Source organism: Piliocolobus tephrosceles, chromosome 1 (assembly GCF_002776525.5).
Source record: "Piliocolobus tephrosceles isolate RC106 chromosome 1, ASM277652v3, whole genome shotgun sequence".
Taxonomy (NCBI): Eukaryota; Metazoa; Chordata; class Mammalia; order Primates; family Cercopithecidae; genus Piliocolobus; species Piliocolobus tephrosceles.
Genome location: NC_045434.1, coordinates 96,200,934 through 96,263,402, shown reverse-complemented (window position 1 = coordinate 96,263,402; position 62,469 = coordinate 96,200,934). Strand labels below are relative to the sequence as shown.

Here is a 62,469-nt window from a genome sequence, read left to right as displayed (position 1 = left end):
TTATTATTATTATTATTATTATTATTATTATTATTATTATTATTATTTTGCCTAAGTATTCATAGTGCATTTTTAATTTTATTTTATTTTTATTATACTTTAAGTTCTAGGATACATGTGCACAAGGTGCAGGTTTGTTACATATGTATACATGTGCCATATTGGTGTGCTGCACCCATTAACTCGTCATTTACGTTAGGTAGGTATATCTCCTAATGCTATCCCTCCCCCCTCCCCCCACCCCACAACAGGTCCCGGTGTGTGATGTTCCCCTTCCTGGGTCCAAGTGTTCTCATTGTTCAATTCCTACCTATGAGTGAGAACATGCAGTGTTTGGTTTTTTTGTCCTTGCCATAGTTTGCTCAGAATAATGGTTTCCAGCTGCATCCATGTCTCTACAAATGACATGAACTCATCCTTTTTTATGGCTGCATAGTATTCCATGGTGTATATGTGCTACATTTTCTTAATCCAGTCTATCATTGATGGACATTTGGGTTGGTTCCAAGTCTTTGCTATTGTGAATAGTGCCGCAATAAACATACATGTGCATGTGTCTTTATAGCAGCATGATTTATAATCCTTTGGGTATATACCCAGTAATGGTGTGGCTGGGTCAAATGGTATTTCTAGTTCTAGATCCTTAAGGAATCACCACACTGTCTTCCACAATGGTTGAACTAGTTTACAGTCCCACCAACAGTGTAAAAGTATTCCTATTTCTCCACATCCTCTCCAGCACCTGTTGTTTCCTGACTTTTTATGATCGCCATTCTAACTGGTGTCAGATGGTATCCCATTGTGGTTTTGATTTGTATTTATCTGATGGCCAGTGATGATGAGCATTTTTTCATGTGTCTGTTGGCTGCATAAATGTCTTCTTTTGAGAAGTGTCTGTTCATATCCTTTGCCCACTTGTTGATGGGGTTGTTTGTTTTTCTCTTGTAAATGTGTTTGAGTTCTTTGTAGATTTTGGATATTAGCCCTTTGTCAGATGAGTAGGTTGCAAAAATTTTCTCCCATTCTGTAGGTTGCCTGTCCACTCTGATGGTAGTTTCTTCTGCTGTGCAGAAGCTCTTTAGTTTAATTAGATCCCATTTGTCAATTTTGACTTTTGTTGCCATTGCTGTTGGTGTTTTAGAAATGAAGTCCTTGCCCATGTCCTGAATGGTATTGCCTAGGTTTTCTTTTAGGGTTTTTATGGTTTTAGGTCTAACATTTAAGTCTTTAATCCATCTTGAATTAATTTTTGTATAAGATGTAAGGAAGTGATACAGTTTCAGCTTTCTACATATGTCTAGCAAGTTTTCCCAGCACTATTTATCAAATAGAGAATCCTTTCCCCACTTCTTGTTCTTGTCAGGTTTGTCAAAGATCAGATGGTTGTTGATGTGTGGTGTTATTTCTGAGGGCTTTGTTCTGTTCCATTGGTCTATATCTCTCTTTTGGTACCAGTACTATGCTGTTTTGGTTACTGTAGCCTTGCAGTATAGTTTGAAGTCAGGTAGCGTGATGCCTCCAGCTTTGTTCTTTTGGCTTAAGATTGTCTTGGTAATGAGAGCTCTCTTTTGGTTCCATATGAACTTTAAAGTAGTTTTTATAGCTTTGAGAGTTCCTTTGGAATTGATTTTTAGTTTCATTTTGCTGTGATGTGAGGAGACACTTGATATGATTTTGATTTTTTTTTTTTTTTTTTTTTGAGACAGACTCACATGGTGGAGTGAGAGCAGGAGGGGGAGGAGATGCCACACACTTTTAAACAACAACATCTCACAAAAACAAACAATGGAGAATAGAACCAAGCCATGAGGAATTCACCCCCTTGACCCAACATGACCCAAACACCTCTCACCAAGTCCCACATCCAACATGAGTTTTAGAGAGGACAACATTGAAACTTGTTACAGTTCAACATGAGATTAAAAAAAAATCAGTAGTGTTCGGAGTACAGGTGGGTTTTTGTTCTATTGATAAGTTCTTTCGTGGTGATTTCTGAGATTTTGGTGCACATGTCACCTGAGCAGTGTGCACCATACCCAATATGTAGGCTTTTATTTCTCATCCTCCTCACCTTTCCCCCGAGTCACCAAAATCCATTGTATCATTCTTATGCCTTTGCATCCACATAGCTTAGCTCCCACTTACAAGTGAGAATGTATGATATTTAGTTTTCCATTCCCAAGTTACTTTACTTGGAATAATGGTCTCAAGCTCCATCCAACTTGCTACAAATAATATTATTTCATTCCTTTTGATGGCTGAGTAGTATTCCATGGTGTATATACAAACAGTTTCTTTATCTACTTTATCTACTGGTCGATGGGCACTTAGGTTGGTTCCATATCTTTGCAATTGCAAATTGTGCTGCTACAAACATATAATGACTGCTTTTTCTTTGAGTAAATATCTAGTAGTGGGATTGCTGGATTGAATGGTAGTTCTACTTTTAGCTCTTTAAGGAATCTTCGTACTGTCTTTTATAGTGGTTGTTCTACTTTACATTCCCACCAGCAGTGTAAAAGTATTCCTTTTTCACCACATCCCTGCTAACGTCTATTATTTTCTAACTTTTTGATTATGGCCATTGTTGCAGGAGTAAGTTGGTATCTCATTACAGTTTTAATTTGCATTTCCCTGATAATTAGTAATGTTGAGCATTATTTTCATATATTTGTTGGCTGTTTGTATATTCTCTTTTGAGAATTTTCTATTCATGTCCTTTGCCGACTTTTTGATAGGATTTTTGGTTGTTTTGAGTTCCTTGTAGATTCTGGATATTAGTCTTTCATTGGATGTATAGTTTGTGAATATTTTCTTCCACTCTGGTGTGTCTGTTTGCTCTGCTGATTATTTCTATTGCTGTGCAGAACGTTTTAGTTTAATTAGGTCTCATTTATTTATTTTTGTTTTTGTTGCATTTGCTTTTGTGGTCTTAGTCATGATTATGAGATTTAGAGGGGACAACATCCAATATGAGATTAAGAGGAGCGCTTGAAAAGTCTAAAATAATGACTGTATGGCCCTTTAAGAAAAAATTTGCCTGCTCCTGCCCTGAAGTATTTATTAGTATCTTGTATAGATTGGTAAATTTCATATTGATTAAATTATAATCTTAGGATAAATTATATTCTCAGGACAAATTAATAGTGGTTACATATTATTTTTATGTTAGTTTCCAACTTGGCATCTCCTCACTGATGAGTCTGAATTCTGAGCCAGCATCCTTAGGTACTTTGCACAATGTCTCTCCTAGCTCTGTGTAGTTATTACTAGGGTTCTTAATTTTTATTTCACTCTCTCTGCATGATCCCAGTCTTAGGAACATATCCTGGATACACTTTGGGGAGAAAAACAAAAATGTGGCTTGGATGAGAGTATTGTTAGGAGAATTTATAGGTAGATGGGTAGTTTTTCCTAAAGAATGTTTATTTAAAAATGGCTTTCAAGAGAAGGATCTAGGAGTGTGTCACAGTAGTCTCTACTCAATCAACAGTAACACTCAAAAGTTAATAACCCAGATGGGAACCTGGGTTATTATAGACAAGCTGGAGGCCATTTAGCTGGAAGAAAATTCATCAAGGCAGGATTTGAAAGTTTGAAAGCTGGATTCTAGTATTGGCAGAACTTAGCATTATGCTGGATTCAGAAAGTTGCTATAGGACCAATGAGGGGAAGTGAAAAGGGGGGAAGTGACGAGGAGATGGATTTCAGTTCATGAAAACTAAATTTCAAACAATCCAGAGTTACATGTTTATTATGACTGTTTTGTAATACAGTTCTCTAATAGGGAACATTGTCAGTTAATGTTAGAAACACTAAAAAGGAAAAGAGTATGACAGGTAGGAGGGAGAGAGACTTAAAGTTTATGGATCACTTACTATGTACAAGACTTTATATTTTGCTCTTTATGTATTTTATCTGAGCAAAACACAAGCTAGCTCATGATATTCTCACAGAATACCAACATCAGACAAAGTCACTCTGTGACCACAATGAAGTGAGAGGAAAAAAAAAATACCACTTAATAATACTGTCTAATTACATATAAGACTGTACAATCAGAAAAATATATTTACTTTTCTAGTTAAAATGAGTGACTGATATGATCTTTCTCAATTACAGATTTAGTCTACCTTAATAAATAGATTCATTAAGATACCTAATCGTGGAATTATTTCTAGTAATTGACAGGACCAAATCCAGAGCAAGCTTAGCTTTCTTGAACCCTGCCTCCTCACCTAAAATTGCCTAATGTGAGCCCACATCCTGTAATAATTTCTATCTAACACTCTCTTACAGAAATGTCCCACAACTCCAGCGGTGTGTGATCACCCACATTGCAGTGAGTCAATAAACCTAATTTTGTTAGATTGTGGATATGTTCCTTTCTTTTGCTGGAAGGCCCTGTCCTGTCATTTAATTCTCAAAGCAACCCAAATATGTTCAGTTTAAAGGTAAAGAAAATAAGGCTGTGAGATGCTGAGTCACTTAGGCAAAGTTAATTATTGGAGAAGTTTAGTTGCCAAACAGGTATTCTACATCTGCAACATGAAGTGGAAAATGTAAACTAACACACTTTAAAACTATTGTAGTTAGTGTTTACATTTTATCTTACTTAATTCTCACAACACATATTTATACATAATAAAATACTGGTTCAAATAAATACACAACTGCTTGAGGGTACATAGGTAAAGAGTAGTAGTTAAGAACACAGACTTTAAAACAGGTAACACTTTATGGTAATGTGACCTTGGTTATGCTCCTTTGACCATTAGGAACATTTCTGAGGCAGTGAAGCTTAGAGGTGATGATCATGGACTCTGGGGTCAGAGTGATTGGGTTTATAATTCTGTAGAGCACTTGTATGAGCTTGAACACATTATTAAACTCTTTGTACTTCAGTTTTCTCAAATGTAAAATGGGAATAACAATCATACCAACCTCATAGAGTAATTGTGAGGACTGTATTAGTACATACATTGTGCTTAGAACAATATGTGTTGCTTGGCAAATGGTCAGGTAAACAGGTCTTTAATTGGAACCACAATTCAAATTAAGGTATCTGAAGCTCCACAACCCCAGTTTGTTCGTTTGTCTGTTTTAAAACTGGCAGCTCTTATCAGAGAGGCTTCTCAAAGGAAGAATATTAGGTGGGATTCAGCACATTATCAGGAAAAGTAATTGGCTAAAATGATGAGGGGAAACAGTGTCTCTTTGGATTTCTGAGGTGAGTCAAGAAATGTGAGAGTGCATGTGTTTGTGATAAGAGTGTTGGGAGGATTAGGGTCATGTTTTCAGATCCAGAGCCCAAGAGTCTAGGTTCGGAAGTCGCTAGTGATGAGGGAATAGGAGTGGCAAAGGAGCGTGATGAGATAGCAAACATTTGGGAAAGACTTTTCTGAGCCCACCTCTGCAGGTGAGAGGTAAACTCGGCTTCCCAGGAGTCTCTCCTGAGCCTGATTCTCACCTGCCTCTGGGGTTGGAGGTCTCCCTTCCTTCTGTCACTGTGGCAAAACAGTTAGTGTTAACTCTGGGGACTCTGCCTCAGGAGGATGAGACTTACTATAAAGGAGAAAGGGCTTATAGATCCAGTGTCCATCTCCCACACATATACTGATCCAGGCAACATCAAAGCAGACAATGAAAGATGTTCAGTGGTTGGTAGGTGAACTAGGGGGCACATTAACTGTATTGATCAGGGATTGCAAAGGTGGGACTGATAATAAGGGACTTGAAAACAGACACTACTTTGAAATCCAACAATCAGTTTAGTGAAAAATGTGAGTTAAGCAACTGAGACTTGAAATAATTCAATTTTGATAATCTTAGAGTATCAGATTTGAAAGAGACCTTGAAGGCCATCTTGTCCACTATTCCCTCCATTTGATTCTTACTTCATTCTACAACCAAGAGTTTAGCAAACATTTGCTTTTAAAACGGTGAGAGACAAGAAATTATCTTACGTGTGTGCTGTCACAGATTGGTCAAGTGCTGACACAGATGGTAGAAAGTAGAGGTTTCTTAAACAATTATGTGTAAAATAAAGGCTGTGATTGAGAACATCTAAAGAGGTATAGACAGTCTCCAACGAACAATAATTCTACTTACAATTTTTCTACTTTACAATAATATGAAAGCAATACATATTCAACAGATTAATACATGAGATATTCAATACCTTAGTATAAAATCGGCTTTGTGTTAGATGATTTTGCCCAACTGTAGGCTAATGCAAGTTCTCTGAGCACATGTAAGGGAGGCTAGGCTAACATGTGATGTTTGGGTATATTCCATGCATTTTCAACTTATTTTCATTATGGTAGGTTTATTGGCTGTAACCCCTTTGTAAGTTGAGGAGCATCTATATTGTATTCTCTCAGGAGAAGCTGCATTTGAAAATGCTTATCCTAGAGAAGGCTTTACGCAGATTTTCTATTTGGAAGAGTAAAGACATTTGGTCATGCAATAATTTGGGGTCCAGAGGCCTTTAGGGTGCTCCTGAAATTATTATGTTTGCTAGAACTTACTTGATCTACACATACAGTTGGCTTCAGAAAAGCTAACTGGTGTAAAGGGGAAACATTACCAACAACAGTTCATTGCACACAAAAGATGATCAAAACTGTTTCTTGAATTTAATTTCTCTGAGTCAGTGGGAGCAATGATGGGTCTTTCAACAGGATTAGGGAAAGTTGAGGCCAGACTAAATTTGAGAAGCTAAGTTTATTAGAATACTGTAAGCTTTGAATTGCTAAGAAGACAACAAAAAGGATGTGTTCAGGTGCAATAGAGAAAATGTAACTTAAATGTAGGCTAGAATACAACATTAATTGAGTTCACAGTTTTATGCTTATGGTTCCAGGCATCAGCAGGAATATATATAATAATTAATGAAGTACTACATTTGCTCTCAAAGATCTTAACAATTTATGGGGAAGACAGACTTGTTAAAAAGGTAATAATATGCTAAATGAAAATATTATGAGGGCATAGAAAAGGAATAAATAATTCTTTTCTGAGGGATTCAGTAGAAGTATATTTAAGGAGTTAAGATTTGATTTGATTTTGAAGGACGAGAAGCAGTTCCCAGATGGAGAAAAGAAGAGAGATGACTTGGAAGAAAATGAAATGTAATGAAGCAAGAATTTCTTTTTTAATATATCTGTCTCCTGTAATTGGAGAGGTGAATGTACAGTCTCTTTAGGTTAGAAGAGAATCAAGAAGAGTCTTTTAAGTATCAATTGCTTCCAATGAATTTTGTATTCTAAAATATCAAACCCAGAAGTTTATTTCTACTGCAGGGCATTTGAGTTTGAAAGAAATGTTCGGTGTTGGGTGAGTGGTAGAGATGCAGGGAAAGTATTGGTCTACTAATTATTAAATGACTTGTTTAAATTAATTCGTTTGGTTATTAATATCTTATTGAATACTTTTAATGTGACAGCCATTGTGACAAGTGTTAGGATGATGAAAATAAGCAAGAGACTGGTTTGTCAGTATAATAACTAGAGTTGGGCAGTTCTCTTCACTTTCTGTATGATCTACACAGGGTCTATTGTGACTGACACTGGTTGCCATTTTATGCATTTAAAGTTGCATTGTGATTTTTGTTGTTGTTTTCTTTTTGCATCTGTTACACATTTTGCTTAAGGATAATTAGAATAGTATTTTGTATGAAATTTCACCAAGCCAGCTATATACTTTTCACCTATATTTATATAATTGATTTTATGAAAACACGAGATGCATGTTTATTGCCACTTATCATGTTTGTTTTTGAATCTGCATTCTTTTTCTTTTCTTTTCTTTTCTTTTCTTTTCTTTTCTTTCTTTTTTTTTTTTTGAGATGGAGTCTTGCACTGTCGCCCAGGCTGGAGTGCAGTGGCGCGATCTCAGCTCACTGCAAGCCCCGCCTCCTGGTTTCACACCATTTTGCTGCCTCAGCCTCAGGAGTAGCTGGGAATACAGGTGCCCGCCACCTCGCCCGGCTAGTTGTTCTGTATTTTTTAGTAGAGACGGGGTTTCACCATGTTAGCCAGGATGGTCTCCATCTCCCGATTTCCACCCGCCTCGGCCTCCCAGAGTGCTGGAATTACAGGCATGAGCCACCACACCCAGCCGAATCTATATTCTTACACCAAACACGCTAACCACCCTAACCCGTCTTCCTGTCAGCAATGCCCACAAGGCAAATTCACACCTTCACCTCCGAGCTTGAGGTCAGAATAGCTAAATTTTAGTTATGTTTTAAAAGTCTACATCTGACCAGGTCACTCGTCTATCACACATTCTTCAGTTATGCCCTACATCTATGGAGCTAAGGTCTTAAAGCACTGAGTGAGCTTTCCCAGTTTGCTTACCATAGAGGGGAACATGTGTTTCCTTAACGTGGGCTGCTTGCTGCTCAATGCTTTTATTTTTGTCTGAAATATTTCTTTTTCTCTTTTACATAGCTGATCTTAGATCTTCTTGGAAAATTCATCTTATGGGCTTCCTCTAAAAGTTTTTTTCAGTCATCCGGGCCTGAGAAATGAGCCACTTCTCAGGCACTTTGAAGTGTTCTGTACTTTACAAATCCTATTGAGATGTCTGCTTCTCTATAGGATTGTAAGCTTTCTGGTGGCAGAGACTGTACGTTACTGAATTTTATGTTCTTTCTGCCTGACACATATTTGTTCAATAAATATGAACTGAACTGAACAATAAGAAAAGATTTGCTACTATATTAATCTCATGCCCAAAATTCACTCTTTAAGACTTAACTGAAGGAAAAACTATGACCTGGGAAGAGGAGTTAGAATATTTGAGAACAGTCATATAGTACAGAGCTAGAATGTTTGAGGATGGTCTAAATATTGTTTCCTTGAAATAGTATCTACAGGAAATAGAAAAGTGTTCTAATTGCTTCTTTCTCTCTATTCCCGAATTTTCTTATTTGCAAAATAGGCAAAACAACAGTGCTTATCTCATTGAAGTATAAAAATTAAGTAAATATTGAATGCAAGACACTTGTAAAAATGTTTGATGAATAGTTAAGTGCTAATAAGAGTTAGCTATTATTATTTTCATAGTAATAGTAGTGAGAGTAATAGTAATAATTTTAGTGCTACTTTTAAGTTAAAAAGAGGGAGAGAGAAATGAAGTTTTGGCATGGATTCAGCAGTCATATCAATCCAATGTTTTCTTCTTTTCTTCTTTACCTCAGCCTCCCATTGGATCAACACAACCATTCAAGCCTGGCTGAATTTGTGTTCCTTGGCTTTGCCAGTGTGGGCTATGTCAGGGGCTGGCTTTTTGTCCTGCTGCTGTTAGCATACCTGTTCACCATCTGTGGCAACATGCTCATCTTCTCAGTCATCCGACTGGATGCAGCTCTGCACACACCCATGTACCACTTTGTCAGTGTTCTTTCCTTCTTGGAGTTGTGGTATACAGCCACCACTATCCCTAAGATGCTAGCTAATATTCTCAGTGAGAAGAAAACCATTTCTTTTGCAGGATGCCTCCTTCAGACCTACTTCTTCCACTCCTTGGGAGCTTCTGAATGCTACCTTCTTACAGCCATGGCCTATGATAGATACCTGGCCATTTGTCGGCCCCTCCAGTACCCTGCAATTATGACCACCACACTCTGTGCCAAGATGACTGCTGCTTGCTGGATTTGTGGCTTCCTGTGTCCCATTTCTGAGGTCATCCTGGTCTCCCAGCTCCCATTCTGTGCTTACAATGAAATCCAACACATTTTCTGTGACTTTCCACCTTTGCTGAGCTTGGCCTGCAAGGACACGTCCACTAACATTCTGGTGGACTTTGCCACTAATGCTTTCATAATTCTTATCACTTTCCTCTTTATCATGTTTTCTTATGCAAGGATCATTGGGGCTGTGCTGAAGATAAAAACAGCATCAGGAAGAAAGAAGGCCTTTTCTACCTGTGCCTCACATCTTGCTGTAGTCCTCATCTTCTTTGGGAGCATCATCTTCATGTATGTGCGGCTAAAGAAGAGCTATTCACTGACCCTTGACCAAACACTTGCTGTGGTTTACTCCATACTAACACCAATGGTCAATCCAATTATCTACAGTCTTCGTAACAAGGAACTCATTAAAGCCATCAGGAGGACCATCTTCCAGAAGGGAGATAAAGCTAGTCTTGCTCACCATTGACTTTCTTCCAATGTCCTTTCTCACCACAATGTTCAATTCATAAAAGTTCTATGCCCCTGTAGCTTGGCCTGGAATAATCTTCCCATCATCACACGTACTCTGAATTTCACTTCCTTTCACCTCTTCGAATACTTCATTTCTTTATGGTTTTCTCATTTTCTACATCTCTACTTTTTCCATTTTTTACTTGATCACTTTTGTCAGCATTTAAGAATATTTTAGAATCTACATTCTTCTTTTAAAAAATAAGCATGTATATTTCCTTGGCCACACATTTGCATCCAGCTAGAGATCAATTTCTTTGCTCCTTTTTCCAGTCAAACTTCTCAAAGCACCATATCTCCTCTTCTTTACTTCATATTCACTTCTCAGCTTATTCCAATCTTATTTTGGCTCAGACCTTCCAACTAATATTTTGTGAAGGCCATTATTGACCTCCATGCTGCCAAATCCATCAGAAACTTCTTTTCCTTCCTCTCTGCTGAACTCTTGACACACACAACCAGTTTTTATACCTCAACTTTCTTAGCTTTTTACTTCTTAAGTCTCCCTAAATCTCATGACATCATTACCCCCCAATTTTCTTCTTATTTTTCTGGTGAGTCTTTCCCAGCCTTCGTTGTCCTGCTGTGCTATATCTCTAGATACTCAGAGTTATTCTTATGGGTTTAAATACGATCTCTGTCTATCACAAGGGCTCTTAAATTTTTATCTCCAAACCACATTTGTTTCTCTGAGATTTAGACTTATATATTCAACTTCCCACTTATCAACAGTGCCTGGATTGGAGTTCTCAATAATTTAAAACTTAACATGTCAAAATTGATTTCTTAAAATTTCTAACCATGAAATCTTGATGCTTTTGTTTCCCTATGTTTCTTCTAGAAAATTTTAAATATTCTATTTTGCTTCCTTTTCTTCCATTCATAATTGCGATCAATTATTAATGTGTGCCAATCTTTTCACAAAATATATTCTTAAATCAATTTATTTCTTGTTCACTTTAATGTTTCTACCCTGGTGTAAATTGCCAACATCTCTCAACTGGATTAATATAATAATATTCTACCCACGTTCCTTTCCCTACTCTCATTTTATTCGAATATATTTTCCACATCAAATATAAAGTAACGTATTTGAAATCTGAATTGTATATACCATTTTATAAAAACATGAGAAATTCTCAATTGCCCTTAAGATAAAATTCAAAGCCTCACCATACTTTATAAGGCTAAACAAAATTCTTCCCTGCCTTCCTCTCCAACACAGAATCATACCTCTTCTCCCTCAACTCCCTCTTCCCTAGCTACATGATTACTCTTTCAGGTCTTCAAATACATTATGGATTTTTCTGGCTTCAGGATCTTCACCCTGTTTTTTCCCCAATATTTCATTTGGCTCACTCCTCCTAATTGTGTGATTTTTCTGTTCAAATATCAATTTCCAGTGATGCTAGCTTTGAGAGGACTTCTGAACCCTCAGTCTAATTTATGTCACTCATTTTTATCTCTGAAGTGTGTTTTGCTTCTCTTCAAAATATGTATGGCAATTTATGTGTTTGTGGACATTTATGTATATATAGATAGATGTAGCTTGTCATTCTTTGCTACAAGCATCTATAAACTCGATTTCGTCTCAAATTATTTCAGTTTTTTAATTTGTCGTATGTCCAGAATCTAGCACAGCACCTAAATAGGATGAGTATTCAATGCAAGTGTAATGAATGAAATATGTAATGAATCTTACCCACACCTGGTCAATAACATATTTGGCCTTTAACAATGACATAATGATTCTAATCATTACTGAAACTCTTCCACAGAATGCATTGGTCTTCCCTAGTTGTACTCACCTGTTTTCTGCACATCCCACCTCAACTTGTCTCACATCTGCCTTTTGAATTTCCTTGGATAATACTGGTAACTTGTCCTTACTTAGTCACTGTGCATCATACTAGGTTATCTTTTCTGGATCTGTATTTAATTTTTACTCACAGACTTCAGTGGGCCGGTAAGCTATCTCTAGATAATACTCATTTTTAACATGATATGATTATGTGTAAACATGAATTTTCATGTTGTTTGAGAAAATGCATAAGTGTAGGATTGCTAGGACGCATGATAAATGTATGTTTATAATTAACTGTCTATCTGTTTTCCAAAGACTAGTGCTTTTTGGGTCCCTCCGCTGTGGTGCAATGTGGGGCATGTGTAGTAAAAGTCCATTCAGTCTGGACAGCTTTCCTGAGCTGTGGGAATGGGCTTGTCATGAACCCCAGGCTTCTGTTTCTCACTGCTGCCTGTCTATGAGTAACAAACCTGCTTTTCTTGATTTGTTATGTGTTTTGTCTCACCAGATTCATGAACTAGGTAGAGAACCTTTGCATATATATGTATGTCCTTTATTCCAAATCCTCCCTGCTGTCATCCACACTATTTTATCATATATTTTTGTAAAATAAACACACAGTACATTGCTACTATTTTTGCTTTATACAGTCATTTTCTGTGAACAGTGGTGGTAAAAGACATTGCAAGAGGGTGAGAGGTTAGTGAGTATTGAGGAAGTCAATGGAGTTGCAGTTTCAAGTCATGTGATAACATAAAAAAGACCGGCAGTTATGTGCTAAAGTCTGCTCATAGTTTTTGAGAAATGATTGACAACTTATTAGAAATTCTGTGGCACCAATAGCTTGGAATCAGATACAGTGGGAGTATTAGCACTATGCCAATCAGCAAATGTTAAAAATCAGGGCCTTTTTAAAAATGGTAGGCTGTCAAAGCTAAACAATGCAGACGCTAAAGTGGTAAGGACAGATTTAATCAGTAATATACAGATATACAAATACACACACACACACACACACACACACACACACACACATAGACATAAATTATTTTGGTAGCTTTGAATTTTCTCAGGCAGGCACTTAAAGAGATGCTAGGATCATCTATGGCCTTGAGCTCTTAGAAACTATGTCAGTGTTTAAGTCTTTTAATACATGTGGTGGGGGAGGGAAGGTGGGTGGTGAAATCATTTTTGCTGACAGTCTATAGATTTTGTAAGCCAAGGTTGAGGTTTAGTCAAAAAGAGAACTAGAGTTCAATGAAGTAGAGAATCTTTGTTAGAGGAAAGTCAGTTATTAAACATTTACCCCAACACAAGTAGAGACAGAATAACATTTGGAGGGAGGGTAGCAGAATTGATGGACATATTTTAGGGATAGATGATATTCTAGCAGAATTGATGAACATATTTTAGGAATAGATGATATTCTAGCTCACAGGAAAGAAGTAATTGAAATGAAACTGACAGAGGTGGAAACTTTAATTTAAAAGGTAGTGGTTATTTAACCTTTAATTGCCTTATAGGGATTTAGAAAGCCTGAATAAACCTTTAGTCATTAAATAAATAAAATTATTACTTAAACTCTATGTATACAAATCATAAAACAAAATAATACTTTGACTCAAAAATTATGTTATTAGTTAAAAATCTATTTACCACAAACAAAATATTAAATACTTGCAACTCAGTTTGAAAAAAATTATCTTCCAGAAATTAGGAGATAGAAAAATATAAACTTGGGTGAAGAGTATTGAAAGTGTGGGTGGGATGGGGAAAGTGACAAAAATTATTTAATTCTTCTCATAGTTTATATTATAGTTTGTAAGTACTTTTTTATGTTATCACATTTGATTATTACTTTTATATGAGGAAAGTAAATCTTCTTTATACTTCTTAAAATTTTTATCTGACAATTATATATGTGATGTTTTGATACATGTATGCAGAGTGGAATGCTCAAATTAGGATAATTAACATATTTATCACCTCATATATAGTACTTATCATTTTTATTTTGTGGCAAGAATATTTAAAATCCACCCTTCTGGCAATATTGCCAACCAAGGCTTAATGAAGTGCCTAATGTCACATAAGTATTTGGAAGAATGGTTGGAACTGAAATCCAAGATTCTGAAGCAGCACTCTTTACGGAGCAGGTAACATTAGAGTAGAGAGGAGAATGCAGTGTGTAAGACAACATATAACTGCTATAAATATGAGCAACAGACAAGATGAGGAGTCGGCCTTGATGGTATTTATGTCCTCAGTGTCTCCCTGTCCTCACACTTTCAGGGTCAGAGAAGGTCAGTTACATTTTATAAAGATCCTATCATAATTGAAAGTTGTATGCTTACTCCCAAGTCATGCAATACAGGAACCCATTTGAACCTAGTTTTCACATCAGTTATTGTTATTTACTAAAGGAAGTAATTGCTTTGAGACATGTTCTATCTCAACTTGGACTGGTCGTTACTGTTGTAGTAACTAATAGGTAATGAAGGACTACTAGCTAATGAACTTGCTGTATGTCAGTTCCCTTCCTGAGAGAGCACTTTAGTGACTCCAGGGGGTCTGCTCAGAAGGCCCATGGGCTTCTGCCTCTGTAAGAACCCTATCAAGAATCCAGGTTTTATGAGAGAAGAATTCGTTTTATGGTTTAACTTATTCCCACAGGTTCCATCAAAGTGATAAACTTCAACCCCTCCAAGCCCCTGGAGTGGCTGGGTATAATAGTGCAAATGACACATAGGAAGTGAGCAGGAAGTTCTCTTTGAATTTCAGACCAGACTCTGAGCAGTGGCCGGGCTTCCAGAGTTAAGCTGTAGCAGAGCCCTCCCCACCATCAATCTCTAGGTAAGACTTTATCAAGCAGGTATTTTCATCTTCACATTCCTTCTTAGCCTGATCACTATGAGACCTAGAAGATTCAGAAATATGGAGAGGTTTTGAATAACCAGGGTCCATAAAACACATAATTCAAACACAGAAACTATTTTAAAAAACAGTTATTCTGCTTTTCAAATGCTATAGTGAAGAGTCTGGCTTCAAAATTAGTAAATTGACTATATTTTTCATTAATTGTGTAAACTGGAACAAGTCTTCTCCCGTTTCTGGATCCCAGTTTTTTTGGTTGTTGTTTGTTTGTTTGTTTGTTTGTTTTTTAAGTGAAGACATTGAGTGAGATAATCTCTAAAATTACATCCCCCTTCTCACCTCCAGATCTTTGGCCCTATGCCTAAACAATTATGAGCTATGAATAATGCAGCTGTGGTATCTGAAGAAAAGAATGCAAGGCATATATTCTAAAAGCTTTCTAGAATTAGGGAAATAAACTAGGATTTCTAATGGACCTAAGTAAGATAAATGTAAACTTGTATATGTGGTAGGTTTTAAGAGAGCCCTGATTCCAATATCAGGAAATCGGAGTAGATGAGTAACTGATGAGCGAAAGAGCTGCACAAGTCATCTCGATCACCCTCTTTTTCATTACCCACCATAACTCTGATATATCAGGCATTGTGCTAAGTACTCTAGGAGGTATGACATGGTATGAAGTTTCCTCATTAATTTCAAGAAGCTCACAGAGAGTTGCTTTGGATTGATAAGACATATGCATGGAAAATAATTGCAGTGCATTACAGGATGTAATTGGGGGGACAGTGAGAAAGTACTACTGAGAATTTAGAAATGTGAAAGAACAGTATTTAACTTAGATGGTTGGGAAAAATGACAGACTTGAGCTAGAAAATGCTTCAAGTGTCTTCAGACTGATAAAAGATAAAGCGTATTTCTAGTGAGGGTACACTGCAAACAAAGGAGTCTAGGCTAAATACAGAAACTCACTTGGCAAACACTGAAATTGCTATAATGGTGATGAAAAGAGTGTTTAAAAACATGACTTTGGACCAGAGCAGTAGGGTTGTATCACAGAACAAAGCAAAGAATAATGGTGAAAGCCAGGTTTCTGGTCATTGGAAGGGACAGTTGTAAACTAAAGTATTTCAAAAATGGAAAGAACTGTCTTATGGGTCAGGAAGCTTCCACTGCTGTAAATCCAGGCAGAGGGTGGATGCCCATTTGTGGGGACATGAATTCCTTTATGAGTGAGAAGATATCAGTTTTTCCTGGGCTGAATCAAAATTAGAAACATAAGTACAATATGAAGTTTGATACACATGATTTATCCTTCTATTTTAGCCTTCCTTTTTGTGATATTTAAAGGTCTTTTCTTTTTATGAACTGTTGGAAATACATAATACATTTAAGATATTCTAACAATCCAATGAAATCCAAAATTATGGGGGCCACTGGAGAGGCATAGTTCCTAAAGCTTTTTTCAACACTAACTTAAGGTTTATCAGTACTAGAAGTTACAATCATAATTAGAAATAATAAAAGAAAATTTTTTAAAAAAGGGAAAACCATCAGTATTTTTGCCATATTAAAGGGGGTGTGAAGAAGAGAAGGAAATGGTCCAAACCTCTGAGAACTGTGAACTTGTAAGATGAGGGAGTTGGGGGTGCCAGTTTTCCATGGAAAATAATACTTGATCTAATCCTGATGACTTTGATTGCTTAGGCAGAGTATGGAGGGAGTGAACAATAGCTGGTCATTAATGAGTGATGATACAATGTATAGTGTGATAATAAGTATTTGGAGTTATGTGGAAACTTTACCTTCTTAGAAAGGAGAAGACAAGATATGGGCTTCTCATATTCAATCTTCTGACCAGCCATCCATGTAGATCTGAAAATTTAGTTAAGGGTTCAGAGTCTAGACAACTCATCTGTGAGTGGGACTGGAGGCCAGAGAAGGAAAGAGGCAGCTCTAGAATAGAACCTTTTATTTATATTTAGAAGGGAAGGAATGTAGAACATCTAGAAAATAGGGTTCTGAGAAGAAGTAGACATTTAGGGATAATCCTTTATAGAAGGCAGGTATGCATCCAAGACTTGAAGGAAACAGAAGGCAGAATTGGGCAGTGGATAGACATGGATATGCAGTGAAAAAAACTAAGACAAAGAAATTTTGGATAATAAAGTAATTATGCTAAAGCAAAATCACCCATATAAAAGTCTGGCCCAGAAGTAGGTCTCTGGAATCTTAGTAGAGAAACATCCTATATTAAGTCTTGTATTGAGAAAGGCTTTTGTGTATGGGATGGACATGCTCCCTAGGTTTAGAAAAATGCCAAGAAAAATCAGAGTAAACAAAGTTAGTCTGGATGAATTTTAGGATCCTGGAGAGGGAAGAAGTGATAAGAAGACTGGAAGGCAGAAAGAGAAGACTCGGTGTCTTTCGTAACTCTTGGCCTTTGCACAAGCATTCCCTTTTGTTTCAAATACTGTTTTTTCATTTTTCCATCTGAAAAATTCTGACACTTTATTTACTTCAAATAAAAAGTATATATTCTGGCAAGGCAAGGTGGCTTACGCCTGTAATCCCAGCACTTTTAGAGGCCAAAGCAGGTGGATCACTTGAGCCCAGGAATTCAAGACCAGCCTGAGCAACATGGCTAAACCCCGTCTCTACTAAAAACACAAACATTTGCTAGGCGTGGTGGTGTATGCCTGTAGTCCCAGCTACTTGCGAAGGCAGAGGCAGGAGGATTGCGTGAGCCCAGGAGGTCAAGGCTACAGTGAGCAGAGATCCTGCCACTGCACTCCAGCCTGGGTGATAGAGTGAGATGCTGTCTCCAAACATAATAATAATAATAAATTATGTGTTCTATGAAATTTTTCTGATTTATCTCCACATCCAGCCCATGACTCGTAACTCCTACTACATATGCAAATTAGCAGTTATCTTAATTGATTTACATATTACATATTTATTCAATTGTAACTATATTTCAGACATGGCTCTAAGCACATGACATACACCAGTAAACAAAATAGAAAAGAAAAAAATCTTTGCCCTTAAGGAACTTATACTCTCAAAGAGGAGAGAACCAATAAACAATAGGAATAAGAAATGAGTACATTTTACAGGTTAGAACATGATAAGTCCTCTGGAAAAAAAGTTAAAAGTTTGGTAGAGAAAGGCAATAGCCGTAGAGAATATGGATGTAAGGATGGAGGCACACTGCTGTTATATAGGGTGGCCCAGGTAGTTGAGCTGGTGAAATTTGAGCAAAGATAAAATCAATGAAAGAGCTATCCAAATGGTGAAAGAGATTCAAGAAGAAGGAAAGAGCTACAGCAAAGGTTGTTAAATGATATGTCACCGAACACATTTGAACAACGGAAACGCAGAACCTAATTTAAAATTTAACAGGATCACTCTGCTGTGTTAAGATGAGGCTACAAGTGGACAAATGCAAGTAGGGAGATCTGTTAGGAGTCAATTACAGTAATAGAGGTAAGATAAAAGTGACTTGGACCAAGGTGGTAAAACACAGTCAGTTCCTAGATATATGAGAGAAAGACAGAAACAAGGATGACTGCAGGAGTTTAGTTTGTCAGTTGGAAGATTGCAGTTGCCATCATTTGTGATGGGGAAGACTAGGGGTAGAGCCCCCAGGATTTCAGTTTGAGATGGCTCTTAGACTCCCAAGAGGAGATGTGAGTAGGTAGTGAAATATATGAGTCTGGAGTAGGGGAGAAAAATATTGCCTGAGATATGGATTTAGATGTCTTCAACACATTTATAGTGTTTAAAGCTCTGGTATTGGATGGTATTAGAGGATGAGTTGAGTTTATACAGAAGAGAAAAGAAAAGATTAAACACGGACCATGGGCACTGTGACATTGAAAGGGTGGGGCATGGAGGAGAAACTAATGATGCAGAATGAGAAGGAATGACTAGTAAGATAGAAAGTAACTAAAAGTATAGTACCCTGAGAATCAAGTGAAGGAAGTGTGTGAACAGGCAGGATAATTCAACACTGTCAAGAAACATAGATAGTCGAAATAAGTTGAGGAGTGAGAAATGACCATTGGATCCAGGAAATCTTAGATAATTAATGTCTATGAGAAAGGAGGTTTTAATGGCATGGTGGTAGTGCAAATCTAATTAGAGTGGGTTTAAGAAGGAACTTAAAGAGAGACATTAAAGGCAATGCATATAGCCGACTCTTGGAAGAGTTTTCTTTTAGGGACATAGAAATAGAGCAGTGGCTGTGAGATGAGTAAAAAGAAAGAATTTAAGCCTCTTGCTTTTTTGTTTGTTTAGTAAATGAGAATAATAGCAGGTTTTTACATTGATAGAGTGTTCCATGAAAGAGCTATATAATAGTTAGTTGTTTCTCTATACTCTGTATTAGAATATTAGTTTGTTAGCATCAGGTGCCACATTTTATTTATCTGTTTAGTCCCTGTTCTAAGTATAATACCTAGAGTACTGAAAATACTCAATTGTTGTTACATTGACCTCAACACAGCAGAGCATGTATATGTAATATCTACAGAAGCAATAAACCAGAAAGGAGCATTTGAAGTTGACAGAGGGGGAAATGGCAGGAAGAATTGATGAAGTGGCCACAGTCTGAAGTTGAAATGCAGAAAGATAGATTTTCCTCCTGTCTTTCTTTGGCTCTTTTATTTACTCCAACCTTCTTATTTTTGACTGGAGCTCTCACCAGTGTCCAAAAGAGGTCTAAATTCTGACCTACATGTCCCTGAAAGATGCTAGCAGACCTGAGTTCCCATAAAGGAATAGGAGGGAGCAGAAGGGAAAAAAATTGATTCTTTGGTAGCCAGAAAGTTGAAGAAGAAAACAAATTAAAATAAGAAGTTAGAAAATAATATTCAAATTATATATATTTGGTCCAGTACAGTATCAATATATTATCAGTAAAATGATGATTTGTACCTTAGACGAACAATATGTATAAATGTTAATATATACCTTGGATTAGAAACACTTAAATTTCTAAAATCCATAGAGATTCTACTGAGAAAATCAACTGGGTTACAGGATAGATTAGGAAGGCCAAAAATGAGCTGTGTTAGTCAGGGAAGACTAAACATAAAGGTGAATAGTCTAAAGGAGGCTGTTGACAGGAAGGGCAGGGAGGCATGGAATTGAAATGTTGACCTCTCAAAGCATTTATTGAGAGGGTTTTACTTTGGAGGTGAGTGAAGGGAGGGCAATAGTAATTTGAGGGTTGCCTTCTTGTTAGAACCTCTATAGTTCAACTTTCTTTCCTGTCCTTCCACACTTCACATCTAGGGACATGAATGGTGAGCAATGGACACAGGGAACTGGAGCCAGGTAACAGAATTCATCATCTTGGGCTTCCCCCATCTCCAGGGTGTCCAAATTTATCTCTTTCTCTTGTTGCTTCTCATTTATCTCACAACTATATTGGGAAATCTACTGATATTTCTGGTGGTCTGCCTGGACTCCCGGCTTCACACACCCATGTACCACTTTGTCAGCATACTCTCCTTCTCAGAGCTTGGCTATACAGCTGCCACCATCCCTAAGATGCTGGCAAACTTGCTCAGTGAGAAAAAGACCATTTCATTCTCTGGGTGTCTCCTGCAGATCTATTTCTTTCACTCCCTTGGAGCAACTGAATGCTATCTCCTGACAGCTATGGCCTACGATAGGTATTTAGCCATCTGCCGGCCCCTCCACTACCCAACCTTCATGACCCCAACACTCTGTGCAGAGATTGCCATTGGCTGTTGGTTGGGAGGCTTGGCTGGGCCAGTAGTTGAAATTTCCTTGATTTCACGCCTCCCATTCTGTGGCCCCAATCGCATTCAGCACATCTTTTGTGACTTCCCTCCTCTGCTGAGTTTGGCTTGCACTGATACGTCTATAAATGTCCTAGTAGATTTTGTTATAAATTCATGCAAGATCCTAGCCACCTTCTTGTTGATCCTCTGCTCCTATGTGCTGATCATCTGCACAGTGCTCAGAGTTCCCTCAGCTGCCGGCAAGAGGAAGGCCTTCTCCACATGTGCCTCCCACCTCACTGTGGTTCTCATCTTCTATGGGAGCATCCTCTTCATGTATGTGCGGCTGAAGAAGAGTTACTCACTGGACTATGACAGAGCCCTGGCAGGGGTCTACTCAGTGCTCACACCCTTCCTCAATCCCTTCATCTACAGCTTTCGCAACAAGGAGATCAAGGAGGCTATGTGGAGGCAGCTAAAGAGAATTGGGATATTGGCATGAGTTGGGGCTGGGAGTAGGCCAAGGCTGGGCCTGAGGATATGGTGACCCCAGGGATCAACAGTGGCCACAGACGAGAAACCAAAAATTCAGTGCTTTTCTATGTGGGATGGTGGAGTTGCAGCAAGTGCTGACTGACTTACAGTGTTACAGCGACCTTCGTACCGTCTGCTGGAGCCACATTCGGTTTGAGACCAGAGAATAGGGAAAGTACACATCCCTTCAACATGATGTGGTGCAGTGATTTTCAAAACTCAGATGTTTATGTATCATACTTAGGATGTTTTAAAATCTGTGTCTTAACTATTTTATATATATATATATATATATATGCATTTTTCAAATTTACTTGACTTAATATAAATATAGGCAGTCATGTCCTAAATAAAATGTGCTAAATAAAATTTAGAATATGAAATTCATGATGTTTTTTGTACCACTTGTAATCATTTCATGTGGAGAAGACTGGTACAGTAGAAAAAAGCACGTTTTTTGAACTCACATATATCTAGATTTAAATCATATTTTGTTCAGTCACTTGCTAATTACTTAATCTTTAGAAAATAACTTAGCATCTCTGAGTCTTAATTTCATTATTTGGTAATGATATTTTCTTGAAGAGTCTTTTGAATACTAGTGTTAAGATTTGTAAACCACAGTGCACAGTGTCTGACATGTAGGTGATACTAAATAAATAAGGACTTATTTTTATTTTATTATGCAAGAACTCTCATCATTACTCTGAGTCCTAGAACAATATCCAGTAAAACATAAATAAACAAAAATATTTTCCAGGTGTTTTCCCCAAAGGAAAGGAGCAAACTAGCCAGAAGGAATACTTGCATAGTATACAAGTATAGTATACTTTAAAAGTATAGTTTGTCACAGTTCTATTTGGACACGTTTCATGTACCTGTCTTAGTAGTCCTAATATCTATGCCCAGGGTAATGTAAGAAAGTATGGGAGTCGAGTCAGTGGCAGGAAATAGGATTACTTTTACATCAGACCATTTCTTTATTTAAGAGATGGCTAATTATTTCCTGAAACGTGTGAAAAATAATTCTAAAGTGTAGCATATGAAAGATCTGGGGATTTAATTAATAGCTAATATTATGTATTCTTTATGTGTCCTTTCATGAACGGAGGATCAAATATTAGCTACAAGAAATCTTTGAATTCTATAGAACTTCCTAAGAAGATCACAAAGTATTTTTAACACCACACTTTTAAAGGTATTCATCCATCCATACATTCAATTTAACACGTTTATTCAGCTCTTATTCAGCTCTTACTATATATCAGACGCAGTGTCAGCCCTACAAAAGCAATGAACAAGACATATATATGTCCAGGTCCTATCTTTAGGGTGTTTTAAAAGAGTTAAGAATATAAATATTAATTATAAATATAAATTATAATATAAATTATAAATATAAATTAATTTATAAAATATAAATATAAAATAAATATAAATTATAAATATAAATTATAAATTACAATTAATTTATAATTAGTTATAATTAAGTATAATTGTGGGAAGTAGTATTAAGATAAACATGTATTATTTCCTTGAGAAAGTTGCATTTAAACTGAAAACTGAAGAATAAGTCAGTTAGCCATTTTTATGAAAGCATGCATAGCAACTATTATATCTATTCTGAAATACTAGAAATTCAGAACTCGGTAGATGAAACAACTTACCAAAACTATTGAGTAAGTCAGAGTCAGGGACTCTGAATTAAGAAAAATATTCATCCTTCCAGGCTAGGTTTCTCTAATCTTTAAAACGACCAGGGAAGGAAAGGGAAAGGACTAAGATACAAAAGTAATAGTTTAAAACGTAACACCAGGTTATGGGTTTGGAAATAAAAATGCAGTGGCTGAGTGGCTGCCAGGAGTGCTTTGTTCTTTGGAACTTCACTCCCTGTTTAAAGAAAATGATTTAAACTGAGAGAATGACGTTCTTTGCCCCAGTTTTAGAGAAGCATTGTTTAACCCCATACTCTGAGAGTTTTTGACTCTTTTGCTAAAGCATTCAATTACAAGACTGATAATTTTCCAAGTCCAAAATAAAAATAACTGTGTCTTATGAAAGTTAATAAATTTCTAACATGAAGGAACAATGCTGCATCATAAATGGGACTTTATTTCTTTCTATTTTTTTTTGGAGCTGGGGTCTTACTCTGTTGATCAGGTTGGAATGTATTGATCACTGCAGCCTCAAACTCCTGACCTCAAGCAATCTTCCCTCCTCAGACTCCTAAGTAACTGGTGTTACAGGAATGAGCCATAGCATTTTCTACCTGTGAAATGGTAAATTGCTATATTGTTTGTGTCAAAATATTATGTAACAGTTTCAGTTCTTGGCCCTGAGAAAGTTACTTTGTGAAATTTGGGGAACTCAGCTATTGCTACTAGGATTTCAGAAAGCAGAAACTAAAGATTTAATAGCATCCTCTGGAGTTTTCCAACATGTTGGCCCTATAAGTAATTTTTGTCTCATAACAATAGTAAAAGTAACTGCTAAACATTATAGGCACTATGCTCAGTATTTTTATATGTATATATGATTATATATATAATATACTATATATATAGTCTTTACAATCTATGAAACTCCCATATTATAGATAGAAATATTGAGATCCAGAACACCTGTGTCAGTTTTCAAGGTTGTAAAGCTGGTTAGTGGAAAAGCCATGATTCATGTTTGGACATTAGGATTTTGAAGTTCTCAGTCTTAATGAGACCTTAAGTCTACTCTAATAAAGAGAAGCTTTCTGGTTATTGGAACTAGTTAACAATGGGAAGGCCACCTTAGTTAAATGTTCAAGCAGAGGTTAAATTACCTTTTTTTGTCATATGCTGATGAGGAGTTCATATATTTAGATGTAGAAAAAAATAGATGTCTTTTTTTAACTTTTATTCTAAGTTCAGGGGTACATGTGCAGCTTTGTAATATAGGTAAACTTGTGTCATAGAGGTTTGTTGTACAGATTATTTCATGACCCAGGGATTAAGCCTAGCACCCATTAGCTATTTTTTCTGCTCCTCTCCCTCCTCTCACTCTCCACTTTCTGGAAGTTTCCAATGTGTGTTGTTCCCCTCCACGCGTCCATGTGTTCTCATCATTTAGCTCCCACTTATAAGTGAGAACATGCAGTACTCGGTTTTCTGTTCCTGTGTTAGTTTGCTGAGGATAATGGCCTCCAACTCCATCAATGTACCTGCAAAGAATATGGTCTCATTCCTTTTTATGGCTGCATAGTATTCCATGGTGTGTATGTACCACATTTTCTTTACCCAGTCTATCATTGATGGGCATTTGGGTTGATTCCATGCCTTTACTATTGTGAATAGTGCTTCAGTGAACATACACGTGCATGTGTCTTTATAAAAAAATGCTTTATATTCCTTTGGGTATATATGCATCTGACAAAGGTCTAATATCCAACATCTATAAGGGACTTAAATAAATTTACAACAGAAAACAAACAGCCCACTTAAGAAGTAGGCAAAGAACATGAACAGATACCATCTCACACCAGTTAGAATGGCTATTATTAAAATGTCAAAAAATAACAGATGGTGGCGAGACTGTAGAGAAAAAGGAATGCTTACACACTGTAGAAGGAGGGTAAATTCATTCAGCCATCATGGAAGACAGTGTGGTGATTCTTCAAAGACCTAAAGACAGAACTAGATGTCTTCCAAGGTAACTTCAGGTTCAGAGCAAATGAGGACAAATGGCTATTCTTTTACACAGATGACCTTAAGTAAAAGGTAAGAACGCCAAACTAATAGGAGAGAGCCCTATACTGATCTAGGGCTGAGACTAAGAAGAAGTTAAGGGGGGGGGGGGGTACCTAGAAATAAAGTACTGAAGGATCTGGATAGACTTATTATTTTAGCCTGGCTCCTTTGAGTTCTGTTTCCACTTGGGTGGCAAGTTTTCCATTCTTTACTCCTTCTCCTTCTGTTATCTTAGGCCGATATGTGCATTGCTTATCATTGACATCAAAGGTTGCCCCTTCTCACTCTATCTCATTTCTTCCCACAGGCCTTGATCCACCAATTCTCTCAGCCAGCCCAACCTGTCAATCAGTTGGTGCACTAGCCAAGAACAAAGCTTGGATAGTTGACAGATAATCTGCAGAATTATATACTGTGTTCTGGCTATCAGAAGGATGAGAAAATGTTTCTGCTATAAGTGAACCCCTACTTAGTCTAATGAGAGATGTGGGACAAGCAAAACTATATTAATAGCAAGAGAAACAAAAAGAAAAAAAAATCATATCAAAATAAGGGCCAATATTGGTCCTAAAATCAGTGCCAGAGATATTAGTGTGAAGAATCTTTCTTAAAGACTGCAGTAGTTTGGAACCAGGTTGAAAAGCTGGGGGCAACAGTATTAAAAATAATTATTTCTGAGGTTCAGTTGTAAAGGTTAAGGATATCTTTGTGAAAAGAATCAATGTGCAGGATTGAGAGAGAGAAGAGAATTAAAAAAGGTACACATCTAAAGAGGTTTCAAACACACACACAAAAAAAAACTTCAGAAGGTTTAGAGGAAATAAAATGGCCTAGGTTTGGGCACAATGAGTCCATAGGGATTATCTCATCTCATGACAAGAAAAACAGTAAGTTTTATGGGTAATGACATTCCCATTAATAGCAGCAATAATGATTCATTAGACTCCAAGGCCTCCAAAGCCAAGACCACTCATATGATAGCCACTAAGTGAATTCTCTGCACCTAACAGGGTGCCATAGAATTTCTACTCGAACTTTTAACAAATAAATAAATCTTGATGACTCAAGAAATAAACCCTTTCACCTCTTAACATATGATAATGTGTCATTACATTTACTTATTGAATACCATGTTTCCTTTAGAACTTTTCTTAAGTTTAGGGATTAGGATAAAAGCCTGTGAACTAGGCGTAAGATCATGGTCAATAAAGACATGGCTCTGGGACCAGACATAATGAATTTCTGCCTTAGATTCAAAATAATTATCTCTGTGTACTTGGACTAGTTATTGCAACTCTGTGTATCATGTTTCTTATGTAAAAAGTTCATATTTATTACATAGAATTGTTGATGATAAATGAGATAATACATGTTAGGAAATTGTTAAAAATGAGTATTAAATAGCCTCAGGACTAGAAATGATCTTAGTGATCATCCAGCACAGCTGTTCCTAAATCTTACCCATCATCTGAATTTTCTGGGAGATTTTTAGAAATGCAAAAGGCCAGGCTTCACTTTCAGATTTTCTGAACCACAAATGTTAATGATCAGTTTGAGCAATCACTGATCTAATCCAACCACATAATTATAGAGGAAGCTGAAGGCCAGCAAATTAAGTAGATCATCCAAAATGGCACAACTTAGTGTCAGAAAAAGGTATAAAATACGGTCCTTAAATCTCCTTGTCCCATAGTCTTTCTGTGATGCCACAATCACGTGAGGGCTGGGGAATTCATGGAGGAAAGAATCATTAACTCCTAGAACTCATTGAAACCCAGTAAGGTTTCATTAAACTTTGGGGAAAAGAAGTTTGCATAATTTAGCTTTTTGAACATCAAGTAAATTACACAAAATTATATATTTATTGGAGACAGAGAATACAGTAGAGTACCTAAGGTTAAATCCCAGCTCTGTCACTACGTATATGACCTTAGACAAGTCATTATTCTGTGAGCTTTAGTTTCAACATTTAAATAATAGTGATCCCTGACCCATTTACTTCAGGGTATTTTAGATTTCAAGAGGATTTATACCTGTGAAAATATTTTAAATAGTAATGTGCTCAAGACATATAGTAGACTGTTATTGTTATTAATTTTGGTGGAACCTCTTGGGGTCTAAAATTCTGTAACACATCATGTACATAATCAGTTCACATTTGCTGAAATGAGTTTGGGAATTAAATGAGCTAAAAGTGGAGAAGACCTCTCTCTAGTATCAGGAAACGATTTATTTATATGGAATGCCAAATGACAGGGGATGCATTTCCAGAAAGGGAATTGGGGAAGTTAGCAGTAGCAATTCTCAGAACTTTCTTGTCTGTCATGCCTCTTTTATTCTGCTTCCTGGCTCCACTAGCATGTCAGATCACTGAAGAGACTAGCAGGAGCCTTGTTGCTAGAGTGCGAGGAGGAAGCCAACCTGTGTTAAAAGCAAGAGAGTCCATCTATACTGCTTCAGCTATCACAAGCATGTATGGGCATTGACATAACGGGCCATCCACTTACCATCCACAGCCTGTATACAGCAGTTTGTTGTGGGAAGTCAGGGACGCCAAATGGAGGGACCGACTGAAGCCACGGCAGAAGAACATAAATTGTGAAGATTTCATGGACATTTATTAGTTCCCCAAATTAATACTTTTATAATTTCTTACACCTGTCTTTACTGCAATCTCTGAACATAAATTGCGAAGATTTCATGGACACTTATCACTTCCCCAATCAATACCCTTGTGATTTCCTATGCCTGTCTTTAATCTCTTAATCCCGTCATCTTCGTAAGCTGAGGAGGATGAATGTCTCCTCAGGACCCTGTGTTGATTGCGTTAACTGCACAAAATTGTTTGTAGAGCATAAATGTTTGAACAATATGAAATCTGGGCATCTTGATGAAAGAACAGGATAACAACAATGTTCAGGGAACAAGAGAGATAAGACTTCTGACTGCTAGGAGCCGGACAGAACAGAGCCATATTTCTCTTCTTTCAAAGGCAAATAGGAGAAATATTACTGAATGCTTTTTCTCAGCAAGGAACATCCCTGAGAAAGAGAATGCAACCTGAGGGTAGGTTTATAGACGGCCCCCTTAAGGCGGCTGCCTTTTATAGTCAAAGCTGAAGGGATGAAACAAGCCCAGGTCTCCTGTAGCGCTCCCAGGCTTATTAGGATGAGGAAATTCCTGCCTAATAAATTTTGATCAGATTGTCTGCTCTCAAATCCTGTTTCCTGATAAGATGTTATCAATGACAATGCGTGACCAAAACTTCATTAGCGATTTTAATTTCGCCCCATCTGGTGATCCTGTGATCTCGTCCTGCCTCCATTTGCTTTGTGATATTTTATTACCTTGTGAAGTATGTGATCTCTGTGACCCACACCCTATTCGTGCACTCCCTCCCCTTTCGAAAATCGCTAATAAAAACTTGCTGGTTTTACAGCTTAGGGAGCATCATGGAACCTGCTGACGTGTGATGTCTCCCCCAGACACCCAGCTTTAAAATTTCTCTCTCGTACTCTTTCCCTTTGTTTCTCAAACCAGCTGAGATGCTTAGGGAAATAGAAAAAAACCCATGATAAATATCGGGGGTGGGGTTTTCCCCCGATAGCAGTTTATCATTCTTTCAAAAAATCATAGAACAAGTAGCTGCAGCAATAGGAAAAGAGGATAGACATGGAAAAGATAAGTAAACAGTGAAGTTTTGCTCTTCCAAGAGGCTTTCCAGAGTCTCCAGGATCTGTATCTATTTCCCAGCCCAACTAGCCCTCTTCTGATAGCGGAAAAGCCTTCCAATAGCCTCTTTCATGTCCTTGTTTCTCAGGCTGTAGATGATGGGGTTGAAAAAGGGAGCAAGGATAACAAAAGTGACAGCAATTGCTGTGTCCCAAAACATTGAGTAGGTGGCTGAGAATCTCAAATACATGACAGCCACACTGCCAAAAAATAGCAAGAACACAGTAAGGTGAGCAGCACAGGTGGAAAAGGCCTTGTGACGACCTTCAGTTGAGTGCATTCCCAGAATCACCATAATAATCTGGATGTAGGATACAGCAATGACCAGGAAGGAGGCTACAATTTCCACTGCATGTATGGCATCCGCAATGACCACTAGGGATGTATCTGTGCAGGCCAAGCTCAGCACAGGTGTGAAATCACAGAATATCTGGTGGATCTGGTTGGAGCCACAGAAAGGCAAGGTGGCAATCCATGCAATCTCGGGAAGCACAAGGAGGAAGCCACAGAAGCAGGATCCAACTGTCAGCTGGATACAAAGTTTGGGAGTCATGATGGTTGGGTAATGGAGAGGATTGCATATAGCTATGTACCTGTCAATGGCCATTGCTGTCAGGACACAGCCTTCTGTGATACCAAGTGAGTGGAAAAAGTACATCTGCAGGAGGCAGCCAGCCATGGAGATGCTCTTCTGCTCACTGATTAGGCAGGACAGCATCTTGGGGATGGTGGTTGTGGTATAGCAGATCTCCAGGAAGGAGAGGACACCGATAAAGAAATACATAGGGGTGTGTAGGGCCATGTCTACCTGGATGACAACGAACATTATTAGATTTCCAGTTAGAATGAATCCATAGATGAGAAGCAAGGGAATAAAGAATGAGAGTCCACCTCTTTGAGGATGCAGGAACATAGAGAAGAAGAACTCAGTCACCATTGTCTGATTCCCACTGGCCATCAACTGTGTCATCTGTGAAGACAGAAAAGGAAACAAGAGACTCCTATTATTGGAATGTTGATTCCCCACTGAATATTGCTTCATTCCTTTCTGTAATGAGTTACTTAAACTGATTCTGGAATCCTGAAGAAACCAGTTAGAAATGTCTCTTAAGCTTTACCTCCATGCCAAAATCATCTGAAATATTTGCTGTTGGACCCCTAAATACCTTTTTGTTTTCTGGTAAACATCTTCAACTGATGTGCAAAAAGCAAAGCAACATACAAATTTCATTATCTGGAAATATTTTCTGTAGGTTTGGTCATTTTTAAATTTCTGCTTCTGTCCCTCTGTTTTTAGCATTAAAATTTGTACCTTCATTTAAAACTATTTTCTTACTCTTATTCTTCAGAAAAGTTATAATTTAAACATACATCATTGGAGCTCTTTTTCCAGCAATGTTTTATGTTGCTTCCCCATCTTCCCCAGCACTGATATCTAGCCTGAGCCTAGCTAAATAATTCATCTTTATAGCCTTGTCTTTTTTTCTGTTGGTTTCATAGTAGCATGTCTGTTCCTCATCCAATGGTAAGCACTCAGAAGTCAGAAAATATTCCTTTTTGCGTCTTCTGCTTTCTCTGTAACTCCCCCCTCTCTTTCTCCCATATCGGTTGTTGATATTGATAGCTGCTCCAACTAAAAGTCTTTCCAGAATTGCCTTGCGGCTGATTAATGGCCATTGATTTCTGGTCAAGCAAATAATTCCATCTCCACAGACATCATCCCTCCTATGAAGGTCATATCTAAGAGCCAGAGTAAGAAAATCATTCTTAAATTTTTAAAAATAGTTTTATTGTAACTATAGCTGCCTTGGGAAAGAAGTATCACAGAAATCAGCTGCAATGGGAATCAAACCAACATCTGTTTGTGGGGATTAAAAGGCAACTAAACTTTTTGCAAGGCTAACTAAATGTAGTGATAGCAATTAACATTATCTCTCATGTTGACTATGTTATCATCTTTTTCACTGATCTTCTTTACCTCTAATGAGTCATTCTACAGATGAATATTCCAAGCATCTTTTTTTACTGCCCCTCTTTTTTTTTTTTCAAAAATATTCAAGGATAAATCTTCAAAGTATTAGCCTCTGATAACCATTGCCTTCTCTAATCATGCTCCCATCAAATTTTGGAGCCAAGTATCCTACATTTTCAGTAGCTCAACCATATAAGACTAATGTCCTGCATTTCTCTTTTCACTTATGCCATTACTTCCTTCCATTTTCTTGGTATCCTCCTATTGGAATCCTATGTGTCAATATCTACTAAATGTCCCCATTGTTGTGGAAGTGTCATTGATCCTTCATACCAAAAGTAACCACTCTTTCTTCTGACTCTTAAGAGGAGTACTATTTTTTCCCTTTCATGACATCTAATACATCTGTCCTTGCATTTTAAATATTTGCATATCATCATTATCTTCCACAAGGGAACTGACAGCTCCTAGAATGAATCATATAAGAGAAATGAATTAGTGTTATTGAAATGTTGCCTTGTAGTGATTATAGTCATGATCCCCTACATGTTTTACTTTATATATTTTATCTCGTTTTTCTATTATAGAGAGATTGTTGTCATTTTTTTACAGCTAGAAAAATTGAGAACAAGAGAGAAGAAATAACTTGTCCAAATTTACATAGCCAGGATCCAAAGCAATAACTTGGATGCAGGTCTCTTTGCTGTAAAAGTTCAAGACTATCCTGTGTGTCACAATGAGAAATATAGCTCAGGACTCATTGGCCATTCTATCTGTTTTCTACTCTGAGTACCTCAGTATATTTAGGACTGTCTTGGGTGTGAGGTGAGAAAGTTGACATGGTTTCTTCAATAGGTCAAAAGCAGATACAAATAAATGCATTTCAGACTATGAAAATTTATTATTATTATTATTATTATTATTATTATTATTATTATTATTATTATTGAGACGAAGTCTTGCTCTTGTTGTCCAGGCTGGAGTGCAATGGCACAATCTCACCTCACCGCAACCTCTGCCTCCCGGGTTCAAGCGATTCTCCTGTCAGACTAAGACAATTAAATTTTAAAAGACGCCTCTGCCTTGCATCTTAAACTTTGAGGAAGGTAGTTACTTGTTCCCTTGGAAGGGAACTTTCAAGGGAACTTTCAAGGGAACAAGCAACTGTGCTCAGCAGAAAGACAGAGCCTTTAAGAGGAAAGGTATAAAAGATTGGAGTTGTCTTCTGACTAAAACATTCACTTCTCTGTCTTTCCTGTGTTTTTCTTTTCTAAGCCATTGTATAATCATGCTGAGCAATCATTATAGAGAATAGGGAAGGACAGAGAAGGAAACATAGGTCTATAATAAAAGACAAGAAAATAGGTGCTAAGTGGCTCATAAAAGCCAAACAGAGTGACTACTTTGTTGCTGTATGCATGGGGCCCTTCTCAGTAGTAAAGCTGCATCATTATTCATCGTTCGTACATTTATTCAACTAGTATTCATATATTGATTGATCTTCTGCTATGTCAATGATGCCATAGGTTCAAGGGCTACATTAAGGTAAATAAATATTATTCTTGTTCCTGAAATACATAAAGAACATCAATAAAATCCTATTGCTAAAGATATTTCGTAGGGTCCAAGGAGTTCAACCTAAAAATATTTCTTGTATAATGTAGAAACACTTGAATTAGATTAGACTCGACTTCGAAGAAAAGCAGTAACTTTCTCTGTGACACTTCAAGAATCCACAATTATTAGCGTTTCAACAGGATTTTAATGTCTAAAAGACCTTAGACATTAACAGTATCTTCATACTGTTAGCTGAACCATATTCTTTCTGATATCCCTTCCGGATTTCATTTACCCTTATTATAATATTTTACTCGTGTAACAAAGTTCTTAAAATATGACACTTTTCCATGAAAGAGTAGGGCAACAGTTGGGTTCTGAAGACTTGAGGATGTAAGGAAGCTATTGGGCAGGCAAAATAGAAATAAAAGGAGGTTGGAGGATGCCCTTTCAATGCAGTCTTTAGTACTTACCCTGCCTGACACCATGAGAATGCTCCTCAAAATCTCTGCAGCCACCTGCCTCTTCTCCTAGCTCGACCATAAGGGTACAAATGTCTCTGAAGTCTCTTCCCGGAATAACTAGAATGGAAAGATGGTCTTTCCTGGGAGTTTCTCGTTGGATGACGTAATGTCTAAAGGAAAATTATGTATCTTTCTCTTCCCTCTGAGGGACAAATTAGGAAAAAAATGTTACATCATAATTAGACATTCCCCAGGGTCAGATTTCAAAAGTTGTCCTGGGACTACAAAACCTTATCTCTGATAGAGGAGCAGAGTATAAATCTGGGCACTGAGGCATAGCTGTGGGAGTCAGAATAAACTTCATCCAGGATCATGATTACCTGGAATGCTCAATCAGTAAACACTTTTTCCTCTCCACTTTTACTCATTTTCACTATGATTTCTATTCCCTCTGCTGATATAGTCAACATCATCATATTTTTAGAAGTTTTTAAATGTAAGTCTCATTTGATCCTTTAAAAAACCTATTTGTATGCTGAAAAAAAAATAGTTAACATGGTAAGATTTATGTGATTTGCTTTTCATCACATTAAAATAAAAAACCTCTTTGTATAAGGTAAGGTAAGCAAGACTAGAGTGATTCCCATTTTGCAGATGTAAAGGCTCAGAGAAGCCAAAAGCTTTCTCCAGTTCACACGGGCAGTACAAAGCATGGAAGAAATTGAATCTTAATCCTCTAAATTCAAATCTAGTTAAACACTAGCATTACCTTTCAATTATATCTCTACTGTTCAGTCTCAAGCATATATTCCCTGACTTGGGACTATATTGCCAGTATTCATGGCAGCAGTGGGCCATCTGTAGTGGCCAGTGCCTTCAGACCAGCTGCAGCAGGGAGGTGTGGCCGGCGCAGGAGCCAGGGACAAGGGGGAGTCCTGTGCCTTCCGAGTTGGGGTGGGAGCACCCCAGGAGTCACTGCAAGCCAATCCTGCAGACTCAGGCATCCTTGTGCTCTTGGGGCCAAGGCGCAGGTGACAGCCCCGCCCTCCAAGCACAGCTGCAGCCACCCCAACCCAGGCTGTAGATCTGGGCCACCTGCTCCATGGAGCAGGCAGAAGTCCCATCCAGGAGGTTTGGGTTACAGCCATCCAAGTCATGACTGCGGATCATGGCCTCCCACTCCCCCATGCAAGTGTAACCACCCAAACCACGGCTGCAGACCGAGGCATCTCTGCACTCCTGGGGGCCTGGGAAGGTCTGCCTTCCCTTGCAGGTTTGAAAGTGCATGCTCCTGCTGCCTGGCTTCTCCCTGCTGTTGATGTCCACTCCAATGTAGGAGTAAAGTAGGGGCTGAGACCTGGTACTATTGCAGTCTGTCCAGGTGTGCACACGCTATGAGCAGTGCTGATACACCAGCCCCTTGATGTCTTGTCCCCCTCCAGACTTTGGGCACCAAGAATAGGAGGGAAGCCGAGGTGGGCACAGAGGGCATCTCAGAGCCAGCATGCAGGCCCCCCTTCACACCTACAGCCTGGGAGCCATGAATGGCAACAGGAAGCAGACAGATTCCTGGGCAGAAGGGGGCAGGTCCCTGGTAAGGTCCCACATTCAAGCCAGGGAGGCCCTGAAAACAGCTGGTGGCTGGGCTGCCAGTCCCTCAGACCAGAGCGGGAACTTGCGGTGCCCAGCTAATTTTTGTATTTTTAGTAGAGATGGGGTTTCATCACATTGGTCAGGCTGGTCTTGAACTCCTGACCTCAAGTGATCTGCCTGCCTCGGCCTCCCAAAGTGCTGGAATTACAGATGTGAGCCACCGTCCCTGGTCAGGGGTCCTCTTTTTTGTGCTTGTAAGGCATCTAGTGCCTACATCTGTTGTTAAAATTATCTAGTTGTAAGTCTAGATTCTAAGAAATTTGATGGCTATCTATCAATATTAATTTATATTTTAACCTTTAATGCATAACCCTAAGACTTACCTAAACTCAGGTAATGTATGTTTAATAGAAGAGGATCATCTAGGATTTTGAGGTGATAATACAAGATCCATGTTTATAGATTATTTAACACATATGCCTGGCTTCAATCATATGGCATGTAGAATGTAATAGGGAAAAGACAGAAATGGAAGGTAGGATTTGGTGGTATGGAGGTCTTTGAATGTCAGACATTGGGACTTTGAAAATATATTTTTACATAACAAAGTTATGAGATAATTTTGAGTTGGAATTAATGCACAAAATTGCATTGATAATATGTAGAATGCCTTTAAGTAGAGAAATTATGGAAGTAAGAAGTATTATTTATTCAACTCACATTTATCGAGTACCTATCAGACATCAGACCCTATTCTGCAATAGTCTGGAGTAAAGGCCTAAAATAGAACTGTAATAATGGAATTAAAGGACAGAAGAGATGGGAGTAATTGTGAATAAAGAATCAATAGGACTCCACACCTGACTATATTTGTGCCATGATGAAAAAAGGAACATTAAAGATAACAGGTTCATAAGCTTGAGTTAGTCTGTCAGATGGCACTATTATCAGATATAGGATCAGCTAAAACAAAAGCTTGTAGGGGTAATTATAAGAAGATGAGTTATAGATATTTTACCTTGAAAATGTGAAGATAAGTAGTAGAAATGTCTATCTGTCATTAATGATGAAGAACTGGATTTCAGAAGAGACGACAAGTCTCTTTTTGGACACATCTGTAGACACAGATGTCTGTTATTTAAGTAGAGACTATAATTGAACTATAAGAATGCACTAGATAATTGAAAAAGAATGTAGGGAATATGAGAAGATACTGCAGGATTACAATTGGTAGATGAGAGAAAAATGAGAAAAATGGTATTAATAGTGAATAACTTTCATTTATTAAATATGTGACAAAATATGCTAGGGCTTTTTTTTTTTTTTTTTTTTTTTTTGAGACGGAGTCTCGCTCTGTCACCCAGGCTGGAGTGCAGTGGCCGGATCTCAGCTCACTGCAAGCTCCGCCTCCCGGGTTCACGCCATTCTCCTGCCTCAGCCTCCCGAGTAGCTGGGATTACAGGCGCCCGCCACCTCGCCCGGCTAGTTTTTTGTATTTTTTGGTAGAGACGGGGTTTCACCATGTTAGCCAGGATGGTTTCGATCTGCTGACCTCGTGATCCGCCCGTCTCGGCCTCCCAAAGTGCTGGGATTACAGGCTTGAGCCACTGTGCCTGGCCATATGCTAGGGCATTTTTATAGTTCATCTCATTTTGTCCTTTCATACTTCTGTAAATTAGTCATTATTATTTCCACTTAAAAGATGAGAAAACTAAAGTTTAATGACTGTGTATCTTCTCTGTAGTCGGGTAGCTAAGTAGGTGGCAGAGTAAGAATTTGAACATAGGTCTATCTTATTGTCTTATCCCGAAGTGTTCAGGAAACTAAGAGAGAATCAAGGCAATGATGTATTACAGAAATCAAAGGAGAGAATTACAGGAACAAAGAAACAATCGCTGGGTGAAATAGACTAGCTTTTTCTATTATTATTTGTAACATTCAGCAGCTAGAAATTTATATATATTTTATAATAAATATAATCCCCATTAAAAATTGTATACATAGATATGTATATATACCTATATAAAGACATATATATTTAAAAATAGGTATCCATCATAAAAAGTAAAACTTTGTTTGAAGATAAGAAAAAGAAACACACAGCATTAAGACTATAAAGAATAAAGAATGCAATTAATTAAAGATGATATAAAATTTCCAAATGAAAATAAAAAAAAAGAAAATAAAAACAAATTATAATACAAAGTTCAGCAACTACATAGATACAAACGGATATATTTAACATTACATTATTATATATCAGTAACAGTTGACAAAAAATGTAATAAAAAATGCCATTTGAAGTATCAACAAAAATAAAAAGCTATAAAAGATATGTTACATCTAAACGTAACACTTTATAAAACTGTATTGGAATATATAAAAAACATAAATAAATTGATCCATATGCTGTATAGATGAATATGTATAGATGAATGAGTAGAATGTCTCAGTTACATAAACATGCCAATCATCTACAAGTCAGTAATTTCAATCCAATTTCAATCAAAATCTCATTTTGAGTAGAGAAGAGTGGGACATGTAAGAATGAGGGCCAAGAATAAGACATTTCAAAGGAGGAGATTAAAATGGTGGCGCTTATCTTACTACTTATTAAAAGTTATTATGAAGCAATATTTGTAATAAAATACCAGTGGGAGTAAACAGCCAATGGAAGCAAAGAAATAGACTAATATAATATGGGATTTTAATATACTTGAGAGCAGGTATGGCAGATCACTAGGGAAAAGATGAACACAGCCAGCACAACAGGTCTGTGGAAAAAGGTGCATTGTTTAATCAATTGTATTGGAACTTCAGTTAAAAAGTTTCAATTCCATATAAATATAAACCCTAAATTTAAAGACCGATGAATTAAACCATTTAATATTTCCTTTCATCAAATAACATCTTTAAGAAATAAAACAACAAGATATACACTAGGAGTCTGTATTTGTAATAATATATATAACTGATTATTATTATTTAGAATATATAAAAAGCTTCTGCAAAGTAATAAGAAAAAGATAACCAAATGAGGAGTATACACACACACCCACACTCACAAATACATACACACAACATTCAACTGTAAATCAAAGCAATAGCATATTGTTTACACAACAACCGAGTAGCAAAAATATGACCACCCAGCACATTAGAAAAGATGTGAAACAATAAAATTGCATGCATTGTTGATGGCAGACAGATTTTGGAAAACAATTTGGCAGCATCTAGTGAAGCTGAAGATGCAAATGCTCCAGAATACCAAACATTGAAGGCTAACGAATGATTAAATTGTGCTACATGTATACAAGACAGCAGGGATTTTCCTTTAAAGTTGCAGCTAGATACATTGACATGAATGATTCTCAAAACATATGTTAAGTGAATAACCAAGTTATAAGGTAATGCCTAAAATACAATTCTATCTATCATAAGGTAATGCCTAAAATACAATTCTATTTGCATAGAGTAAAACAGACAGAACTAAACAGTTTATTGTTTTTGAGTGTGCATACATGTGCTAAATATAATAATAAACACAAAATTCAGGTTAATGGTAATATGTAATATGGCAAGAAAGAACTGTATTGGGGAGGAGAGTATAGTGGTCTTCAAAGTTATTCATAATATTCTATCTCTTAAGTGGGGTTATAGGTTCATGTGAACAAGAGGTGAAAAAGTGGAGACAGAAATACGGATGAAAGAGTGAACTATGCTTTTAGGAAAATAAGAAAGGGAAGAAGAATGTCAGTATGGTACACTTAGAGCAACAATGAAAATGAGAAAGAGTATATACTTTAATATGTTTGAGCATATTCATAAGCTGTATAAACAGACTAAAAAGAGGAAAACTTTGAGGATATATAGGTAAGGGAGACAACTGAAGGAACAATGTCTCTGCATGAGATGAGAGAAATAGGTTCAAAGCATAAAAGGAGGAATTTATCTCAAATGGTAAGACTGGATAAAATCAGGGTCAAAAAGGTGAACATCAGTGTGGCTACAAATTAGGCTTTGGGTCACAATCTGATTCTTTAGTTATTCACCAATTCATTTAATTGTTCATTTGTTTAGCCACATATCCATTAATCAAATGCTTATTCAGGGACTTTATTTATTGTTATTGTTTTTTATTTTTATTTTTTAGAGACAGAACCTCACTCTGTTGTTCCAGTTGAAGTGCAGTGGCTGCTCATAGGGGTGATCAGAGTGCACTGCAGCCTCGAACTCATGGCCTCAATCAGTGCCCCTGCCTCTACTCAAGGGTCTGCCTTTAACATTGCCTATTACAAATGCCTCTTGTTCGTTTGCCTGATCAACATCAACAACCCCTCCCTCTGATCATTTCCAGTTAATTGTCATATTTAGGAAAAAATGGAACAGCAGACCCTTATCTCTGTTGACCTATGTCCACCTATAGGTTCCCCAAAATCCACATTCTCCCTGGGCCCAGAGGAATGATTCTTTGTCTCTCTTCAACCTTCATCTCAAATTGTCTCTAAGCACTACCTTCCCCAGAGCTTGCTAGGTTGGATTTTGAGATTAGGGACAGGGTATGTGGAGAATGGTTTAGAGGTTGAGGACAACCACGGGTGTCTCATTGCTGCCGTTTCTCCTGAGGACATAATCACTTGGTCACCTTGGACCCTGTCACTTCCTAAAATTACTTATTCTGTCATGCCATAGAGGTCAGTTTTCCTCTTTCTTGGCTTCTGCCCACAAACATTCACCAATTGTTCATTCGCTCATTCAGCAAATATGCAGCCTCTGCAAGATGAGCTCCCCTGCAGGCAAGCATGGTCTGAAACATTCTTCAAGCAGTATTTATTGAGTGCCTACTATGCATTAGGTACTGTGCCAGGCACTGACAAGCCAGTGGTAAGGGAAACACAGCTCTAACCTCACCTCATTCTCCAGGTTACAAAGGCCATGTGCCCCTTTCAATCTGTCAGAGAAAGTTTCCTCATTTTAAGTATTTGCATCTACTTCAAGCCAGATTCTTCTGCCTCTTTCTTCTTACTAGACCCCAACTCTGTGCAATGCTGACCACAGCTAGAGCCACCAGCCTTATTGCCCAACCAGTATTTATTTCCCTAAACGACCCTTCCTCACATTGCCTTCCCTCCACCTCTCCTCACCAAGCACCCAAAAGAGGATTTAGAACTAGCAGTGTGGACATCAACTGGTTGTTTCTACTTTTCTCTGCCTAGCACAAAATTGGGAGAAAACTGGAGCCTCCATCTGCAGTCACACGTGTACAGATCTGGGGATTTGGATGCAGGCTTTTTCTAACTTCTTTCTCAGAAGCTTCCACAAAAACCCTTCCATCTGTAAGCCTCAAGGGCCCACCTCCAAGGGAAGGCTTAGGCAATGATCCTGTTTCTACCAACACCACACCTTATCCCAGGAACTTGCCCTAGACCTCCAGTGACCATATTTTCTCTCCCTCCATTTCTACCCAGACCTCCAGGCCTCCTTCTGGAATCATAGAACCTTAGAATTGGAAGGAATTTTAGAGGTTATCTAGTTCGAGTTGTATCCAACAGAGTTCATTAACACCAGCCTAGGCTTGTTTTTCCTCCTCCCTCTGGATTTTTTTCATCTTTTCCTCCACCTCAAAAAACACTCGCACACAGATTCTTCTTGTACAGGCACCAAAACCAGCTCCTCTGCCCCTAAGGCTGTGTCCCTATGATTTCCAGCCACCCCTGCCCCAGTCACTCGCCCCTTCCTCATCTCTGGAATTTGGCCAGGTAGTCCCAGAAGATTCTGGAGTGACCTCCTTTGCTTAAAAAGCAGACAGATAGGCATGCCGCAGGCTGTGAGAGTGTGACCAGAGGAGGACTGGAGGGTGAGAGGGAAAGAAAATGAAGGTGACTTTCGTGGAAGATTCATTTATTTTCCCCGATTGTACCAACTGCATGTATTTGTGGCCTGGCTGCAAGGAGCAATATTGGTTTACTCTCGTATCCTTAAAAAGTTGCAGAACTGTGTCTTAAGAGAATTATTTATAGTTACTATAACTGAGTTAAGAAATGTCAACTTAACTGATAAATTATATTTGTTAAAATAAAGAGGACGTTTACTTAAAAAAAATGTAATCATTCATAGTGAAAAGTCACCTCTGCTGTGACTCATTTTTTTGCACCATATATGCCTGTGTCCCATCAGGTATTTTTTTTTCTGATTTCAAATCTGCTTTCAAATTCTGTTGCATTTCCATATCCACTGCTACTATTCCACTAAATGTTTAACATTTCATAATTATTTTGTATCTTTTTTGTGACAAAAGAAAAAAATCTTATGTGTTGTATGTATGTATTTCTTTTGCCTTTACCCACCTGAAGGTTAATATTAAGTCCAATTCCAGTTTTTAAAAGGTTGGAAAAATAGAAAGGAAAGTATCCTTCTGCTTCTATTTCCTGTCCACTCTATGAGGGCTTTTTTTTTTTTTTTTTTCTAAATCTCAGGTCTGTACAAGGTCTAGCTCATGTGTACTCATCAGTACAGCTTTCATGTAGCAGGAAAGTTGCCCTTCAATCCTTTCCTGACTCCATACACTTGGGATATCTGCTGCTGGAACCCCTGTAGCCCATGAACTCTCATGAGAGTCCCCTTATTCCTGCCACTACTGCAAACAGCCCTGTGATCCCTGGATCCTTCTGAAGAAATTCTACTAAGTTGTGCTGGATGGCAACTGGCTGAATCTTCTGCAATGCACTTCAGGGTTGTGCTGTGCAATCAATAAACTGCTAAACTGCTTCAAAGAGTAGAGAAAATTATCTTGCCTTTGAACCATATTTTGTTAGTTTCATTCCTTTTGTTCCTTATCCTTCCCCTTTCTCAGCAGATTTTGTAATTTAAACTATTCTTTACCCCTTGGACAGAATGGAAAGCCCAAGTACTCTTTTGATCTGACTTCTAGTCTGACTGAAAAACCTAGCTTCCCATAGGTGTGTTGACCTCACGAAAGGGGAATGTGGCAGCAAGTGTTTCCCTAATTAGCCACATGAGGCATAGAGTTGCTTTTCCCTAAGGCTTAGGGAGTCTAAGGCTTAGGGAGTCCCCCCAGGAGAGAGCCCTTTAGAAGAAAGCCTTTCTCCCACTTAGCAATTCCCTGTGAAGCCTAGAGTTGTGGCTGTGGTTACAACTTTCCTACTTATTGGCCTGCAGAGCAATGAAGATGGAGACATTTGGAAAAGAGGAGATGACTCTGTTGGTTTCTGGAAGAGGTAGCTATGGACTGAGGGTGGACTTTCTACTTTGAGATATGAGTGAATGACTTTGTTTACTAGATATTGGGGGACAATTGTCACAGAACCGTATTATTTCCTATTGGACTTTAAGGAAGGACTTGTGGACATTTTGTTGAGATTGTGATAACACATGAGGTAGAGGAAAGGACCATAACTTAGGGATGGAGGGCTTTGGTGAGTGTGTGTCCTACAATTAGAGATAGTCATAAGATAACAAACACCTGGACTAAATCTAGCACATTGTGTCTGATCCACTAGCTCTGTGACTCTTCCACAACTCTGCTATTTTCTGAGCTAAATTCTAATCTGGGATGTTTGTATTGTGTTTAGTGGCACCAGGACAGGCTCTTAAGAATAAAGGAATGTCAGGACAACTAGTGCAGCTTATGGTTGAGATTCTGGGGTATCCATTCCTACAGAAAATAGGAGAGTCCTGTTAGGTTTAACTTTGCTCCCAAGATTCTATATCAAATTGCCTTCCTATAGGCGCCCTCTTTCCTTCTTAAAGACTCAAGTTCCTAGAGACCTACCATTTTAAAAAAAAATTTCCAGGTTCCAAACTGTACTGGACATAGAGTTTAATACTAGCTTCCCTGTTTATCTCCCTGCTGCCTCTGTAAGCAGAACACACAATTATACGGGTATCATTTTCTATCACAGTAGGAAAGCCTGTTGGGGATGATATAGTCATAAGATATTGGGATGATAAAATAATTTTAAAATCTCATATACAGCCATATTATCTGTTCTGCTTAAAGGCTCAGGTTTGATTTGGAGCCCAATAGAGAGCCAGTATAAGGTTTTCAGACAGAGGATTAACAGATTTGCATTTAGGAAAGATTATTTCAGTCGCTATGTGAAGAGTGAGTTGTAGTAAGACAAGTCGGGAAACAATAAGCCCAGATAAGAGTCATTAAGATAAAAATGGCTAGATTATAAATTACTTTTTATGAACCTCTATTTTTATGTAAAAGTTTTCTTCAAGAAAAACAAGGGAATTTTCACCTCATATTTTCCTGTTTCAACATAGACTTACTATTTTGCTGTATGCATAAAAAGCAAGAGAAAAAAATTGTGGTTGCCATATGCCAAGCTGGGTTCTTATTTGTGCATAGCCTCTGGTATTATGGTTTCCAAATAATTTTATCTATTTGTTGTATCCATTGGCAGTTCACAGCTGTCTGACTGTTTTTGGTGGATATCAGTAGCTTTCTCTATTTAGAGATCCCATCTTCACCTCAGTACCAAGTCAAGAGTCAGAATTCTGCCATGCAAACAAACATTTATTAGCACACAAGCAAAAACATACTACTATTAGGCCTTTTCCTGGAAGCTCATGGAAGGCTCAACTCTTTTTCCTTATGCTTTCTGGTTAGTATAATAAATGAAAGTTTCTATCAAAGATAAAATGTAACAAAATTCTCTCCAGTAGAAAAGCCAACTTTCTAGTGAGATTAGGTGATAAATATCCCTTTAAAGAGGGAACACAGGAATGAATGGATCATGTGCCTATTGCAGCTCTCCAAGCTCTATAGGCTGCCTAACTCATCATATTTTATATCCCTGCAAGCCAGAGGTTAGGTATACCTTCAGCCAATCAACATATCTTGATCACCTGGTTTTTCATTTAAAAAATTTTCTGTCTGCCAGTGGTTCTTAACTGGCACAAATTTTCTTGTACTTCTTCCCTACAGGAACATTTAGTGATTTCTAGGACCGTTTTGGTAGCCATGATGGAGGGAGGGGTTATGCTACTGACACCTTATAGGTGAGACCAGGAGTGGCTGCTAGACATTCTATAATGCACGAACAGCCTTGCCTTCTCTCCAAGCAATGAATTGTGTGTTCCAAAACATCAATAATGCTGAAGTTGACAAAATCTGCTTTACATTCATTAATAAACTCTACAGTGTGGATACAGATAAGAATATTTGAAGATCTTGTCAAATCTGCCTCTTCAGGTAGACTATTGATTAAAGTATTTCAAATGTTAGCAAATTACACCTAGAATGTAATTTCTAGATTAGTGCACTTCAACCATTAACTAACCCCCTGTGAAAGTTAATACCGAGTGTCAACTTGATTGGATTGACGGATGCAAAGTATTGATCCTGGGTGTGTCTGTGAGGATGTTGCTAAAGGAGATTAATTTTTGGGTCAGTGGGCTGGGAAAGGCAGACTCACCCTTAATCTGGGTGGGCACCATCTAATCAGCTGCCAACGTGGCTGGAATATAAAGTAGGCAGAAAAACATGAGAAGACTAGACTGACCTGGCCTCCCAGCCTACATCTTTTTCCTGTGCTGGACCCTTCCTGCCCTCAAACATCAGACTCCAAGTTCTTCAGTTTTGGGACTTGGACTGGCTTTGCTTGCTCCTCAGCTTGCAGACAGCCTATTGTGGGACCTTGTAATAGTGTGAGTTAATATTTAATAAGCTTCCCTTTAAATATATATATATATCCATCTCCTATTACTTCTGTCCCTCTAGAGGACCCTAATACATCCCCTTTAGGGTGTAGATTAGATTAATTTGCACATCCATATATATCACATGGGATTAGCCTGTTGTCTTAAATTACATTCAGTGGAATATTTGGATTTTTTCTTCTCATTTAATTGTTAATAATGAGTCAGACTAAGGGAAGCTGGTAATCATACTTTAGTTTTAAACATGCTGACTTAAAAATAAGCTTATTCTTATCCACAGAGGGTATCATTTTGTCATGATTCATTCTGTGTCCCCAACACTTCATCTCAAAAAACATAAAAATGTCTACTTACTTAAATTGTTTCTAATTTACTGTTATAATAAATATTCTAGCTAATATTGTCATATATCTCTTTTTAATATCTGACATACTTTCCCTAGACTACATAGTGAAAGGCAGGCTCTAAATAGCCTTAAACTCTCAATATAAATTGCCAAATTGCCATTCAGGGGAGTTTGTACCAATTTATATGTCTAACTAGCAATACTGTTAGCTTATCCAACAGAATAATTAACAACATAAGTTATAATTAATAAAAAGCATTTGGAAATTTGACAGGATAACTTCGTATTTTGCAAAATAACTCACATAATATATTTTATTTGACCAGCCTAATTTCAAGGCTGTTTAACTGCTTGAAAAGAAAGTTTTTATTTGTTCTTTATATGTACTTAGAATGCTAACTGTGTTTTATTAGCCAACAAGTGAAACTTCTGAAAATATGGATCCAGAGAATCAGACAATGGTGACTGAGTTTCATTTCTCTGATTTTCCTCAATCTAAGAATGGCTGCCTCTTATTCTTCATTCTTATGCTCTTTATTTATATATTCATTATTGTTGGAAATTTCATGATTTTCTTTGCTGTCCGACTGGACCCCCATCTCCATAATCCTATGTACAATTTTATCAGTATCTTCTCCTTCCTGGAGATTTGGTACACCACCGTGACTATCCCCAAGATGCTCTCCAACCTTCTCAGTGAACTGAAAACCATCTGTTTCATAGGCTACCTCCTGCAGATGTATTTCTTCCACTCACTCGGGGTCACAGAAGCCCTAGTCCTCACAGTGATGGCCATTGACAGGTATGTAGCCATCGGTAACTCCCTTCACTATGCAATCATTATGACCCCTCGACTGTGCATCTAGCTCTTCACTGGCTCTTGCATTTTTGGCTTCTTCATGTTACTGCCAGAGATTGTGTGGATTTCTACTCTTCCATTCTGTGGCTCCAACCAAATTCATCAACTCTTTTGTGACTTTGAACCTGTCCTGCAGTTGGCCTGCACAGATACATCCATAATTCTGGTTGAAGATGTGATCTATGCTATTTCTATTCTGACTTCTGTCTCTGTCATCACCCTTTCCTATTTAAGAATCATCATGGTGATCCTGAGGATTCCCTCTGGTGAGAGCCATCAGAAGGCTTTCTCCACGTGTGCAGCCCATGTTGCTATTTTCTTGCTGTTTTTTGGCAATGTGGTACTCATGTATCTGCGCTTCTCTGCCACGTTCCCACCACTACTGGACAAGGCCATTGCACTGATGTTTGCTGTCTTTGCCCCACTTTTCAACCCAATAATCTATAGTCTGAGGAACAAAGATATGAAAAACGCCATCAAGAAAATCCTCTGTTCTCAAAAGATATTCGATGCCTCTGGGAGCTAATGGGAGGTCACACACATCTCTTCAAAGAAATCTCATCATCTCCTTAAGTTTAAAATGCTAACAAATCAGTTTTTTAAAATTACCATGCACTTTTTCCTTTTTTAAAAAAAAATTTTTAAGAAATTTTGGCATGTATTTTCTTTCTTTCTTTTTTTTTTTTTATCAGTAGTTTGCTAAATGCCCTGTTTATTCTACAAACAAGGCTTAGAAATGTATAGACACAATTTGTAGGCTGAGAAATCTCTGTGTAGTTGTGATTTCACAACTGTACTTCCACAAAAGCAGTAGTAACAGCCGCTTCTGAACACATCAACGTACCATTGTTTTGTTTGTTTAGAGCGAACACAGTGAGAATGGATTCCTAATGGCCTGTTTCTCTAAGTGATCGTCACAGTTCACTGCTCTAGTCTTTAAGAACAAGTGGAGCCTTCACTTGAGCCGCCACCTCCTTGCCGTTCAGGGCTTCAACAATTACAAGTGCAAACTCGAAGCTGGTCCCAGGCCCCCGGCTTGTAAGAATCAGGCCGTCCTTTTCCACACGATTCTCAGAGTAGGTGTAATGACCTCCATTCATCATTTTGTCTTTAGCAAGAGGGTGTGTGGTAACTTTACTTCCAAAACCTATTTCATGAGCCAACAGAGCAGTAGGACCTGCACAGATGGCGGCTATCAGGCCCTTCCGGTTTTCCTGCTCCTTCAGTATCTCCTTCACGGCAGCAGACTCAGATAAATTCTGTGCACCCAGATTACCTCCTGGTAGAACCACCACATCATACGGTCCCTCTTTTTTTGCATCTTCAAGACTGGCATCAGGACAAATGACCACATCACGGCTACACTGTACTGGGTCTTTTCCAGCCAGACCTGCAACGGTGACCTTAATCCCAGCTCGCCTCATGACATCTACAGGGATGACCGTCTCCATTTCCTCTGCTCCTTTAGCCAGGATGACCAGAGCTCTTTTGGAAGCCATTTTTATGTTATATGTTTAAAAGGCCAACACCAGGCTGAAGGTGAACGCACGCCAGCCTTGGCATGTATTTTCAAAGTGAAGTATCTCTTTAATGATTTTTAATGTGAAAAACAACGGTACTAAGTTATGTGTCTATACATTTCAATTTATAGATCTTGTATTTCTAAGGTTATAATAAGTATGATTTATAAATGTTATAACTTTTGCTTAAAAAGTTAAGCTGTAAAAACAAAAACCAAAATGAATACGTTGCTTTAAAGATATTTAAATGATTGTAAAACATTCTTATATATTTATCTACATTGTTCTCTTTTCCTGCACTCTGCATTTCTTTGTGAAAATCTGTATTCATCTGGTGTCATTTTCCTTCCACCTGAGAAGCTACCTTCAACTTTTCTCACACCGTGGGTCTGCGGATGATTAATCTTTTTTGCTTTTGTAAGTTTCAACAAAGCTTCGTAAATCTGAGCAAGTCTTTTATTTTGTCCTCATTTTATAAGATGTTTTTTCTGGATATGGAAGTCCAAAATATAAGATTTTTTTTTCTTTTTTTCCATGAGTTAAAGATGTTGGTCTACTTTGTTCTCACTTGCATTGTTTTTGATGAGTAATCTGCTGACATCCTTGCCTGTGTTTCACAGTGTGTTATGAATGTCTTTTATCATCTCTTTTATTTTTTAGTTCTCATTTAAAAGTGGAGCTAAACATAGAGGTTACATGGACATAAATACGGAAACAATAGACACTGTGGACTATCAGAGGGTATGGAGGGGTGGGTAAAACAACCACCTATCAGCTAATACGCTCACTACCTGAGTGACGAGATCTGTACTCCAAACCTCAATTTCAAACAAAATCCCCCGTTACAAATCTGCACATAAACCCACTGTACATGTTTTGATTTATGCTGTTGATTTGCTATACTTTCCAATTTTCTAATGTAAGGACTAATGTTTGATCTGACAGGGGATGTCTGCTATAGATTTACCTATGTTTCTATCGTTCACAGATTATAATAGAATATTTTCTTCACTTTGTAACTTCAGGTAGTGTGATGTCATCTTCCCCAAATCAAAAGAGAATACTGGCCTAAACAACAATCATATTTATTACGTTATAATTAAGTAAATCATATTTATTACTTTCTAAGTGTTTCCATTATGAAATTTTTCATTTAATATTTACAATACCCTTATGTCAGTTTTTTTCACTATAAAAAGATTAACAAGATGCACACCAGTGAAGTGATTTGGGCTTGGAAAAGAAGCCTGGCTCCTTAACATTCAGTCCGGAGACCTTGACCCCTCCATCAATTGTCCTCTGATATATCACAATGATTATGCGGCACATAGAGTCACTGAACTTGCGATATTTGTATCATGCTGTTGCATGAATTCCTTTATGAATTAATTTTCACATCATTTTGTAGATGTCAGAGCAAACGCTCTTGGGTCCTTGAAGATTAAATAGATATATAATATATAGGCTTAGGACCAAAAACATAAATACACAAATTATACAAAGATATATATTTATATTTTGGTAAATTTTAAAAAATTAATGTCACTACTATTAAAAACATTCCATGTTATGGTTATGTTATGTTATGTTATGTTACATTATGTTATGTTAAAATGCTGTGCAGTTTTATATCTCAACATCTTTGTTCTCATTGCATTTTTGGTCTGGAGTGTTGCTCCCTTTCTTCTTCTCTGCTTTGGAGCTTATACTCAGAAAGTTCACACATACATTTTATCTTCTGAGATAAACGTCCCTGCCTTCCTCCCACAAAACTACACTAGCATTTTTAAGAGCTGAGTAAATTGTCTCTAGAAAAGAGTTTTGCTCAGCTCCTGTGGAGAAAAAAGCAGGGACACAGGGCAACTGCCAGTGGAATCATAATGATCAGGAGGCCAGTTAGAGGTGTGGGGAGAAAATAAGCAGATCATAGTGGAAATATCAATAGTGCTGGTCAAAAAAAAAAAAAGTCCCAATCAACTGTTTTCAGGCAGGCAGTTAAATTCTTCTATCGGCTTGGGAGTGCTAAAGTGGAAAAAAGACCTTAGTCCCAACTTCAGTTCAGCTCCAGACCTTGTTTTCTCCCCTGCCTTGTGGACCCAGCCCTACCATTTGTCCCTTCTCACTCCTGCATCATTAAATCCTCTCCTGCATTGATACGAGATTTTAAATACTGATGACAATACATTTTACAGTCAGAAAATTATATATGTTTCTTCGATTATGCAATTTAAATTTATTTGAGGTAAACATTTAAAAAACTTAAGTCTTCTTTAATTCTTTGAATTCCCAGTTAAAAACCTTAGTATTCTATTTATAAATCTAATATATTTTATTCATTTTTAAAGGTGTTACACATATATTTTGTCTGATTCATAAACTTGGCATTTGATTCTCTTTAAACTATGTTTAAATATGATCTATGTATTTCGTTTATTTATTTATTTATTTATTTTAATTATACTGTAAGTTCTATGGTACATGGGCACAACGTGTGGGTTTGTTACATATGTATACTGGTGCCATGTTGGTGTGTTGCACCTGTCAACTCGTCAGCACTCATCAACTTGTCATTTACATCAGGTATAACTCCCAATGCCATCCCTCCCCCTTCCCCTCCCCATAATAGACCCCCGTGTGTGATATTCCCCTTCCCAAGTCCAAGTGATCTCATTGTTCAATTCCCACCTGTGAGTGAGAACATGCAGTGCTGGTTTTCTGTTCTTGCGATAGTTTGCTGAGAATGATGGTTTCCAGCTGCATCCATGTCCCTACAAAGGACACAAACTCATCCTTTTTTTTTTTTTTTTTTTTTCGAGACAGAGTCTTGCTCTGTTGCCCAGGCTGGAGTGCAGTGGCTGGATCTCAGCTCACTGCAAGCTCTGCCTCCCGAATTCAAGCCATTCTCCTGCCTTAGCCTCCCAAGTAGCTGGGACTACAGGCACCCACCACCTTGCCCAGCTAGTTTTTTGTATTTTTTAGTAGAGACAGGTTTCACCGGGTTAGCCAGGATAGTCTCGATCTGCTGACCTTGTGATCCGCCCGTCTCAGCCTCCCAAAGTGTTTGGATTACAGGCTTGAGCCACCACACCCGGCCAAACTCATCCTTTTTAATGGCTGCATAGTATTCCATGGTGTATATGTGCCACATTTTCTTAATCCAGTCTGTCACTGATGGACATTTGGGTTGATTCCAAGTCTTTGCTATTGTGAATAGTGCTTCAATGAACATACGTGTGCATGTGTCCTTATAGCAGCATGATTTATAATCCTTTGGGTATATACCCAGTAATGGCATGGCTGGGTCATATGGTATTTCTAGTTCTAGACCCTTGAAGAATCACAATACTGTTTTCCACAATGGTTGAACTAGTTTACAATCCCACCAACAGTGTAAAAGTGTCCCTATTTCTCCACATCTTCTCCAGCCCCTGTTGTTTCCTGACTTTTTAATGATTGCCATTCTAACTGGTGTGAGATGGTATCTCACTGTGATTTTGATTTGCATTTCTCTGATGGCCAGTGAGGACGAGCAGTTTTTCATGTGTCTGTTGGCTGTATGCATGTCTCTTTTGAGAAATGTCTGTTCATATCCTTCACCCACTTGTTGATGGGGTTGTTTATTTTTTTTCTTGTAAATTTGTTTGAGTTCTTTATAGGTTCTGGATATTAGCCCTTTGTCAGATGAGTAGATTGAAAAAATTTTCTCCCATTCTGTAGGTTGCCTGTTCACTCTGATGGAAGTTTCTTTTGCTGTGCAGAAGCTCTTTAATCTAATTAGATCCCATTTGTCAATTTTGGCTTTTGTTGCCATTGTTTTTGGTGTTTTAGACATGAAGTTCTTGCCCATGCCTATGTCCTGAATGGTATTCCCTAGGTTTTCTTCTAGGGTTTTTATGGTATTAGGTCTAACATTTAAGTCTTTAATCCATCTTGAATTAATTTTTGTATAAGGAGTAAGGAAAGGATCCAGTTGCAGCTTTCTACTTATGGCTAGTCAATTCTCCCAGCACCATTTATTAAATAGGGAATCCTTTCCCCATTTCTTGTTTTTGTCAGGTTTGTCAAAGATCAGATGGCTGTAGATCTGTGGTATTATTTCTGAGGGCTCTGTTCTGTCCCATTGGTCTATATCTCTGTTTTGATACAAGTACCATGCTGTTTTGGTTACTGTAGCATTGTAGTATAGTTTGAAGTCAGGTATCGTGATGCCTCCAGCTTTGTTCTTTTGACTTAGGATTGTCTTGGCAATATGGGCTCTTTTTTGGTTCCATATGAACTTTAAAGCAGTTTTTTTCCAATTCTGTGAGGAAAGTCATTGGTAGCTTGATGGGGATGGCATTGAATGTATAAATTATCTTGGGCAATATGGCCATTTTCACAATATTGATTCTTCCTATCCATGAGCATGGTATGTTCTTCCATTTGTTTATGTCCTCTTTTATTTCGCTGAGCAGTGGTTTGTAGTTCTCCTTGAAGAGGTCCTTTGCATCCCTTGTAAGTTGGATTCCTAGGTATTTTATTCTCTTTGAAGCAATTGTGAATGGAAGTTTATTCCTGATTTGGCTCTCTGTTTGTCTCTTACTGGTGTATAAGAATGCTTGTGATTTTTACACATTAATTTTGTATCCTGAGACTTTGCTGAAGTTGCTTATCAGCTTAAGGAGATTTGGGGCTGAGAGGATGGGATTTTCTAAATATACAATCATGTCATCTGCAAACAGGGACAATTTGACTTCTTCTTTTCCTAACTGAATACCCTTGATTTCTTTCTCTTGCTTGATTGTCCTAGCCAAAACTTCCAACACTATGTTGAATAAGAGTGGTGAGAGAGGGCATCCCTGTCTTGTGCCAGTTGTCAAAGGGAATGCCTCCAGTTTTTGCCTATTCAGTGTGATATTGGCTGTGGGTTTGTCATAAATAGCTCTTATTATTTTGACATACATTCCATCAATACCGAATTTATGGAGCGTTTTTAGCACGAAAGGCTGTTGAATTTTGTCAAAGGCCTTTTCTGCGTCTCTTGAGATAATCATGTGGTTTTTGTCTTTGGGTCTGTTTATATGCTGAATTATGTTTATTGACTTGTGTATGTTGAACCAGTCTTTCATCCCAGGTATGAAGCCCACTTGATCATGGTGGATAAGCTTTTTGATGTGCTGCTGGATTCGGTTTGCCAGTATTTCACTGAGGATTTTTGCATTAATGTTCATCAGGGATATTGGTCTAAAATTCTCTTTTTTTGTTGTGTCTCTGCCAGGTTTTCATATCAGGATGATGTTAGCCTCATAAAATGAGTTAGGGAGGATTCTCTCTTTTTCTATTGATTGGAATAGTTTCAGAAGGAATGGTACCAGCTCCTCCTTGTACCTCTGATAGAATTTGGCTGTGAATCCATCTGGTCCTGGACTGTTTTTGGTTGGTAGGCTATTTTTTATTGCCTCAATTTCAGGGCCGACTATTGCTCTATTCAGGGATTCAACTTCTTCCTGGTTTAGTCTTGGGAGAGTGTAAGTGTCCAGGAAATTATCCATTTCTTCTAGATTTTCTAGTTTATTTGCGTAAAGGTATTTATATTATTCTCTGATGGTAGTTTGCATTTCTCTGGGGTCAGTGGTGATATCCCCTTTATCATTTTTTATTGCATCTATTTGATTCTTCTCTCTTTTCTTCTTTATTAGTCTTGCTAGTGGTCAATCAATTTTGTTGATATTTTCAAAAAAACAGCTCCTGGATTCATTGATGTTTTGGAGGGTTTTTTGTGTCTCTATCTCCTTCAGTTCTGCTCTGATCTTAGTTATTTCTTGCTTTCTGCTAGCTTTTGAATGTTTGCTCTTGCTTCTCTAGTTCTTTTAATTGTGATGTTAGGGTGTCAATTTTAGATCTTTCCAGCTTTCTCTTGTGGGCATTTAGTGCTATAAATTTCCCTCTACGCACTGCTTTAAATGTGTCCCAGAGATTCTGGTATGTTGTATCTTTGTTCTCATTGGTTTCAAAGCACATCTTTATTTCTGCCTTCATTTCGTTATGTACCCAGTAGTCATTCAGGAGCAGGTTGTTCAGGTTCCATGTAGTTGAGTCGTTTTGATTGACTTTCTTAGTCCTGAGTTCTAGTTTAATTGCACTGTGGTCTGACAGACAGTTTGTTATAATTTCTGTTCTTGTACATTTGCTGAGGAGTGCTTTACTTCCAACTATGTGGTCTATTTTGGAATAAGTGTGATGTGGTGCTGAGAAGAACATATATTCTGTTGAATTGGGGTGGAGAGTTCTATAGATGTCTATTAGGTCCGCTTAGTGCAGAGTTGTGTTCAATTCCTGGATATCCTTGTTAACTTTCTGTCTCATTGATCTGTCTAATGTTGACAGTGGAGTGTTGAAGTCTCCCATTATTATTGTATGGGAGTCTAAGTCTCTTTGTAAGTCTCTAAGGACTTGCTTTATGAATCTGGGTGCTCCTGTGTTGGGTGCATATATATTTAGAATAGTTAGCTCTTCCTGATGAATTGATCCCTTTAACATTATGTAATGACCTTCTTTGTCTCTTTTGATCTTTGACGTTTTAAAGTCTATTTTATCAGAGACTAGGATTGCAACCCCTCCTTTTTTTTTATTCTCCATTTCCTTGGTAGATCTTCCTCCATCCCTTTATTTTGAGCCTATGTGTGTCTCTGCGTGTGAGATGGGTCTCCTGAATACAGCTAACTGATGGGTCTTGATTCTTCATCCAATTTGCCAGTCTGTGTCTTTTAATTGGACCATTTAGTGCATTTACATTTAAGGTTAATATTGTTATGTGTGAACTTGATCCTGTCATTGTGATATTAGCTGGTTATTTTGCTCTTTCGTTGATGCAGTTTCTTCCTAGCATTGATGGTCTTTACATTTTGGCATGTTTTTGTCATGGCTGGTACCTGTTGTTCCTTTCCCTGTTTAGTGCTTCCTTCAGGGTCCCTTGTAGGGTAGGCCTGGTGGTGACAAAATCTCTAAGCATTTGCTTGTCTGTAAAGGATTTTATTTCTCCTTCACTTATGAAACTTAGTTTGGCTGGATATGAAATTCTGGGTTGAAAATTCTTTTCTTTAAGAATGTCAAATATTGGCCCCCAATCTCTTCTGGCTTGTAAAGTTTCTGCCTAGAGATCTGCTGTTAGTCTGATGGGCTTCCCTTTGTGTGTAACCCGACCTTTCTCTCTGGCTGCCCTTAAGATTTTTTCTTTCATTTCGACTTTGGTGAATCTGACAATTATGTGTCTTGGAGTTGCTCTTCTCGAGGAGTATCTTTGTAGTGTTCTCTGTATTTCCTGAATTTGAATGTTGGCCTGCCTTACTAGGTTGAGGAAGTTCTCCTGGATGATATCCTGAAGAGTATTTTCCAACTTAGTTCCATTTCCCCCTCACTTTCAGGCACCCCAATCAGATGTAGATTTGGTCTTTTCACATAATCCCATTCTTACTGGAGGCTTTGTTCATTTCTTTTTCCTCATTTTTCTCTAGACTTTTCTTCTCGCTTCATTTCATTCATTTGATCTTCAATCGCTGATACTCTTTCTTCCAGTTGATCAAGTCGGTTACTGAAGCTTGTGCATTTGTCACGTATTTCTTGTGTCATGGTTTTTATCTCTGTCAATTCGTTTATGGACTTCTCTGCATTGATTATTCTAGTTATTCATTCTTCCATTCTTTTTTCAAGATTTTTAGTTTCTTTGTGCTGGGTACGTAGTTCCTCCTTTAGCTCTGAGAAGTTTGATGGACTGAAGCCTTCTTCTCTCAACTCGTCAAAGTCATTCTCTGTCCAGCTTTGATCCATTGCTGGCGATGTGCTGCGTTCCTTTGGAGGGGGAGATGCGCTCTGATTTTTTTAATTTCCAGCTTTTCTGCCCTGCTTTTTCCCCATCTTTGTGGTTTTATGTGCCTTTGGTCTTTGATGATGGTGACGTACTGATGGGGTTTTGGTGTGGGTGTCCTTTCTGTTTGTTAGTTTACCTTCTAACAGTCAGGACCCTCAGCTGTAGGTCTGTTGGAGATTGCTTGAGGTCTACTCCAGACCCTGTTTGCCTCGGTATCAGCAGCGGAGGCTGCAGAGGATAGAATATTGCTGAACAGCGACTGTTCCTGTCTGATTCTTGCTCTGGAAGATTCATCTCAGGGGTGTACCCCACCATGTGAGGTGTGGGGTGTCGGTCTGCACCTAGTGGGGGATGTCTCCCAGTTAGGCTACTCAGGGGTCAGAGACCCACTTGAGCAGGCAGTCTGTCTGTTCTCAGATCTCAACCTCCGTGTTGGGAGATCCACTGCTCTCTTCAAAGCTGTCAGATGAGGTCATTTACATCTGAAGAGGTTTCTGCTGCTTTTTGTTTAGCTATGCCCTGTCCCCAAAGCTGTCAGCTGGGGTCATTTACATCTGAAGAGGTTTCTACTGCTTTTTGTTTAGCTATGCCCTGTCCCCAAAGCTGTCAGATGGGGTCATTTATATCTGAAGAGGTTTCTGCTGCTTTTTGTTTAGCTATGCCCTGTCTCCAGAGGTGGAGTCTACAGAGACAGGCAGGCCTCCTTGAGCTGCTGTGGGCTCCACCCAGTTCCAGCTTCCCTGGAGGCTTTGTTTACCTACTTAAGTCTCAGCAATGGTGGGCGCCCCTTCCACAGCTTTGCTGTTGCCTTGCAGTTAGATCTCAGACTGCTGTGCTAGTAATGAGGGAGGCTCCATGGGTGTAGGACCCTGCCAGCCAGGTGTGGGATATAATCTCCTGGTGTGCCATTTGCTAGGACCCTTGGTAAAGTGTAGTATTAGGGTGAGAGTTACCCAATTTTCCAGGTGTTGTGTGTCTCAGTTTCCCTTGGCTAGGAAAAGGGATTCCCTTCCCCCTTGTGCTTCCCAGGTGAGGTGATGCCTTGCCCTGCTTCAGCTCTTGCTGGTCGGGCTGCACCCGTGGACCAGCACTGATTGTCTGGCACTCCCCAGTGAGATGAACCGGGTACCTCAGTTGAAAATGCAGAAATCACCCATCTTCTGTGTCGCTTGTGCTGGGAGCTGGAGGCTGGAACTGTTCCTATTCGGCCATCTTGCTCCCGTCTTGTATTTCGTTTTTAAGAATTTCAATTGGCTGACTTAATAAAGCCTCATCAGACTTTTAAAATAATCTTTTTAATCTAAAACGAAAATTATAAATAAAGCAAGTCTTAAATCCTTTCAAATGTTTCAATACTGTGATCAATGAAGTAAGATTTCAACTTAAAATAGTAAGCTTAGTATCTTGATTAACTGGGTAATTTTTATTTACTATTAAAATTAACCTGAATGAAGTTAATTTTTAAAAGTCCAAGTTAATTTTTCAATTACAAATTTTAAATTATAATTACAAAGTAGATCTGGTATTCAAATAGACAAATTATCTTGAATAATACAAACCCAAAAAATATTAAATACATTCAAATTTACTAACAAAAACATGAATAATAGGTTTCAATCACTTTAAATGATTTTAATTTTGGCTCTAAAATTCTGGTGAGTTTTAAAGATGCTAACCCATGAAGAAAATAATTACATAACCCATTTTTTCATTCATGAAACAAATATTTACTGAGCCTACTCTGCCAGGCACTGTTTTAGGTCCTTAAAATAGAACTGACAAAAAAATTCCCTGCCCTTATGTAGCTTATGCTATAAGGAGGAGAGGTATTTTAAAAATGCACACTAAAAATAAGTAAGAAAATATAACTATTACATGAAAGTATGTATTCTGTAGAAAATGTAAAAGAAAATAGAATAATATGATCTGGTGTCGGTAGCAGGATAACAATTTTAGAACAGGTTGGTAAAGTTCAACCTTATTTAGAGGGCCACAATTGAAAAAAGATTTGAGGAAAATGGAGTTAGTCATAAGGAGGGAGTGTAAAAGTTAAAGAAAGAGGAAAGAAACACGAAACATGGCTTCACAGTCCAAGAAAGGTTTTCTTTGCATAAAACCTGAAAGGGGCTTCTGGCTGATTTCGGTCAGTACTGCTTGCTTTTACAGACTAAGAGTATATATTGGTTTTCAAGTGAAGAGAGTATTACAAGCTTGGAATGTTTCTGTGTGAGGGAGAAGTTTTATGCTGGGGTTGGAATGTCTCTGCGAGGAGGGGAGGTTGTCTTGGGGCTGACATCTTTCCGGCTGGAGGGGGATTATCTCGAGGCTGGCATCTTCCTGGCCAGAGGAGGGCTATCTTGGGGCTAGCATGTCTCTGGTTGGGGAAGAGTTTGGAATTTTTCTGGCTGGAGATGTTATGTGTGGTTTATATTCATGCTGACCTTAGCCATTAGGCCGAGGCCCTTTGGATTTAGGGGATTTAGGTGGTTTTTTAATAAGGTGAACTTTAGAATGAGGGACTTGTCCAAGATGGTGATGCTCCTGCTCTGTCAGGGAGAATAAGCCAGGCAGTACTAAAAGCTAGTGAAAAAGCCCTGAAGTGGGTAAGCCTCTGGCCTGTTTAAGGAATCAGGAGACTGATATGGGGGAAATGGAATCAGGGACAGGTCTGGAAAACTAGACGATGAGTTCAGGGGGAAAAAAAAAAAGACAGATTATACAGAGCAAGCTTGTCCCACTCGCAGCCTGGAGGCCACATGCTTTGAATGTGGCCCAACACAAATTTGTAAACTTTCTTTAAAAATGAGATTTTGTGTGACACTTTTTTCATCTCATCAGCTCTTGTTAGTGTTAGTGTATTTTATGTGTGGTCCAAGACAATTCTTCTTCCAATGTAGCCCAGGGAAGCCAAAAGATGGGACACTCTGATACAGAGATTTGAAGGTCATTACAAGATTTAGATTTTTCTAATTTACTCTGAGAATTGGGAAGTTATTGGAAAGTACAGAGCAGAGGAGAGACATCATCTGATGTTGAGTTTAACAGTCAGGCATGCCTCTGTGTTGAGGAGACATTGAAGGGAGGCAAGTGTGGGAGCTGCAGTCCTTTGGGAGCTTCAGCAATAACCCTAGTGAGAGATGATGGTGGTTCAGATCAGGATAGTGGCAATGAAGAGGGAGAAGTGTGGTCGGTCCAATTCTAGGTTCAGTTTGACAACAGAACAACAGAATTTCCTGATAGACTGCAAATTGAGTGTGAGAGGGCAGTCAAGGATGACCAACTGGAATGGTGGTGTTGCCATTAAAAACATAGAGAATACTGACAGAGAATACTTCAGGAAGATGTTGGGAGAAGGGATACTACAAGTGTAGTTTTGCATATTTTAAGTTTAACTGGACTGTTAGACATCTAATAAAAATGTTGAGTAGGCTGTTCCATAGTTGAATACTCAGGAGTGAAGGCTAGAATGGAAATACATGTGCAACTTTTTCATAGAATTTTACTACCATTGAGGAAAGAGAATTGGGGCAACAAGGAGCAAGTGGGATCACTAAAAACTTTGTTGGCTGTGATTCACAATAAATAATATACTTTAAATCATAATTTAGGACATACATACATTTACACATTCATATTCATACTTCTAATAGAAAAGTATTTTTATAAAGCAATGCTTACACTTACTCCATGCAATACTTTTGATCTTTTCTACTCTGCCTTTTTTCCTATTCTATGTTATTAAAAACATTTTTGGAACTGATTTCACTCATTAACAGGTTGTGATCCTCAATTGATAAACAAAGTGAGATTATGTATTTAAACTAATTTAAATTAAGTTTAACCTAATTTAAATTACCTTTGAATAAAAATTTGACACATGATATCTATTTTTAATTTTTTATTTATGGTTTCTAATTTTTATTATAATAATTGCATTATATTAAAAGCTAAGTTTTATTTTTAAAAGCATATGATAATTTTAAGGTGATGAAGAAAATATATACTCTCTGACAATGCTAAGATATCAAATAGTATAATCCTTTCTAAAGCAAATTAGCAATGTGAGTCAAAAGAATTAATAAACATGAATATCCACTTAGAAGTAAGTGACAGATAAGACTTCATCAGTGCAGTAGAATTTAAACTGAAACTTGAAGATTGAGAAGGAATCAGCCAGAAAAACATGTAAGACAAGTCATTTGTGCAGATTCCTTGAGTTTAGAAATAGCTGGGTTCATTAAAGGAACCAAATGTAGACATGTGTAGATGGGACACAGTGATGAGATGAAGGCTGGAGGCAAAATATGTAGAATCTTATAGATCATGCTTTGAGAAATCGGAGTTTAATCCAACCTACAACTGAAGACATCAAAGAGATTAAGTAAGACACTACACTCTTAGAATAACATTCCTGGTGTGATATGAATAGTAGATTGGACTTGGAACAAAACTGTGGAGGTGGGAAGGATGATTTAATATAATTTATCAATTATATTTTGCTATATAACAAGCCACCCCAAAAGTGAATGGCTTAAAACAGAACCTATATGTTTGTCTCAGAATTTCATGAGTTAGAAATTTGGGCTGGAATTAAATGGGTAGTTTCTCTAGTCCTGGTTCACTCATGTATCCAAGGTCAGCAACTGGTTGGTTAGAGCAGGCTGAACTGGGACAAGATTAGCTAAGACAATTCTATTCCCATTCGTATGGTGTTTTACTTTCCAGAAGTCTGATTCTGAGTGTGTTCACCCAGTTACCGTTTAGAGTGTTGAAATAGTCTTAAGTGTGTAGACAAGGTCTCTTGAGGCCTAGACCCAGAACTGGCCCATAATCTCTTCTGTTATGGCCCAATCCAGTCACAAGGAGACATAGAGGAAGGGAAAGAGATTCTCTCTTTTAATAGCAAGAGCTGCCAATTCACCTTGCAAGACGCATGAACACAGGGAGCAGTTAAGATTGTGTAATTTTCTTTGCAATATAGAGATTATTGGTATTTTCACATTATTCTAAAATCTTCCTTGGAACCACTAGAACTAATCATGTGCATGTGGGCAAAAAGAGTAGGGTATGGTTTATGTTTACAACTGTGGCAAAAAGTATCTTGAGCTAAGTAAACAAATTAATTACAGCATTGTCTTTTATGTAATCAGTGGTGTTGCAATGAATTATGTCTTCTTTCAGAAAAATGAACAGGCCTGGAAAAAATTAACTACCCTTTCAGAGGATAGAGAAGTACAAATAAATAAACAAATAAATAAATAAATAAATTCTTAATTCTGTTGAAAGCAATTCTTCAAAAGAACGTGTATTCATATAACCTGTTGATTCTGAGCAAATCTATCAAATGAGGTTCATACTTTACTTATGACACACACTTATGATATAGCAGACACTTGAAAAGGACCTCAGCCAATGTCTTCAGATAAAGAGACTTAGGATGAATGCTCTGGGGCTAGGAATAGAAATATGCAAAGCATGACCAGCCTGAGTCCTTGACTAACTCCCTTCAGAGGCTACAATGTATTGGTCCTACACAGAACCTGGTGTAGGAGGAGCAGCTTTCTTCGTGAGCCTGCTAGGTAAAGCCTTTACTTAGATGCTTGGAGTTCCTGACACTATGGAAAACTAATGAGAAAATATCAGAGACAGAGGTTTCTATTAATTAAGCCTTGGGGAAATAGAATTGCTGCTTTTCTCTAGTTATTAGGGGAAATACCCCAGTAGAGAAATCTCCCCAAGAGACCTTTAGAAACAGGTATAACAGTGCTTCCGGCTGAACAGAAGGGACTTAAATTTCATAAACCCAGGAATGGGTAGGGACCTCATTGTCTCTGCTAGAGGTAAGTGGAGAATGCACATGGGTTCAAGATGTAGGCTTGTCAGGGAGAAAGTAAATTGCCAAACAGGTAGAGGGAAAAGAACATTTAGCTAGTGATCTTTCTGTTGACTTAAATAACAATATTTGGGGACATATTTGAGGCTGCATGGGTGGCTGAATAGAATTAGTCTTGGTGGAGGAGGGGAGAATAAACACAGGATTAGAAATCAGAGATAAGGTTTTATTTTTTTCTGGAGCATGACATATTGAATAATTGAGACTTTTTCACTGGTCATAACATTGTTTCTCTGCTTTCATATCCTCAGAATTTTCTAAATTAATTATGACCCAGGAGGACACCATTGCACATACTGGTATCTTGTTTGAGCCAGATAAATATAAATCATCAGTATCATTAATAAGAGAGGTCAGATGTATCAGAGGAGTCTATAACTGAAAATCTTATGTCAGGATATTGACGCAAACAGAACACAGTCTCTATCCCAGATCAATTTTTTATGCTTACCTTCCTTTCTCTCAGTGGGATTGAGTGAGCTTATGTCTTTCCTTCCAAGTCTCCAACAGATAAACTTCTAATTATCATATTAATCTCTGAAGAGTAGAACACTGATTTTGCCAAAACAGGGGATCCCTGATTTTATTAAAAGGATTAGCGGCAAACACTTTGAAGGAATACATAGGAATTCCAGAAACACAGTAAGACAGTAGCTCTGACTGCTTTAGAGGTCCTAATGATCTCATATTTCTGGAATTAGTAGCAGCCATCTCTAGGCTAATTTGAAAATTGAGCTAGTAGTAAATCTTTTTACCTTTTTCTTTAATCTCTTCATCTGTATAGGTCAGGGGCTCAGTAGAGTTGAGAGAGAGCATTGAGCTGCCAGGTGTAGGGGTAGTCAATTAGAGCAACGAGGAGACATGATGAAAGTTAGCAGTGAAGTCTTTAATCACTTATGGTGATAATGTGAGCAACAAGCTAAAACCGAAGAAAGTGCTGGTCCTCTCTGTTCTATTTTCCCCCATGGACTTGTGCTCAGGTCAGGTGGATCAGTGCAGACGTGGGGATTGTTCCACTGTTGAGGGAGCCCCCAGAAATGCTTGCAGCAATTTTATGGATCCTGTGGTAAGGGAAGGAAGACAGCTAGAAGTGGAAAAGTACTGAGCTAAGTCAGAGTAGGGCAACATGTCTTCAAGGTTTTCTCTTTTTGCCACCTCCCCCCGTGCACACCCACCAGAGCAGAGGTCTCAGCAGAGACACTTCAAAAGGACATCAGCCAGCATCTTCAGATAAAGAGACTTAGAATGAAGGCTCTGGGGCTAGGAATATAAATACGCAAAAAACATGACCAGCCAGGAGTTCCTGAGTCCTTGACTAACTCACTGGAGAGACTGCAATGCAGTCTTGCTTCTGCACCAAGTCTGGTGTGGGGAGAGAAGCTTTTCCCACAAGACTGCCAAGTTTCCCAAAGGCTTTAGCCTTTGTCGTTGCCTGTTTTTAAGCCTGAAAATTCACACATAGGTTTTAACCAGGAGCTGGAACTCTTCAATTTGATTTTTTAGGACGTGAGTGAGAAACATAGGCTACTTTAACATGGACCCGAGTCAGGTCAGACGCTGAGGTGCTGTGAAAGCAACAGCACAACAATTAGTCTGAGGCAATAGCAGACCTAGACTATGATCGAGATCATTCCAAGTAAGATTATCAGGCTTGCCTGGAGGATTAAATGGAACTGAGTCCCAACAGTTACCAAGCAAGGAAAAGATGTTCCAAAGCCCACTAGGATCTACTTTAAAAAAGCCAGAAGGCTTTCTCCTATTTCTATATGAATCTCTTTTACCTGTCTGGAGCATCAATTCGGAAACAGAGCAACTATGCCAATAAGCTGACTTAAAGGCCTCCCAGGATTCTAGCATTGTCATGACAATTGGGGTACACACATAAGAAGCATCCTTTCAGAGGACACATATGGTAAACGAAGAGTTAACAATGTTAAGGCAAGCCACGCCGGGCATACATTAGGCTAGGCGGGTAGTCAGGTTAGCCGGGCCCCCAGTATAGCCTCCCATCATGGGGCCTCCTGCCCTGGTGTTTCCAGCTCAGTTTGAATAATGTAGTTGAATCTTTGTTTTTTTTTTTTTTTTTTTTTTTTTTTTTTT

At 38.0% G+C, this 62,469-nt stretch overlaps 3 protein-coding genes and 2 pseudogenes across 4 annotated transcripts; 3 read left to right on the top strand and 2 right to left on the bottom strand.

Moving 5' to 3' along the window:
• Positions 1–9,140: 9,140 nt before the first annotated feature.
• On the top strand, positions 9,141–10,257 carry LOC111543953 (olfactory receptor 6N2). The gene has a single exon (XM_023214358.2). The coding sequence runs from the start codon at positions 9,141–9,143 to the stop codon at positions 10,167–10,169; it is 1,029 nt and encodes a 342-aa protein (XP_023070126.2). The 3' UTR covers positions 10,170–10,257.
• A 4,542-nt stretch (positions 10,258–14,799) lies between these two features.
• LOC111544012 (olfactory receptor 6N1) lies at positions 14,800–21,375 on the top strand. The gene is made up of 2 exons (XM_023214414.2): positions 14,800–14,870; positions 20,190–21,375. Exon 2 carries the CDS (start codon positions 20,208–20,210, stop codon positions 21,144–21,146), a length of 939 nt encoding a protein of 312 aa, XP_023070182.2. The 5' UTR covers positions 14,800–14,870; positions 20,190–20,207; the 3' UTR covers positions 21,147–21,375.
• A 7,226-nt stretch (positions 21,376–28,601) lies between these two features.
• On the bottom strand, positions 28,602–29,761 carry LOC111543841 (olfactory receptor 6K6). Its single transcript, XM_023214166.3, has one exon. It carries the CDS (start codon positions 29,669–29,671, stop codon positions 28,640–28,642), a length of 1,032 nt encoding a protein of 343 aa, XP_023069934.2. The 5' UTR covers positions 29,672–29,761; the 3' UTR covers positions 28,602–28,639.
• Positions 29,762–44,682: 14,921 nt separating this feature from the next.
• Positions 44,683–45,636, top strand: LOC111543952 (annotated as a pseudogene).
• Positions 45,637–45,802: 166 nt separating this feature from the next.
• On the bottom strand, positions 45,803–46,659 carry LOC111543840 (annotated as a pseudogene). Its single transcript, XR_002731964.3, has one exon. The product of XR_002731964.3 is annotated as a protein/nucleic acid deglycase DJ-1 pseudogene (transcript).
• Positions 46,660–62,469: the final 15,810 nt, after the last annotated feature.

What these genes read in the sequence shown, in the direction of transcription:
- LOC111543953 (XM_023214358.2), top strand. Translation starts at nt 9,141, where the DNA reads ATGAAGTTTTGGCATGGATTCAGCAGTCATATCAATCCAATGTTTTCT.
- LOC111544012 (XM_023214414.2), top strand. Translation starts at nt 20,208, where the DNA reads ATGGACACAGGGAACTGGAGCCAGGTAACAGAATTCATCATCTTGGGC.
- LOC111543841 (XM_023214166.3), bottom strand. Translation starts at nt 29,671, where the DNA reads ATGAAGCAATATTCAGTGGGGAATCAACATTCCAATAATAGGAGTCTC.